Raw genomic sequence first — 72,089 nt, 5'->3', positions numbered from 1 at the left:
TCTTGCATCTGCCTCTACGGGTCCTGCTGACCAGCGGCCGCACGGACCCATGACTTCTTCACCACGAGAGCGTGTGAGTCCCAGAGCCGTGGTCATCTCTGTCCTCGGATCGTCAAAGGCTGGCTTTCGGGCTCTGCTTCCACAGTACAAAGCCAGACTCTGCCCTCCCACTGAAATTGGAGCTGGTGGACATCCCTACGTGTAGAACACAAAGGTCATGGTTTGAATGTCTTCATTTTTGTGTCTTTCTCCAACACAAATGCCTTTTACTTTTCTGATACCTGTTGAGTAAAAGCATTTGTACTATTTGATCTAGCACAGAAAGTTACATTTAACGGGATTTCGTTGGCTAGGTTCATAGCTCCCGTGAACAACTCTGAGAAACATGAGAAAACAGAAACTTCCACTGTGTTTTTGAGTTTTCTAACAGTCTTCCTGCTGGCAGCTTTCAACTGTGTAAGCTAGGACGTGTTGCTTTACTTCTCAAAGCCTCAGTTCCCCCGTTTGTAAAATGCAGATAGTAAGAGTCCCACGATCAGAGGCGTGCTGCCTGGATTACACAGGGTGGAAGACGAAGGCCCTTGGAACAGTATCTGGCAGAGAACTCCAGCCGGTTCCCACTGTGATCTAGGAGAACAAAGTGCCCCAGGCCATTCTTCCCCAGCACTCACTTGCCTTCCCAGTCTTGGTTGCTATGGTTGAATTTTGATTCGCAGGCGTGTCTGGACTTGGGTAGAAAACAAGTAAGTAGCTTTACAACTGGAGACTGGAGCCCCCAACTTGTCCCTAATGCCTCTCAGACCCCACTGTCCACCGGCACCCTTGCCCGGGTTTTACTCTTTAAATTTCATACCCTATTATGTACATATTCATCTATCTTTCATATTTGGAGGGATTTGCTGAAACTGGCATGGTGTCCAAATGCACTGTTTGTGCTGCCTCTAGCGTGTGTGTATCACAGTACTCTGCGATGTTTTTTTATGTTAGCAGATTCCTAGGTAATCCCCGTGCTGGACCCCCAGGCCCATCTCCTGGGGCCCCTTTGCACCCTGAAGACTTGGGGGAGGACCTTGAATTTTGCCGATTACATTTGCTCTTCCAGAAGCATTTGTTGGTTCTTCCCAGTGTCTTCTGCCCTCCTGGGCGGTCAGTGGATTACTCAATGACTTGTTCCAATATATTCCCAGATGTTGATTTCAAGATGAACAGTTTGTAACTAGGTCCCAGGCTATCTCTTCTAAAAGGTGGTGACATCGTTCCATTAGAAGAAACTCAGGGGATCTTCTCTGTCCTCTGGGGCCCCTCCTATGACAGTTTATGTCCTTTAGTGACCCTGCCAACACCTAAAGTGGCCCAGAGGCCCCAGAAGGGACTGTCCTTTGATGAGCAATGGTCCATTGTCCCTCTTCCTCTGCCAACCTTCTTTCCTATCCATCCATCTGTGCAGGGATGGTGCAAGACTGTTCACAGAAACGTTCTTCAACAAAAATAATGAAGCCCTTAAGATCTTCTATTTGGTGATGGTGTCCCCACATTTCATGATGATGGACCCAAATGTGGTCCTTCTTTCCCCATTTTGTTGGCACCCAGTAGGATTTTTACATTGTATATCTTTCAGTGCTGAGAAATTTTCCTCCACTCTATCCTTCAAACTGTTCATACAAATTGTTTTTTATTTTAGCTACCATACTTATGAATTCCAAGGCCTTTTATTTATTCCTTGTCCACACATATGTGTGTGGGTGTATGGATGCTTTTATTCACTTTTTTTTATGAATGCATTTGCTGATCTAATATCTATCTGACATTGATTGTTTTTAAGTTTATTTATGTTCCCTTCATTTCCATTGACTAACTCCTCTAGGTTTATTTGTTCTGTTTTATTCTTTTCCCCATCAAATTTCTAGTAATGCTTGACTATCCTCTCATATTGATGAAAAGTGAAAGTGACTCAGTCATGTCTGACTCTTTGCAACCCCATGAACTGGAATCCATGGAACTCTCCAGGCCAGACTACTGGAGTGGGTAGCCTTTCCCTTCTCCAGGGGATCTTCCCCACCCAGGAATCGAACCGGTGTTGCCTGATGACTAGGGTACTAAAACCCAGATTGGTCAAGTGCATGCTGGGGCTTGTGGATGGGTAAGGGTTGCCCACACCTGGCTTCTGAACGTCTGGGAGTAGATGGGGAGGAGGTTCATAGCAAAGGGGTATTTCTAGTATCTTCTACCTGGAGACCACATGCTGACCTTTGGCAGGGCCTGTGTCCCCAAATTCAGAGCATTTGCTATTCACTTTCCCCACTGAATAACCTTCAGTTTCCTACAATACAGAGAAGCAAGGGGTAGTGGTCCTCACCTGCCACTCAGATTGCTGGAGGGGACCCTCCGGTGGATCCTTTGAGATAAACAATGCCTTCTCCATCAGTGTCTCCATCTACAGACACATTCTCTTCTCCCCAAAGCCTTTACTGTCTCCCCTCTGCTCCCCAAGTTCCATTCTCCTGTTCAAACACCTCTTCTGCTGCTGTTCTCTGTCACGGTGAATAAAACCTTTAACACGCTTTTGCAGGGGGTTGGGTACAGAGATAATAATCCGCCTGTGCAATCCACCATGTTAAACAGAACATTTGTTTGCTTCCTAAAGTTCTTCTTAATTTCTGGTTTCACTTTTTTCCTTCTCCTGAAATATTGCTCTGTTGTTTGTGACTGATTCCTCTAAACCATCTACCTGCTTTATCTTTAGGTCTCCCACCACTTCTCCCCTGTTAAGGATCGGTTACAGCCTCTGTCCTGTCCGATTCCTCTAACATCCTGAAAGAGGAAATTCTCTCCAGTGCTGTCCAAAAAGCTATTTGGTGGTCTGTGGTCAGCTGAATTGTTTTTCCAGAATGTAATGGAATTAAACAGCCCATCATAACTAGACGTAACTGAACGCTTCGGCGAGTTGACCAAAAAAGGTTTCCTCAACCTCTTCTCTGTGTGGATGCCTATAAATAGATTCCACCGAGCTGTGGTCCTCAATCTTAATCTCTTTGGCCTTAGCACTGTCTGGTTCACGGCCTCGGGTTTCCTGAGAGAATTTACAGAGTGGATCACGGCATTTACCCCCACTGACGCGGAGCCTTCCTGCCATGATGGCAGACTGTGAGAATGTGCAGGGTTTTCTCCCCAGCAGCGAAACAACTGAATTTCTCATTCACTTGAAGAAATGTTTATGATGGTCAAATTGTTCAGGTCTGGTCTTTTCAGAAAGCTACCAGAGACAGGAGAGGGGGAGGAAGGAAAGAAATGACGATTTCTCTACTTAAAAGTGGTGTCTTTTGTGCAGATTTTTAAAGCAACTTCTTTTTTTCAGGGAGGACACTGATAAAGCCCACAGCACTTTGAATGTCAGTAGCTGCCCTGCCCCAGCTTCTCCTGGACTTCAGCACCCCTTCTGCCCTCACCGTCGTCGTCTTTTCTGTCCTGGCACTGAAAGGGTTAAATATCCCAGGCCTCGATTCAAACTTTCTTCAAGTACTTTAAACTCTCAAAAGCCGAAGCAGAGATTATTATCACTTCCTGTTTGAGCCAGGCTCCTCATCCTCTCTGGCAACTGTACTTCACTCTGTTTTCTTGGAGCTGGGAGGGCCCAGCCTCACCCTTCAAGCACCAATAAAGCCCACAATGCAGACCCAGATAAGTGCCTGGCCAGAACAGAGCGTTCTGCCTGACACTGGGGCTAATCACCGACCAAAAAAAAAAGAAACCTAGAGATGTTGAAAGAAAGGTGCAGTAAGAGAAAGACTTTTAATCTTTCAAAATAAAATAAATAAATAAATAAATATTACTTCCACTAATACATTTGGAACACGTCTGAGAAAGAGCAATTGTCCGATTTAGACACATTTATTGATCTGTATCATCCTGTTATATTTATTTTTTGCTCTGTTCAGTCATAACATTGTTAGAAGATCACTTGCGTAATCTGAAGAGTGAGAATGCAGTTTTTTCAAACAAGCGAGGGGAGAAGTGAAAAGAAGTGAGAAGAGTCGGCTGGTCCGTACGCTGCTCTCCCGTGTTGCTGGGGGCCTGGCGCGGGCTCTGTTCTTCCTCCAGTGGTGGGGCCGGAGCAAACCTGGCGAGTTACAGGCTTCTGCTGCTTTGCGTTTCCTGACTGCAGGACATACAGTTGAAGTCCGACATGCTCATTAAACTCCAGTCTCAAAACATTTCAATCACCAACAAATGTCCCCTGGAGAGATGTTTTCGGAGTGGTTCACAGTCACATTTTTAGTAAATATTTCACTTTTATGCCCCATGTATCATCAGCTGCTTCAAAAAATATATTGTAAGTGTTCAGATAAGGGAGAAAGTTTATTTTCTTAAATGGGATGTTAAAGGATCAGTTGTATTTAGAAAGAGAAATACAGTGTGTCTTTCTTGGTAAATAAAGTAGTGTCTTTCTTGTCTTTTTTTGAATTTTTTGTATTAAAAAATTTTTGAAAATATTTTTTTGATAAGGGAATATTTTTTAAACTGAGTCATTGGAGTTTTTTTTAATTGAAGTATAGTTGATTTACAATATTGTGTTAGTTTTGGGTGTAAGCAAAGTATTTCAGTTATACATAGATACTTGTATATATGTATATGTATATATAAACACTTTTTTCTGATTCTTTTTCATTATATTACAGTTTGTTGAGTATAGTTCCCTGTGCCATACAGTAAATGTTGTTTATCTATTTTATATATGGTAGTGTGCCTCTGTTAATCATACTCCCAATTTATCCTCCCCCCTGTCCCTTTGGTAACCATAAGTTTATTTCTATGGCTGTGAATCTGTTTGTGTTTTGTAAATAAGTTCATTTGTTCTGTTTTTTAGATTCCACATGCTAAGTGATATCATGTGTAAGTGTCTCTCTGACTGTCTTCACTCATTATGACAATCTCTAGGTCTATCCATGTTGCTACCAATGGCATGATATAATTCCTTTTCATGGCTGAGTAATACTCCCTTGTGTATACGTACCACATCTTCTTTATCCATGTCCTCTGTTGATGGACACAGGTTGCTGCCATGTCTTGACTATTGTAAATAGTGCTGCTATGAACACTGGGGTGCATATACCTTTTTGAATGAGATCATTCATCTTTTCTGGGTGTAGACAAGGGAATATTTAATATTTTTTCTTCCAGTTTTTCTATGGAGACATAATAGACATACAGTACTATATAAGTTTAAGGTATATGAATATTAAAATTATTCCAAACTTCACTCAAGATGATCCCACACATTTTGTATTGAGACTTTTCTGAGCCAGTATGGGAAGGAACCCAGGGTCTTTATTTGAGTAGGAGGCAGAATGGCAGATGTCAAACTTCAAGCCATGGCCTGCCATCTCCTGGTTGTATAGACTCGAATCTCAAAGCTTAGTGTGAAATAGAGATACACTTAGTCCTCCCCAGGGAGTTGTTGTGTGCATTGAGTGTGTGCACAGTCTCTTAGCACAGAAATTGGTTGGAATTCCTACATAAAGGAAAACATGGACTTGCCCAGATAAAAATGAGGTTGAGTCTTTCCTGTTGGAAATGGCCAGACAGTTGAAACTCCTTTCTGCTTCCAAAAGTAAAGACATTTATTCTATAATTTGGGACTCAAGCAGGTATAGCAGTGTCTGAACATCTACTTCATTATCTGACAAGCAGATAATGAATAATACCATTTGTCTTCAAGTGATTTTGCATAGGTGGTATGGGCAGGGGTCTGGGAAAAACTAATTATGAATAAGAGGTGGCTCTGTGTTCTCAAGAAAAGTCCTCAGTAGTTACTGATGCCATTTTCAAGGTTGAAATTCTTTTCCTTTTAAAGAAGTTTGAGACACCAGATAAAAAACATCAAAAAGTTATAAAGTAGATTTAGTGTTGAGTAGAGTCCAACATTCTTCATTAATTGGGTAGTTTCAAATAGCTAAGATCCATGCCTCCTTGCAGACAACAACTTGAGAGAGGATACAGGGGAGGAGATAGGTTCTGGATGGACTATGATTCATGAGACAGAGTCGTCCATGGGAAGAGCCCATGGAAAGGGTATCCAGCCAGACTCCAAATCTTCACTTTTCTTTAGCCGACTCAGATTGTTGTTCATTCGCTCAATCCTGTCTGACTCTCTGTGACCCCATGGACTGCAGCACGCCAGGCTTCCCTGTCCTTCACCATCTCCTGGAGTTTGCACAAACCCATGTCCATTGAGTCGATGATGCCATCCAACCATCTCGTCCTCTGTGGTCCCCTTCTTCTCCTGCCCTCAATCTTCCCCAGCATCAGGGTCTTTTCCAGCTCATATTATACATAGTTAATATGCATAATCACATTATACATATAGGGCAACATTTATAACATGTAATTGATGTACTGCTGGCAGGTTATGGGAACACACAGCCTGATTCATAGGCGGTCAGGATGACCAGGGCTGGGAAGTGGCTGGAAGAGAACACCAATCAGCGGGGTGGGAGGTAGGGGGTGCTCATCAGGGAGGTTCTGGCCTTCCCTGGGGATTTCGTAAACCTTCCCCAGCCTCTCACCAAGGAGACTGCGGCAGCACAGGGAAATGATGCCCTTTGCCTTCCTGAGAGCAAGGCAAGGGAGTCAGACTGTCCGAGGGACCAGCCTTCCCACCTGGGTTAGAACTTGACCTCTTGGTTTTCTCTTCACCATGCAGGGCAGGGCCCTGAGCCCTCAGCGGCCTGCACAACCCGAGCTTTGGCTGCAGGTGACTCTCAGTCTGCCAAATGCATCGCAGCCTGTTTTTACACAATTGCAACAAGACTGTCAGTCTAAAAAAAAAAGTAACGTGGAAACAGTGATGGTGATTGACTGGGCGCTCTGTCTATGCCGGGATGTCTCCCGCAGGGATGTCTCTCACACCTCACTCTCCCATGTGCAGTCATCCTCCTTCGGTCCACTGATGAGAAGCACGAGGCCTGGGAGGGGACAGCCTGCTTAATGTCACACAGTCACAGTGGCCCCGGTGAGGACAATCTGTCCTTCAAAGGAGGTGGTGAAAGTCAGTTTCACGATTCTTGCCCCTCATCAACCGTCTTAGCAGAAGTCACAAATTCACTTTGAAGCCAGGACAAAGTGGGGAAAGAGAGACACTGTCATTCTAAATGAAGTTTGGCACTTTACCATGTAGGCACTGTAATTTCTCAAATAAGACTGTTATTATTTTGAGAAGTGATGAGAAGACTATATAATTCCAATGGTCAGAAAAGTTCTGGGGACCAGCCTGAGATTTCACACAGGAAAGAAATAGCTGGCAAAGCAGATTAAGAGGCACGTGAGGGATGAGAATAGCATGGTTGCTTCCTGCTTGCCTCATCGGTATCCTCCTCTTCCATGCCTTGATGCATGTTCCCAAGATCTCAGCCCTGGTTCTGTCCAAGGCCCCCAAAACTACCAGTGCATTCAGTGAGGTACATGGGGATATTATCGTCCTCTCCACTTTCCTGAGAAGGAAACTCAGACACATCAACTTCGAGTAAGTCACATCTACACATGTTCAGTTCAGTTGCTCAGTCGTGTCCGACTCTTTGCGACCCCATGAACCACAGCACGCCAGGCCTCCCCGTCCATCACCAACTCTCGGAGTCTACCCAAACCCATGTCCATCGAGTTAGTGATGCCATCCAACCATCTCATCCTCTGTTGTCCCCTTCTCCTCCTGCCTTCAATCTTTCCCGGCATCAGGGTCTTTTCAAATGAGTCAGCTCTTTGCATCAGGTGGCCAAGGTATTGGAGCTTCAGCTTCAACATCAGTCCTTCCAGTGAACACCCAGGACTGATCTCCTTTAGGATGGACTGGTTGGATCTCCTTACAGTCCAAAGGACTCTCAAGAGTCTTCTCCAACACCACAGTTCAAAAGCATCAATTCTTCAGTGCTCAGCTTTCTTCACAGTCCAACTCTCACATAACCACTGGAAAAACCATAGCCTTGACTAGATGGACCTTTGTTGGCAAAGTAATGTCTCTGCTTTTGAACATGCTGTCTAGGTTGGTCATAACTTTCCTTCCAAGGAGTAAGCGTCTTTTAATTTCATGGCTGCAATCACCATCCGCAGTGATTTTGGAGCCCCCCCAAATAAAGTCTGACACTGTTTCCACTGTTTCCCCATCTATCTGCCATGAAGTGATGGGACCAGATGCCATGATCTTCGTTTTCTGAATGTTGAGCTTTAAGCCAACTTTTTCACTCTAGGCAAGGTCAAAATGTAAATCATGCATTAAACATTATGGGCTTCCTTGGTGACTCAGATGGTAAGGAGTTTGCCTGCAATGCAGGAGACCAGGGTTGGATCCCTGGGTCAGGAAGATCCCCTAGAGAAGGGAAAGGCAGCTCCAGTGTTCTTGTCTGGAGGATCCCATGGACAGAGGAGCCTGGGGGGCTACAGTCCATGCAGTCACAAAGAGTCGGACGTGACTGAGTGACTAACACACACTGTTAATCATTATGTACACTACATCTTTCATTTAGTGGAGCGAATGCAACCAGTTACACTGGAGTCCCTGTAATTTCTGTACCTCAATAACTTGATCATTGTCAGCACCATAACCACCGTTATCACCATCACCATGGTGATGTAATCATAATCCCAAAGCCCCACCAAACACTTTCTATACACTTTGCACTGACATACTGTGCACTATTTTATATCACAGGGATTGATGACTTTTGAAGTCATAGCGCCAAAACTGGCTATTAGCATTTACTGAGTGCATAATGTGTACTATAAAAGCCTTCACATATCTCATTTAATCCTCTCAACAAGCCTGCGAGAGTTGCTTCTTTCAAAGATTAGGGAACTGCAGTTAGGAGAGAATGAACTACCCACAGCTAGCAAGAAACAGATTCACATTCGGATCTTTCAGATCGGCTGCCGACCCTTGACCATCGCGGCATCGGCCTCCCGGACAGGGCTTCCTGCCTCCAAGTACAGAGCTAGACTAATGGACTTAGCCTAGGCAAGAGGAAATTCCCCTGGGATGCGTGGCAATTGCTGATGCTTTCTTGCTTTCCAACCTTTGTCCTTGATATTCCATTTATTGGGGGAATGCTTCAATATTTGTAATTTATAGTGCAAATATCCTTTACCTTGCTCCGTGCAAAACACTTACATGAGGACTGCCAGCTGGCGCACACAACAGAAGGGCAGCCACCTTTCTAATATCCGGGTAGTGTTGAGGAGGTCTGCAAATCTGGAAAACAATATAGCCATTACTAGGCAGCCAGTGTACCCCTCCTGATGCATTGTGGGTCAGGGACAGCAGTGCTTTGTAACCATGGAAACAAAATGGGTTTGAGAAGGCTGAAAGCAAACCTCCAGAATTCAGATTACCCTTTAAAGATGGCAGAGAGGGGGAAAGCTCTACACCACTTAACATACAGGAACTAGTTCTAGAATATCTAGACTTTAATGAAATCAATTATTCTGGCTGTCTTGAGAGACAGGGAGAGACGTGATCTGCAGAAGTGTCTGATAAGTAAGCCTGCAGCCTTGAAGGGAGGCAAGAGCAGCCAGGAAGCCTTCTCCCATCCTCTGACTTCATATCAAGGGTCTTGGGCTCACTCTGTCTGTCTTTCCAGAAAGCTGCGCCATTCAGGAACTCCATGGGAAAGACTCTGCCCTCTCCAGCAGCTCAGTCCCCTACAGTCCTCACCACGAGAAAACCGTCCCCACCAACCTGCCCGCCTCTCTCAGTAGACACCTTGGCAAGATGCATCAGGCCAAGGGACGTCCCTCGAGAGGCAATCCTTCCTTCTCCAGCTGGCCCCTTCCTGGGTGTTCTCAGGATTAGGATTGAAGGTCATGGTCCGATGGGTCCCAAGAGTCCTGTCCAGTCTCCGTGCCTTAGAGAAGCAGGGGCCACATCTGCTGTGCTGTCCTGGGCTTAGGAGCTTCAGTCATGTCCGACTCATGTGACACTGTGGACTGTAGCCCACCAGGCTCCTCGTCCATGGGATTCTCCAGGCAAGAATTCGGGAATGGGTTGCCATTTCCTCCTCCAGGGAATCTTGACAACCCAGGGATCGATCCCGCGTCTGTACGTCTCCTACATTGCAGACAGATTCTTTACCACTAGCTACGGGGGTCCATTTGCAGAAACAAATGTTTAGAGTCTACAGACCCCCCAAGGCCAAGGGAGCCCAGCCCTGACCCCGCGCTGTTGAGAGAGATGGACAGTGTTGTCACTTCACAACCCCACATGCTGCTCTGGTCTTCTTGCTTGTCCACCAAGATAAGAACTCCCAGCTGACGCGTAGTTTTCTTTTTTTAGTATATATGTTTCATTCAAGAGCGTTGGTCCTGTAGGAGCTTGTACATCATTATGGGAACAGAACTTGTAAAACACTTATTTACCTTATGATATTTGGTTTGTTTATTTAAATTCGACTTTGTTAAAGGTTCAGTACCATGTTTTAAAAATTATTTTTGGCTGCTCTGGGTCTCTGTGGCAGAGTGCACAGGCTCTTGGTTGCCCCATGGAGTGTGGGATTTTCCCAGGCCAGGAATCAAACCTGCATTGAAGGCAGATTCTTAACCACTGGACCACCAGGGAAGTCTCAGTAGTTCTGTTTCTTGAGAGCAAAATCTTATTAGGTCACTTGGGTTGGCTGACTTGGGGTGTGTGGTGCCCAGAACCTCCACATCTCTGTTGCTGCCATGAACACTTTAGGCATAAGTGGGCAGGAAGCAGAGGGGCTGGAAAGGGGAGCACACCCCGCTTTTTCCTGGCCCAGGAGCCGAGCCCTCATGGACGGGGGTAGCCAGACCTGACCTGGGCTCCTCCTGAGGACACGGTGTGAACATCGATTCTGTGAGAGTGTAGCTGAGGAAATAGCCCGAAATGCCGCAATTATGGTTCATCTGTTGCTATGGTATTTCTGTGGCCGGTTTGGCTCCACGGATGTCTTGATTATTCTCAATCCCCATTTATAGAATGCTCAGCTCATCACCGTGGGCTCTGACACCGTCTTCACAGGGTGCTCTGGTAACAGACCCCCATTAGCATCAGCACCATCTCTCAACGCACAGGAAGCAGGTGTTGTTTCAATAATGAAAATCAGGGAAAGTGAAAGAAAAGACATATGACAAAGGACATTATCATTCTAATAACGGAAGCTCAGCTTTAGGTTAAATTACAGTTGACATAAATTGATGTTTTGATGTCAAAAGACACCATTTGATAGCATTGAGGTTTTGACATGTAGTTGGGGGCACAGTTGAGAAGAAACATTGTTTGAAGAACAGGTGACTGATTTTAAACAGAGGCACAGTGGGGCTAAAGGAGGGCATTGCCAACAACCTCGGCTCTTAGGCCTCTGGTCTCCAAAGAAACTGTGGAGAAAACTAACTGATTCACAGTGCAGTCTTTTATGTACCAGAGCCTATGTTCAGAGAATGTTTACAAGTTAGGAATAATTATGTATGTATAAATAATATTAAAATACCATAATAGTGTGAGCAATAAAAAAGGGAAAAAAATGAAACTTCCTATTGGTAAACAAATTACTGTGTATTCATGCAACAGGATTCTACGTGCCTGTGTGTACTACGTTGCTTCAGTCGTGTCTGACTCTTGGCAACTCCATGGATGGTAGCCCACCAGGCTCCTCTGCCCATGGGATTCTCCAGGCAAGAATACTGGAGTGGGTTGCCGTGGCCTCCTCCAAGATATGTTCCCAAGCCAGGGATCAAACCTGTGTCTCGTGTCTTCTGCATTGACAGGCAGATCCTTTACCACTAGTGCTACCTGGGAAGCCCATCGAATTCTATATCACAGTGAAAATGAGCAAGAGTTATGTGCATCCACACCCGCAGACAGCATCCCAAACAAACAGGCAAGAAAGAACAAAGTGCTTACAATATTGCACTACTTGTGGAGACTTCAAAACTATGCAAGACTAAGCAGTGTGAGGTTTGAGGGCGCATCGCTATGTACAAAAGTTCCAAAGAAAACTAAGTGAATAAGAATCACAAAATTAAGTGAATAAGGAACAAGCACACACACATACATGAACAAATCAACTATGACCTTCAACAATATTGGTCCAATTCTAACGCTTAAGCTAAGTGGTTGGACTGAGATGTTCCTAAGATTATTCTTTGTATCTCGTCTACTTTCGATACCTCCTTTGGGTTTGTGAACCACAGTATTGGCCATCGACTTGCTTTCTTTCTCTACCCGCAATCCTTGATTTTCCCCTTGTCCAGTCTGGGCTGTCCCCCATCTTCACAGAAGATGACTTCCTTGGCTCAGAGGATATGCTCTGCACAAGAGAATTATAAATGATTCCCAACCCCCATGATTACCATTCAGTAATAATGAGAGTAACTAAGTGGCTGAATTCACAAATATATGAGTTTCTGTCTTAAAAAAAATGCAACCGTGAACCAGAATGATAATGATTTATAAATTTTTCAACAGAAGATATTGGCAAAGTCATACAAATTAGAGGATCTTTACTGACTTTCTTTCTTTATATGATTTTTCTGGAATACAACAAGATCATATTAGAGAGTTACTGTACAGGTTTCCTTCCTGTCTGATGTGGAATTGAGGTGGTTCAGTTCAGTCGCTCAGTCATGTCCGACTCTTTGCGACCCCACAGACTGCAACACGTCAGGCTTCCCTGTCCTTCACCATCTCTGGGAGCTTGCTCAAACTCATGTCCATCAGGTTGGTGATGCCATCCAACCATCTCATCCTCTGTTGTCCCCTTCTCCTCCTGCCTTCAGTCTTTCCCAGCATCAGGGTCTTTTCCAATGAGTCAGTTCTTTGAATCAGGTGGCCAAAATATTGGAGTTTCAGCTTCAGCATCCGTCCTTCCAATGAATATTCAGGACTGATCTCCGTTAGAATGGACTGGTTGCATCTCCTTGCAGTCCAAGGGACTCTCAAGAGTCTTCTCCAACACCACAGTTCAAAAGCATCAATTCTTCAGCGTTCAGCTTTCTTTATAGTCCAGCTCTCACATCCATACATGACCACTGGAAAAATAGCTTTGACTAGACAGAGCTTTTTCAGCAAAGTAATATCTCTGCTTTTAAATATGCTATCTAGGTTGGTCATAGCTTTTCTTCCAAGGAGCAAGTGTCTTTTAAAGTTATGGCTGCCGTCACCATCTGCAGTGATATTGGAGCCCAAGAAAATAAAGTCTGTCACTGTTTCCATTGTTTCCCCATCTATTTGTCATGAGGTTATGGGACAGGATGCCATGACCTTCGTTTTTTGAATGTTGAGCTTTAAGCCAGCTTTTTCACTCTCCTCTTTCACTTTCATCAAGAGGCTCTTCAGTTTCTCTTCGCTTTCTGCCGTAAGGGTGGTGTCATCTGTGTATTTGAGATTATTGCTATTTCTCCCAGGCAACCTTGATTCCAGCTTACGCTTCATCCAGCCTCACATTTCATATGATGTACTCTGCATATAAGTTAAATAAGCAAGGTGACAAAATACAGCCTTGACATACTCCTTTCCCAATCTGGAACCAGTCCATTGCTCCATGTCCAGTTCTAACTGTTGCTTCTTGACCTGAATACAGATTTCTCAGGAGGCAGGTAAGGTGGTCTGGTATTCCCATCTCTTTAAGAGGCAGAGGTACATAAAGAAACTTATTTAAGGTCATAAAACACTGAGTGTACCCAGGGACTCAGTCTCCAAATAATGGGCCAGCCCAACCCATCCCCAGCCTCTGCTCTCCCCTCCGATATATCACTATGAGAGGGAGAACCAGGTGGAGTCTGGCAATGGTTCTAACACAAAGAGCACTGACTTGGGAGGCAATCGATCTGGGTTTAAGTGTTAAATTTATAATCTACAGTCTCAGCCACCTGCTATGGAAGAACCATCTCTCTTTGTGGGATGGTATATTTTAATACCCTGGTGAGCAGGCGGAATTCCCAACTAGATTCATCAACAAAGGTTTATGTGCAGAATCTGATGTGATCTAATTGTAGCTCAATAAGCAATGGCAGGTGCTTGCTTGGCTTTTTATCCAAAGGTGCCCCTTTCAATACCACAGTCTTTTAGTTCTTCCAGCATTTGGGGGCCAGGCACCCATTAAGTGCTCAAGTTCAGTTCAGTCGCTCGGTCATGTCCGACTCTTTGCAACCCCATGAATCGCAGCACGCCAGGCCTCCCTGTCCATCACCATCTCCTGGAGTTCACTCAGACTCACGTCCATCGAGTCGGCAATGCCATCCAGGCATCTCATCCTCTGTCGTCCCCTTCTCCTCCTGACCCCAATCTCTCTCAGCATCAGAATCTTTTCCAATGAGTCAACTCTTCGCATGAGGTGGCCAAAGTACTGGAGTTTCAGCTTTAGCATCATTCCTTCCAAAGAACACCCAGGGCTGATCTTTAGAATGGACTGGTTGGATCTCCGTGCAGTCCAAGGGACTCTCAAGAGTCTTCTCCAACACCACAGTTCAAAAGCATCAATTCTTTAGCGCTCAGCTTTCTTTATAGTCCCACTCTCACATCCATACATGACCACTGGGAAAACCATAGCCTTGACGAGACGGACCTTTGTTGGCAAAGTAATGTCTCTGCTTTTCAATATGCTATCTAGGTTGGTCATAACTTTCCTTCCAAGGAGTAAGCGTCTTTTAATTTCATGGCTGCAGTCACCATCTGCAGTGATTTTAGAGCCCAGAAAAATAAAGTCTGACACTGTTTCCACTGTTTCCCCATCTATTTCCCATGAAGTGATGGGACCAGATGCCATGATCTTCATTTTCTGAATGTTGAGATTTAAGCCAACTTTTTCACTCTCCACTTTCACTTTCATCAAGACGCTTTTGAGTTCCTCTTCACTTTCTGCCATAAGGGTGGTGTCATCTGCATATCTGAGGTTATTGATATTTCTCCCAGCAATCTTGATTCCAGCTTGTGCTTCTTCCAGCCCAGCGTTTCTCATGATGTACTCTGCATAGAAGTTAAATAAGCAGGGTGACAATATACAGCCTTGACGTACTCCTTTTCCTATTTGGAACCAGTCTGTTGTTCCATGTCCAGTTCTAACTGTTGCTTCCTGACCTGCATACAGATTTCTCAAGAGGCAGGTCAGGTGGTCTGGTATTCCCATCTCTTTCAGAATTTTCCAGTTTGCTGTGATCCACACAGGGTGCTAATCCTCCTGTGAATACCTTGTGGCTTTTGCCTGTGAGAGGCTTTCAGTAGGTGCCTGGGGCAGCAGTAGACAGTAAAGAAGAAACCAAGATGGTAAGGGTTATGGTGACCCCGAATCTTTAAAAAGAAGAAGGCTGTTGGCAGCCAATTAAGCTGACTGTGCTCTTTTCCCCATGGGGACCCAGCGTGCAATGGCTGCAAACAACAGCCTTCTTGGTAGCGTATGCAGCTTGTTACCCAGACAGGTTGCCCTAAGGGACCTTGGAGACAACTCTTTCCAGTGGGCCTTCATGACTGGCATGCTGGCCCCAGTCTAGGCTCCAGACAGATGTGTGTGGTGCCTTTGGAAAGCCCAGGGGCACATCAGCCAAGTCATAATGTCCATCCGCACCAAGCTACAGAACAAGCAGCATGTGTTCTTGGCCTCTACGGGGCCAAGGTCAAGTTCCTTTGCTGCCAGAAGATCTCATCTCCAAGTGGGGATCTACTAAGTTTCATGCAGATGAATGTGAAAACACGGTGGAAGAGATGCCATCCCGGTAGCTGTGGAATCAAATAGGTCCCTAACTGTGCCCTTCTGGTGACCTTCTGGAAAAATGGGGCCTGCACTCAAGAAAGCCTGGTCGCTGTCCCTTCCTTACTCAAGCCCAGCAATAAACCCTACTTTCCTATCCAAAAAAAGAAGGCTGGGAAACATCTCAAGCCCCATCTTTTGTCAGCAACACTAAGACGCAGAGTAGCCAGATCACTTCCAGGAAGCAAGCCTACCTTTGCTGGGCAGCCTTCTCTCATGATCAGACCCCCTTCTTTTGGTGCTTTCTTCCTGGGGCCCAGCTTCCAGTGCAAACCCATCTGCTAGTCAGTATTCTGATCACAACTGGGACAATTCTTTCCAGCCATCTAAAGTACAAGAAGTTCACTAGTGGGGGATCGAATACAGGGAGGGCCACAGGCCTGCCTGAGGACTCAGAAGCTGCCAAGAATCCGGAATTCTGGGGGGTCAAGGCACAGGAAGCAGCAGGCTCTCTCTTTGCATGAAAAGTCTGGCCAACAATACAGCGGACAACAATACAACAGCTGTGAACAGATCCTAAGCACCACTTCCCGTCAATGAGTCAATGGGATCCCGCGTGGGCGCGTCCAGCAGGTCCTGCCGGGGGTCAGGCCTGAGTTCTTGCCATTTGGGAGAAGGAAAACAAGGTCACTTTTCCTTTCGACTTTAGTATCAGGAACTAGGACTCTGTATCAGGTGATGGGTTTTCACTAAAACCCCATAGACTACAGCCCTCCAGGCTCCTCTGTCCATGGGATTCTCCAGGCAAGCATACTGGAGTGGGTTGCCATGCCCTCCTCCAGGGGATCTTCCCGACCCAGGAACAAAACCCGAGTCTCCCATGTCTCCTACGTTGGCAGGAGGATTCTTTACCCACTGAGCCACCAGGGAAGCCCACATCCAAATTGGGATAGTTGTTTCCTTGTCTGAAAGCTCCCTAAAAGCAAAGATCGTGCTTTGTTCAACACTTTAACCTGTGGTTCTTTGTAAGGTGCGGTTTTCCATAAGAGACTGTGTCTTTTATTTCTGGGAAAGTCCCACATAAAACAAATGTGTTGAGGGAAAAAGAGAATAACAATACTATAGCCTATAAGGCAGGTACAATTATCCTCATTCCCACGGTACAAACGAGAAAAGTGAGTCTTCAAGAGTAAGTCATTTACTAAAGTTCACATAAAAAGTAAGTGAATAATCGGGCGTAAACGCAGGTTTCCAGGAAGTCCTGAGCACTGATTGTGGTGGACTTGGTCACTGGCCTTTAGGGTCTGGACCAGTTTCCTGGGGCTGGTTCACAGCCTGGGCGATACCACGCTGGCGGCGTCAGAGCACCAAGATGTATGCTCTCACAGGCCTGGAGGCCAGGCGGCCAGGACGCAGGTGTCGGCAGAGCCAGCTCCGCCTCGCCCGGGGGAGAGCCTGTGCCAGGCCGATGCTTGGAGCTCCGTGGCTTGTGGACCCACGACCCCATCTGAGCCCCTGTCATCATCACACAGGCCCCTCCTTGGCCTCCAGGTCCCCTCCTCTCTTCTCATAGGATGTTGCTGTTCATTGTTCAGTCACTAAGACGTGTCCGACCCTCTGCGACCCCATGGACTGCAGCACACCAGGCTCCTCTGTCCTCCACTACCTCCCAGAGTTTGCTCAAACTCATGTCCATCGAGTCAGTGATGCCATCCAACCATCTCATCCTCTGCTGCCCTCTTCTCCTCCTGCCTTCACTCCTTCCCAGCATCAGGGTCTCTTCCAGTGAGTTGGCTCTTAGCATCAGGTGGCCAAAGTACTGGACCTTCTTATAAGAATACTGGTCACTGTAAACAAGGCCCATGCTAAACCAGGATGACCTGATCTTACCTAGTGACATCTTCAAAGACCTTATTTCTGAGTTAGATTACATTTTGAAGTTCTGGATGGACAGGAGTTTGTAGGGACACTATTCAACCCAGTTCAGAGTCTCCCAGATCTGGACTAAGGGTCTTGGCTCCTCCCTGGCTTTGTGACCTCACAATCCTCACTCCCATGGCAGTTGTGATGTCTGGCTCAGGGGACAGTACATCCTGGTTTGCCCCAGACAGTCCCCGCTGCCCTGACATCCCTTTAACATTGTCCCGTTTACTCTCAAGAGTGTTTCCGTTTGAACAATAAATTACACAGTCACTCCACATGTGTGAAAGTCTAACTCACAGGAGACTCTAAACAAGTAGCACTGTCTAATATCAGAAGAGGTGGCATTCAGGGATGGGACCACAGGTTTGGTAAAGGCTTTCTGTCACCAGGAGGTGAAGGCTGAGCCCACAGTTAACAGCTTAGGCTACAAACCAGAAAGAACCATTTGTGTGAGGAGTGTGGAAAGGAGGATAAATCACGTGCTGGTTGGAGTGTGCAGAACTCTCCCTGTGGACCCAGACTCGTGGGTGTATTTAAGTCGACAGTTAAAAGGGCGGGGGGGGTGGGGCGGGTGGCGGGAGGGACGGCTGAAGCTCGTCCGACTTCTCTGGCTTGGCACAGTCAGGCAAACAGCGCAGCTTCCAAAGTCTGCTCAATTCCTGAATGTATTGTGAAGACATTTCCCAAATCAAAGTTCATGACACTCAAGTGGGGGTAATTCCAGCTTTTCAAGACAGAGTCTAAATCACTTTCGTTTCTTATTTGTAAATCGACCTAATTTGATTCTTCCACTAGTTCGCACGGCAAGTGTCTTGAACTTTTTCTGCATCAGAATCAGCCCCATGTTTGCCAGAAGTACAGTTTCCAAGACCCTTACCCAGACCTACTGAAGACAAGCATTCAGGGTGGAGCACAGAGGACCCTCACTTTTAAACAGCATCCCTGGTGATTCTCTGCTCATTCACTAGAAGGGGAAGCTGCAACCTCAGGGCACTTGGGATTCAGCTGGGACAGGAAGAAAGGAGGCCCGACCAGCCAGGGCCCAGCACACTGCCTTTACCTATTAATATTTATCACCAAATGTGGATTCAGGAACAATCCTGAGACTCTTGAACACTTTTTCTCTTATCTCCTTAAATATTGAACTTAATGACGCCTTCCCATCTTCAAATCAACTAAAAGGAAAGTGTAATTTTTCTCTGTGGCTTTGTTGTTGTTATTATTGTTTAGTTGCTAAGTCCTGTCTGGCTCTTGCAACCCAGTGGATTGTAACCCACGACTCCTCTGTCCATGGGATTCTCCAGGCAAGAATACTGCAGCAGGTCGCCATTTCCTTCTCCAGGGCATCTTCCTGACCCAGGGAATGAACCCAAGTCTCCTGCACTGCAGGCAGATTTTTTTTTTTACCACTGAGCCATGCAGGAAGCTCCTTCTATGGGTATATTAGAATGCAAAATGAGGACATCGAATTCTACCACAAACCTGAAGAAAGGTTATATCAAAGATAATGTGTGATAATAAAGGGTAAAGATTTTTCCACTCTGAAAGCACTTATTCACAAAGGATCAGGTTGTTGGTCTTGTTCCAAGGCCTTCCAGAATAATAATAGTTAAAAACACAAAGAGTAAAATGTATATAAAAATGCAACAACACACAGGTTAAGGTTTTCCCCACCGACATGTACTAAGTGGGTTACTCTGGAAGCTTAGCCCCCCACTGAATCTATCTCGTAGAAAAACATAAAATGTTTACAAAGTCCTCCTACATCTCCCAGGGACTTAAATTTCAACTCACACCATGCTGTTTTTAAGCCCTGAGGTCAAGCAGGAAGAGATTTCTTTTATGTTGGAAAGGAATCAAGGGGTTTGGGCATATTTTAGCTCATCTTTCATTTCCAAGCACTCCTTAGACATTAATAAGTGTAATCCCCTAATTTGGCAAAGAAACCCAGCCCCCTCGATATCAGGCCTTTGCCTGGGCTTGAACAAAGAGGGCAAGACTGCCCCAGATCCAGGAGGGGCCGTGACTCCCCAAATCTTTGACCACCCTCGTTCCCCAAATTACAACTTTTCAGTTAGGAAATTAAAGAAAAGAAAAATATTTAAAATGCAATCATAAGTGTGTCTATGCATCATTAAGGATGGACCTTTTTCTTGTCACTTTCCAAACTTTAAATGTGAATTTTTCTTCTAACTGCTGGATTTCATTCTTCTGGGAAAAAAAGGGGAGCGCTTTAAGAACCCGAAAATGAGGCTTCCACCTAATACTAATTTTCTTCTTAGTTATAAAGGCTATTGTTTGTTTGAACAAAGAGAAATAGGAGCTATTAGCAGCTGTTTACATTATAGGAATGAGGGCACAGAGGGGGGAGGGGAGGGAACCTTGCTCACTAATGAGCCAGGGACAGGGGTTACTTGGAAACTGTGGGCCCTCGAAAGGAAAGCGGCCACTCATATCTTCTAGTCCTTCCATCCAACCAATATGCTGTATTGATCATTATTGTTAAATGCCACCAACATATTTTAGATAGATTAGGTTTAGTGTTAGAATTTAGATTAAACAAGCAGAGTCTGATTTGCAAAACCAAAAACCAAAACCAACATAGCACCCTAGAACTCTGGGAGCAAACACCCTGGAGCCAGGCTGAGCACCCAGGGCAGCCACGTGGGGGTCTCCACCACCCAAGGAACCCTGGCTTCTCAGGAGGGGCCGCAAAACAGGTCCTCAATAAATATTTATAGAACAAATGAGTGAATGAAGTTCACTTGAATTAAACATGACTCGTCCACGCCTGGCATAATTCCTTTTCATTCCAGTGAACGGAAGCCCGGCTGAGAGCAGGGAAGTTCCCTGAGCTGCCCAGCTGCCTAGGGGCTTTTCCGGCCTGGGCCAAGGCAGGAGGAAGCCCCAACTAACTCATAGTCACTCCTCAGAATACTTTTATTAAAGGGGAAAAAATCACCAATGAGATATCCAGTGACAAGCTTCTGCCACCCACACATTCCACGTTCCACCTGGCCATGACTGGTTTCAGTCTCAGGGCACAAGCAACCCAAGTCAGAATTTTTTTTTTTCTTTTAATCTTTGGGGAAGAAACAGAAAAGGAGGAGAAAGCAGAGTAACAAGTGCAGATTAAATATGAGGCAGGTCTGGCTTTTGATACCTCTGTGTTTAACTCACCAAATAATCAGAGCATTAAATGCAGGCATAATTTGTCAGCAAGCTCCCTCCATTGTTCTCTGAAGCATGCGGAGGGTGGGGGGGAGGGGGCGGATGGTGTGTGAACTAATTCAATTCACGTGGGAATCGGTGTTTACATCCACGAGTCCTAATGGCAGGGCACATCATTTTCAAACTGGAACAAATAAATCATAATGCCCTTTGCCACTAAAACCGGGGACCTTGCGATGCCTCTCTCTTGGTGGACGAGCTACATTTGGAAGGACGTTTTCTTCAGTGTGGAAATCTCTACTTGCTGGCTACTGCAGCAAGTGCCAGAAGGTTCGTTTTTTGAAGAAGTCTTCAGGAGACTCGGACTCTGCTCTCTGCCTCTCCCTCACGACTTTACCTTTTTTTTTTTTTTCCTAAGAGACTTTCATTTGTTGCCTCTAAAAAGCCAGGTGCATGGCAGTCCATCTCTCCGGCGGAACCCTGTTTCATGGTGGGGCACCCACAGCGTGCAGGCTGCGGGCAGGGGCTGCAGAGGAGGGCTGCGGGGAGGAGGGGACGCCGCCTGGGGACCCGCGGTCGAGTCCCCGGCCCACCTCTTCGGGCCGCCCTGAGCTAGGAGGGAGTCGGCTTTTCCACGACACGCACTGACCAATCCTTCAGAGATTTAAAAATCCCTTCTGTGAGCCCAGCCTTCCCCGTGGCCGCCCAGAACAAGCGAGTTCCCAGGATTTGGGGTTCCAGAAGCTCCGGGCAAACCGCGTTTGCACAAAATGGGGGCGTGAAGGGGGAGGGAGGATGGGGGAGGGGGAGGGAGGATGGGGGAGGGGGAGGGAGGGCTCTCGGAGTGCCTGTTTCGCACGGTTTACAAACAGTCTGGGATTGCTCTTAGCTCTTGTGCTTGCTTTTAAAAGTGAGGCAGTGGCATTTTGCATTTAATCCAGGCTAAAGCTCTTTGGTATAGTGACTTAAAAGGTTTTCAAGTGGCCAAGACTGCACAGCTTGGATCCCATCTTTGCAAAGGTTACATGAGTCCGTTTTCTAGAATGCCTTTGTGGAACCAAGCACAGGCCTCTGTCCTGCAGAAAAGGCGCGGGGGTTTAAGCAGGGTTCTCCCAGCCCACCCACCCCGCCCCGTCTGTGCGCCCTGCGTTCGGTTCTCCAGGCCTGCGGGCGCTGCGGGGCGGTGGACACTTGCTTGTAGCATCCGGATGGAAGCGGAACCACCTCCGTCCGCGTGGCCGCGGCCTCCCAAGAAACCGGAGCAGGTCAAGGAGGCGCGGCCCAGACCGGCCAGCAGGGGACGCCGCGGGCCCTGTCGAAACAAAGGCTCGCGGCCGGGAGCCGGGAAGTGGGGGCGGCACCCGGGGCGGGGGGGGGGCTCCACCCCGCGCCCACCGCAGCCCAAGCCCGCCCGCGGCCCGGGGGCTGACCCAGGGCAGCCCGGCCCCCCGGGAGGGGACGGGCGGGGGTGACCTGGTGTCTTTCCCAAGATGGTTCCCACGGGCCGCGGGGTCGCGGGCATCTGTCCCCGGGTCACCGACGGGCTTCCCCGCGGCGCAGCGCGGCCGCCCGGGGGTGCTGCGAGGCGGGGACCCGAGGCTCGTGTGGGCACAGCCGCCGAGGCCTGCGCCATCCCGGGGGGCAGGTCCTCCCGCCCGCGCCGCCCGCCCCCCGGCCACTCCCTGCGGTGACCTCATTCCGGGGTCGCGCCGAGCAGCCTGCCTTCCGCGCCCGGGACCTTGCAGGCTTTTGCGTTCGCACACGCGGCGCGGGCGGCCTCGTCCTTAGAGGATTCGCCGCCTTTATTTCTGGTACCGGTCACCCCCGCTTCCCGCGCCCCCCGCCACCGAGCAGAGTCACTTTGGCACGGCGTCACGTGGCCCTCGGGGCCGGCTTCCCGCTCCGCACCAGGTGAGCGCGGAGCCGCGCGCACACCGTCTGCACGGCCATCCCAGCCGGGACCTGCTAGGCTCGGGCTGCTGCCAGGCTCTAGTGCAAGTCGGGTCAAGGCGGCCTGACAGGACCTGCCGAGAGAGCCCGGGGCCTCGGGAGAGTCTGCGCGGGGCCCTGGGAGAACACAAAGGGCCTGTGAGTCAGGCTCCTCCCCGCCGACGCATAGGCTCCTCCCCAATGAGTGGGGGACACACGGAAGCTTCTTCACCCACGCGGGCCACACCTGGGGGCTCGGGATTCCTGCGCCCTTTGTCACGCAGCCCAAACCCTTGGGAACCCAATCCAAAACTTTAATTTCCTTGGCTACATGGCCAGGTCTTTCTCAACACTGAAGGGGTTAGCTGGGGGAAAAAAAAAAATCAAAGCCAAGTTTTGAGATTAAATTTCCTGTGTATCTTCAATACATTAGAACAGAAATTCAGAAGGGAAAAGGCATTGGGAACGAACTTTTCTCCTGTGCCCCAGTGAACCCACGGCCCCCTCGCCCTACCCCCTCGCTCTCCCCGCCTGAGTGGGGACGATCTGAATACTGTGATTATAACAGACTGCATTGGACACATTTTCTTTTTTAAGATAAAAGTTTTATTTCAGAGAGAAGCACAAAGCCGCCACTGTCGTGAACAAGCCGGGGCCTCCTGGGGGCTGGAGGACCTTCCAGATGGGAACAAAAGGCGTTGGCTCTTGATTAAGGAAAGTCACTGGTGGGCCCAGCCCCTGGGCCCTGGTCCTCCCCCACCTCCGGACTCTGGCCTACCACTGCAGAGCTCCTTGGGGGGCAGACCTGGCCTTTCCCTCTCAGCCCCTTACCTTTGCTAAGTCACCCCCAGGCCTCAGCCCACTCCTGCCCCCATTCGTCATCCCCACCAGGGCTCTTGTCCTCTTTAATCAATAGAAATTGATTAGAGGCCAGACAAGAAATTCAGGCCAGGCTTTATTGGGGCCACCGCTGCAGCCAGAGGGAGCAAAAGTAGGTAACAGTCCCCTTGCTCGCTCCCGAGGGGGGCGAGCTGGTTCCTTACATGGGGTGAGGGCAGGGGTGTGTCCAGGGGGCTGGCTGGAGGGGTGGCTTAGATGGTTTGCCCATCCTTTGCTAGTGTGGAATACAGGAGGCACAGGCAGGACCCTGCTTTTGCTCCCGGGTCTTCAGAAGTGGCAGTTGGGTTTTTTCTATCTTGACTTGTATCTTATTGTCCGTAACTTGCCCCAACTGTACACACACACAGTTATTTTTAGTCCCTTTGTATCCTGTTGCTTGAGGACACCTTTGTCCAGGTACAAGCAGTGCGGCGCTGCCACAAAGCCCTGCAGGACTGGGTTTACCTCCTGGATTCCCGGGAGATTCTTGCGGGCACCCGTAAAACCCCAGCCTTGACCTTCCTCCATTCTTACTTTGGCTGTTGCCACCTTGAAGGGACCCCACTGGAGTGTTTGTTCCATCCCCACGTATGGACTGAACTCCATGTGCAGCTCAGCACCAGGCTCATTGCCGTCTTGGAGGCATCACCGTTTCTCTAGTTCATCCTCAGCTCGAGTTCCAGAACCCCGTGACTGGGGGTGGGGGCTCCTGAACCCCCACATTTTCAGGTGTCTGGAATCTCCAGTCCCGGGCGAAGGAGGCAGAATCTTCTGCCTTTTGGTTCCAGGAAATGATTAAAGCCTGGCTTGGACTTCCTGCTCTTTTTCACCCCTCTCTCCAACAGTTACTGCCAGAGATCATGGTTTTCATTTCATCCCAGGCCCTCGTTCCTTTCTCTTAAAAAGGGAATACCATCTCCAAGCCTTGAACAAAGAAGAACCTTCCTTTTTCTTCCCAACATCCTAAAGGGAACAGTCTTCAATCTGTTCCAGCCCTGCTGACTTAGACCCATTGAATCTGGCTTCTAACTGAGTCCTTCTGTCCTTGTACAAAAATTGGTGTCTCGGGGAATTCCGTGGTCATCCCATGGTTAGAATTCTGCATTTTCACTGCTGAAGGCGGGAGTTCAATCCTTGGTCGGTGAACTAAGATCCTGTAGCCACAGGGCACAACCAAAACCAACAAAAAATTGCTTGTCTCAAAGGTCACAGTGACTGAATGAATAGCCTATGCTTAGTTTTAATTTGGATTTAGTGTTCAGTGGCCAAGTCACTGTGTCTGTCCTTAACCAGGATGGATATTGGTCATCTCCAGGACACTCATCTGACTGCAGCCTCCTTTGGAAGGGATGGTGTGTCCTGAATTAGCAGGAAATACCAAGAGTTTCCAAGGGGACAGGAGCAGAGGTGAGGTTTAAATCCAGCTATCAAACCAAAAGTATAGACTCTGAGACACCAAAGCTCACAATCCCAGGTACATTAGTTATCTACTGCTATGTAACAACATGTCCCCACTCAGAGGCTTTGAGTAACAATAAACATTTATTGGGCTTCCCCAGTGGCTCAAACAGTAAAGAATCTGCCTGCAATGTGGGAGACCTGGTTTTGATCCCTGGTTGGGAAGGATCCCCTGGAGAAGGGAATGGCTACCCACTCCAGTATTCTTGCCTGGAGAACCCCATGGACAGAGGAGCCTGGAGGGCTGCAGTCCTTGGAGTTGCAAAGAGTCAGACAAGACTGAGCAACTCACACTTGTGCTTTCACACATTTATTATCTCACATGGTTACTATGGATCAGAATTCAGGCCCGGCTAAGCCAGTGGTTCTGGTTCAGAGCCGCTCCAGAGACCGCATCAGGTGTTTGTTGGGACCGCGGTCATCCAGAGGCCACGTCCAGGTCGCTGGCTCACACGGTGGGCAAAATGGTCCCTCCTGGTGGGAGGCCTTCACAGGATTGTGCATCCAGCCACAAGACTGACACCTCCTTCCAGAATGAGTGATCAGAGGGATAAAGACAGAAGCCTCAGTGTCTTCAGATACACCTGGGACATCTCCCAGCACAGTGTCTGCATCGCGCTACTGGTTAGTCAGTGGGGCGGGATCACCAGGGGCATGGAGGCCTAGGGGCCCCAGCGGGTGAAATAACTCTGGAACCGGGAGGAAACATGACTCTGTAGGACTACCTGTTTTCAAACCTTTCTTTATCTCATCTTTTTTAAGTGAAACCCTTTTATCAAAACCCCCATATATCACAACTGTATTTCAATAAAAATTAAAGCCAATGCAAATTGTAAATCAGCTATAATTTTAATAAATTTTTTCAAATGCTTATATCAGAATCACAGTTTATGTACAAATAAAAATAGGGCTGCCCTAGTTCAAGCCACAGGAGTTGCTGGTTTCCCTCCCAAGCCCTTCATCATCTTCCCCTGCCCCCCAGTCAAGTAGTCCTTGAAGCTTCTCTGGAGGACAAAGAATCCTACCTAGAGAGCGTGAGGGATGGGGCCCTGGGCGGTGGGAACAGCTTTTGGAAAGCAGTGTGGCACAGTCATTAAAATTTAAGTGCACCTGTCCTCTGCCCATTACTTCTACTTTCATCCACGTGCACTTGCAACTTTCATAGGTGCGTAGACATGTAGGTAGAAGACAAAATTTTAGAAACACTTAAATGCCCACTTATAGTGGGCCACTTGCATAAATGATAGTACAGCAGGACGCTATGTGCCTATTAAAAAATTAGGAATTTTTATATATACTGACCTGGAGAGATCTATTTTTACATTAAAAAAAAAAAAAAGAAGCTGCAGGATACTATGCATAGTCTGACCCTTTATATGTACACATGTAGACTCCATGATCAGGGAGACTTTTTGGAAGATGGTACTATGGTCTCCCTTTGTGGGGAGAGAACAAGTAGCATGTAGGTCAGCAGGAGAATCTAGAGATTTCTGTTTTGTTTTCTGGTTGCACCTTGGGGCACGTGGGATCTTAGTTCCCTGACTCAGAGATCCAACCTGTGCCCCCTGCAGTGGTGTTGAGGTCCTATCGATGGACTGCCAAGGAGTTCTCAAAAGACTTCCATTTCTAACTTCATACCATTTAATATTTTTTAAGATCACTTTCAACCGCCCTGTGATGATTCACCTTCTTTTAGTGAAGTACAGTTCATGTACCATGACATTCTTCATCTTGAAGTGTTCAATTCAATGGTTTTTAGTTCACTTGCAAGGGTATACTACTGTCTCTGCTATCTAATTCCAGAATGAGATGGGTCACTTGGACAATCAGTGTTGTTAGGTAGAACGAGAAAGACCTCAACTGCTAGTTCCCAGTGTCCATGCTGGCTTGGACGGGCAAGTCACCTAAAGGGACAACCTGTGCAGGGGCAGTGGTCATCCCTCCCACCCCTTGGACCTCTCCCCATCTTTCAGACTTTGAAAACCCCTGGAGACTGCCTCCCACTTCCATCCACAGGGGCTGGCATCATGCATTTTGTTTGCCAGGCACTTGACTGACTCGGGATTTCTCTCCACCAACTGCCGTCGTCCCTTTCATTACCTGCGGTCACATCAGTGATTGTTACTGAGGCCACCGCTGACATCCTTAGACGCCGTGTGTCCATGGACATCTCTGATCCTCCTAGTGGCTGCACCTTGGGTTCTCTAAGCACTGAGCGCAGGGAAGCAAGGAATGGTCCATAGACTCAGAGCAGCAGGCGGGGGAGGAATTCCCCAACTCAGCCCAGAGCCTAGCGCTTCTCTGTTACCACGTGAGAGCGGTCAGGAGGACCCCCTTCTTCTGTCTCACTCTGCAGGTCCCTCGGATCTTTGAGGTTGTCCTCTTCCTTTGCAAGTTTAGTCCTAAACCCGCTGACAACAATCCAGTCTTCAGGATGGAGGGCTGTCGGGAGCCCAGGGTATCCTTGGTCAGACCGTGAGGGGTGTGGTGAGTGGCCTTTTCCATCTTGGCTGAGTCTGCCTCTGGAGTCTGGGTTCTTCCTGATGGCAGCCACAAACCCCCAGGCCTGAGCTCTCCAGTTCAGGGCTCAACACTTCCCACCAGCCAACATCTTGGGTTCGGCCAAGGACCAACTGTGTGCACATCTCTGGGTCCCATCCCTGGACCCGGCTCCAGCAAAAGCCCTGGACCAAGGCTCGGACCTGTGGGTAGTGGGCATCCCCCATTACACTTTCACATCGTCCACTGAGCCCTTAGTGTAGGAACTACTGGAGCACTAGGACGCTCCCTGGAATCACCAATTCCAACCTTAGTTCCACATTTCTACACCAAGTACATGGGGCTTGCCTGGTGACTCGATGGTAAAGAATCCGCCTGAGATGCAGGAGCTGCAGGAGCTTCAGGTTCGATCCCTGAGTCAGGAAGATCCCCTGGGAGGAGGGCATGGCAACACACTCCAGTGTTCTTGCCTGGAGAATCTCATGGACAGAGGAGCCTGGCGGGCTACAGTCCACGGGGTCACAGAGAGAGTCGGACACGACTGAAGTGACTGAGCACACACACACCAAGTATATAAAGGTGCTTGCATTCGTAATCCTGATGTGCCCAGGAGCTGGCCTAATGTCTCACTGAACAACCCGAGAGAGAAAGCGACCACTGCTTGGGGCTATCTGATGCACGGACAGACCGTGTGCCCTTTATGAACGCCACGCGGCACGTAATTAAATCTCAGAAACTGTGAGGCTCATACACTTCAGTGGATTCTGAATCATCCTGATGCCTGTTTGCAGAATCTCAGCAGAAAATGTACTCAAGGAAACAGAGAAAAACGGACTCCGAGCAAAATGTAAAGTCAGTGAAACAAAATGTTTTTGCTTATTTGTCTTCCAACCAGAAAGATCCCAGAAGGGCTAACCAATCTTGTATGTTTTCAGGAGTTTTGTATCAATTCAAGGGTAGCGATCACCTCAGACAAATTCGTTTCTAAGAGGCATAGAATTTTCCCTATTGTTTTAATGCAGACAGAAGAGAAACCAGAATATATAACTAAAGTTTAAGTATTATCAAATTTATTTCAGTTTGCTTTGGTTATCTTATTTCTTTATCTTCACAGTTAAAGGAAATCAAGAGAAAACATTCAAGGGAAAATTTGGGTCCCTGGACCCCATCAGAGTGGGTTGCTGGTTTTCCACACCCTTCTTTTCAAGATTGCGTTTGCCCATCACTGAGAATTTAGGTGATACCTTTTCTTTAACCTAAAAGCGTGCAGGCTCTCTCTGCTCAGAAAAATGTGAGCCAACTCAGTGGTGGTGAATTGCTTATTGTATCTTTTTTTCTAAATTAAAAATGAAGAAACAGGAGTTGAGGTGATGTAGGAATGGAAGTCCTCAAAATTGCTTTTGCATGGAGAGGGGAAGGCCTCTGGATCCCCCAGCCTGGCTGACCTTCCTTCTGTGGTGACCCTGGGCTCTGGGGCTCTCCTGGGATCGGCTGAGCAGTGCACCCAGGAGTCTGTGCAGATTTGGGCAGGACTGGGTGGCACCCCTTCCTCTCCATGTAACTCACCTTTCACCCTGAGACTAAAAGTCCCGCTTCTCTATCGGGTATGTATCTACGCGTGAAAGAAAATGTCTGTGTTTAGACCCTGCCTCATTCAAAGGGATTGGGTCTCTTGGTCCCCAGGTGGGAGAGCTGTTCAGGCAGCCAGAATGGGAAGGAAGGGGGCCGGGCAAAGCCCGGAGGTCTCACCGCATGCCCGGGGTGCACGGCCGGGGTCCCCTGATGCCTCCATCTTCCTTCCTCTTCTCTGCCAGCGTCCTCTCTGCTCCACCCAAGTAAATGCCAGTGGTCTCAGACCCCAGTCCAAACACACAGACACTGGGAGGCCTCCCATCCTAGAGGGTGGAAAGAATGGGGTAACCAGCCTGGGAGTGGGGAGGATGCAAGGACCACGGCTTCAGGGAGCACCGGCCACGACCCGATGGGTGAGATTAAGACATGCTGGCCCTAAGCACCAGCTGCTGGGTCAGACGTGCCCTCGTGCGGTAAAACACAAACCCTGACAGTGGTAACTGCACGAGAGTGCCCGCCACCCACCCACAGAGGGTGCGCATGCGTGCACACACACACACATGAACACACACTTGCACACACGCACACACAGTGCACACACATGCACAGACACACGTGCACACACGTGCACAGATACATGCACACACACATGAACACACACTCGCACACACGCACACACAGTGCACACACAGACACACGCACGCACACACACGCACACACGTGCACACACACGTGCACACACGCACAGATACATGCACACACCCGCACACACACGTGCACACACACGTGCACACATGCACAGACACACGTGCACACACATGCACGCGCACACGCACACGCGCACACACACAAGTGCACACACGTGCACAGACACATGCACACACATGGACAGACACATGCACACACACACAGAAACACATGTACACGCACACATACCCTTTCCTCTGACTCACAGCATTTTTCCCTAGTGTGTAACTGAAACCAGATGCCTCCCATCGCACACCCTGGGAGCACACAGCTCCTAAAGAGAGATGCGCTACTGCTTACACGGTTAAAGTATGTCGTCATTTAAAATAAGGTTTTGAAGCCTGATGCATTGACAGTTTACGAAGGGAGATATGAACACCTTTCTTTCCCCCAGTTATTCACCATAACATCCTCCTGTTACCATAGATACGGAGCCACGGAGGGCGGCAGAATCCTTCTCAGAGATCCGTCCACACCACCAGCCCCAGGTCGACCGGAGGGTGTGTGGAAGCAGGGAATTCAGGGGCTACAATGAAACCCCCACTCCAGCTTCTCTGTTGCCAGTGAGTGACAGCTGGATGTCAGGGGACTCGCAAATGTGGACTCATACAAGGTTGGCAAAAGCGACAGGCTCAGAGGAACTGGCCCCAACTCAAACTAGGGTGCCCCCCCCACTCTTGGCTCCCCCAAACCCGCAAGCCCTCACTCACCCGGCAGAAGCCTGCTGCTCCCCTCCAAAGGCAGAGACAGCCGTGGATTTTAAGACCTGAGATGATGCATCACTGAGGCTGTAACACTGGACTGAATCTTGCTCTGTATTCTATGTATCATATTCTCTGAGATAGAAAGGCATTTCAGAGCAAAACAAAACACCAAACACAAGTTAGGGGCCACTGGAGTTATGTACGCGGGGAAGAGCAAAGGCCTCCAAGATGGCGTGGTCAAATGAACAGGAAGCTTTCCCAAGAACAGGGGCAAATTCAGAAGAACGGGTACGTTCAGAAGCTGGTGGTCCAGGTGAATGTGGACCCCAAGGTCCAATTCTGGGTTTTGCTTTGAGCTGCAAGCTTCATCACTTTGTTCAAAACTCCCAGAGTTTTGTGTTCATAATAAATATGTTGCCTTGATCAGTCCTTACAGCTTGCTTCTTACTCTTCCGTCTGCTTAGTTGAGTCCAGCACTATGTATTTATGGAGTTCAAACCTCCCCTTTGAAGCGATGGAAATGTTCAGGAAAGAGTAGTGGTGACGGCTGCCTGACCCTGGGAATGTAATGCCACTGACTTTGCATTTAAAAATGGCAAAACAGCACCTTTTACATCTATGTGTCTTGCCACCACAGGAAAATAAATTTAAGTGATTACCCAGAATCTAACACACACACACATCTACCCATAATATATGTATGTATTTTCATTAAAAAATAGAAACAGAAAAGAAAAACAGGATTGCATTGTTAGTTATCATGTATTTTGTTAAATACACATGATAGTGACCACTTTTTTTCCCTGAACAATTATAAGAATAAAATGAATCGATTTACTTAAACAAACAAACCCAAGTTACCCTTTGAGCGCCCTGGTTGGAAACAAACAACAGAAGGCAGTGTTTGCCCCACGAGCTTCTCTTTCTGGTGTGGTTTAAGGTCTGGGAGGCTGTATCACCAAGGGGGCCCGGGGCGGGGATGGGTAAGGTGTCAGGTGTTTGGTCCAGTTGCCCCATCACCTGGGCGTCTAATGCAGTCGTCTCTGAAGGATGCCATCCAAGGTACCCAGAGCTGCCCTTAGTAGAGGCCAGCTTCACCTGAACCTGGTCAGTACTCTTAGAGGATCCTAAGAGGCAGAGGGGGGAGGTGGGCATACGGGGCAGTCTTGCTGTCCACAGAGTCCGGGGAAATCCGACACGTGGTTTGTACCCAGGCTGGTGTCTCTCTGACATCTGGGTGGAGTATCAGAGATCTACTTTCACTCTTTCCACCATCTCTCTTCCAAAAAGAAGCAGAGAAAGCATTTGCTATGTGTGGTTAGATGGTCAAGCTGACATAATTTGAATGTTCAACTAGATACCACGACATTCTCCATGGAGACTGGCACAGTGTCCATCACTAGTAAAGAAAGTAAGATGAACATCCCAACAGAAGAGAGATTGTGCTGATTATAATTCTCCCCTTCACATTCCTGGGTGTTCACAGAGGCTCTTTCTACGAGTTTATCTTAAAGATGCCCCTTGTGAATGTGACTATTTGTGTATGTGGACATTACTGAAAAGGCTGAAGGGTGACCAATTCTTCTTTCCATTGAGTGTGAGGATTTTTAAAACCATAGAATTTGCTTGGAGAACAAGATCCACCCATGTAACGCCTTGCTGTATGAGGGTGCACACAGCCCACTGAGCATAGCAATTTCACTTGATGGTTAAAAAAGTAAGACCAGCCTTTGGCTTTCAAATGGCAACTCAACGCTGACACGAACCTAGATCAGGACAGGGTGTTTCATGGTGTATGGCCATTTGTCTTGTTATTATGAATTGTTACAAATGCTGAAAATACAGATGGATGGAGGGATGGATGCACTGGGAAAGCTTGGTAGATTAGACATTGAGTTTTTTCACAGACATAATGAATTTTACTTGTAGTTTTCAAAACAGGCCATCTTTTCTTCTTTTAAAAAGTTCATAACAATTTAATCAGTATTAATAACAATGGAAAAAAATACATATATACCACATTGGAGCCAGTGGAGAGGCATTCAGACCACACATTTCCTGCTGCATTTTGTGAGCTGGGAGAACTTGCTAAAAAGCAATGTTTTAAGAAAGTAGAAATCTTTTCCAAAATTACAACTAAAGTCTACTTTTGTGGTCAACTTCACTTAAATTCCTGATTTGGGGGGAAATGCGAAGACAATGGCATCCCACTCCAGTACTCTTGCCTGGAAAATCCCATGGATGGAGGAGCCTGGTAGGTTGCAGTCCATGGGGTCACTGAGGGTCGGACATGACTGAGCGACTTCACTTTCACTTTTCACTTTCATGCATTGGAGAAGGAAATGGCAACCCATTCCAGAGTTCTTGCCTGGAGAATCCCAGGGACGGGGGAGCCTGGTGGGCTGCCATCTATGGGGTCACACAGAGTCAGACACAACTGAAGTGACTTAACAGCAGCAGCAGATTTTAGGTCTCTTTAGAAATTACCTATATAACTGAATATATCTTAAGACTTCAGATACATTTATAGCAATTTAATATATGAGACCTTACTTTGAAGACAAAGGTCATTATGTAAATGATAGAAGTAAAATTCTATTAGACACAGATGAATCCTCATGTAGAAGCTTTTCAAAGTGTTAATGGATAGGCTTATTATTCTTGTTAAAAATAGATTTTAGGCTTTGTCTTTTCTAATTAAAAGATATATTCTTATTAATTCACATGCAAAAAAAAGGATGCATATACTTGAATTTAACATTAAAATTGATACACTATGTAAGCTATTTTGTACCAATTTCTTGCACAAACTAAATTATCTATCCCAGGATGAGAAAGCAAAGAAGGTGATTGAGGTGAGAAGTTGTGGTTTATCAGAGCAGTCACTGGACTGAGAAAGTGGTTTGCACAAGCCTCTCGACCTTCTTAATGAAAGGACGGATCGGGTCCTTAGGATCCCTCAAAACACTAACCGTTTGATTCCAAATGGGTCAAATGAGGAGGGCTGGTGATTTTCACTAGACTGGATATGTCCTTCTCTGGTGGCTCAGATGGTAAAGCAAGCGTCTGCTTACAATGATGCGGGAGACCCGGGTTCAATCCCTAGGTCGGGAAGATCCCCTGGAGAAGGAAATGGCAACCCACTCCAGTATTCTTGCCTGGAAAATCCCATGGACGGAGGAGCTTGGTTGGCTACTGTCCATGGGGTCACAAAGAGTCGGACACAACTGAGCGACTTCACTTCACTTTACCTCTGTGTGCATGTGTGTGCGTGTGTGTGCGTGTGTGTGCGTGTGTGTGTGTGTGTGTGTGTGTGTGTAAGAGAGAGAGGGCAGACTTGGCTACTTTTTCCATAAGGCCTTAGATTCATTACAATTCAATGTAACTCCTTAACTGTAATCACTAATGACACCCTGGGCAGAAGTAATAGTAAATAATGAAAATAAAGTTGAAGACAGTTTTGCTTTGCTTTTTTGTTGTTTGTTTAAATCAGAGCGTGATTTACAGTTTAGTAACAGATCAAAGGAGAAAACTAGATGGGTAACTATGAATTATTTTTAAGTCCATGAGCCCCTTCAAGACAAGTCTTGTGGCTTTCCTTTATACTAAATCTTAAGATTCATATTAACCCTTCACCAATGTTTAAATGTTTGGATGGACTGGTTCCGGATTGGGAAAGGAGTACGTCAAGGCTGTATATTGTCACCTTGCTTATTTAACTAATATGCAGAGTACATCATGCAAAATGCCGGGCTGGATGAAGCACAGGCTGGAATCAAGATTGCCCGGGAGAAATCTCAATAACCTCAGATACACAGAATAACCCCTTATGGCAGAAAGTGAAGAGGAACCGGAGAGTCTCTTGATGAAAGCGAAAGAACGGAGTGAAAAATCTGGCTTAAAACTCAACATTCAAAAAACTAAGATCATGGCATCCGGTCCCATCTCTTCATGGCAGATAGATGGGGAAACAATGGAAAGAGGGACAGACTTTATTTTCTTGGACTCAAAAATCACTGCAGACGGCGGCTGCAGCTGTGACGTTAAAAGACGCCTGCTCCTGGAAGAAAAGCCGTGACCAACCTAGACAGCGTATGAAAAAGCAGAGACAGTACTTTGCTGACAAAGGTCCATATAGTCAAAGCTATGGTTTCTCCAGTAGTCATGTATGGATGTGAGAGGTGGACCATAAAGAAAGTTGAATGCCAAAGAACTGATACTTTTGAACTGTGGTGTTGGGGAAGATTCTTGAGAGTCCTTTGACCTGCCAGGAGATCCAACCAGTCCATCCTAAAGGAAATCAGTCCTGAATATTCATTGGAAGGACTGATGCTGAAGCTGAAATTCCAATACTTTGGCCACCTCATGCAAAGAACTGACTCATTGGAAAAGACCCTGATGCTGGGAAAGATTGAAGGTGGGAGGAGAAGGGGATGATAGAGGATGAGATCATTGGTTGGTATCACCGACTAGATGGACATGAGTTTGAGCAAGCTCTGGGAGTTGGTGATGGACAGGGAAGCTGGCGTGCTGCAGACCATGGGGTCACAAAGAGTTGGACACGACTGAGCAACTGAATTGAACTGAATGTTTAAAATGTAGATGGATGGATGGATGCACAGGAACAGGTTAGAAGAGGAATAAAACCCAGACTTGATGGATCAGTGGTACTCTGCAGATGGAAAGGAAATTTCCATTGAATATAGAGTTAAGTAAGTGGTGTTAAAGGCTTCCCTGGTGGCTTAGTGGCAAGAACCCGCCTGGGAATGCAGGATATGCAAGAAATGCGGGTTCAATCCCTGGGTCAGGAAGATTCCTTGGAGAAGGAAATGGCAACCCACTCTAGTAGTCTTGCCTGGAAAATCCCATGGACTGAGGAAACTGGTGAGCTACCATCGATGGGATCACAAAGAGTCAGACACGAGTTAGTGACTGAACAGCATCAACAAAAGCAGTATCAATGTACTTAGCAATAGTTCTCAAAGCACGACCTTTTTACACATGCAAAGAGGAAAAAAAAAGAAAACAACCGGGGCATTTGTCAAAGTGCACATTCCTGGGATACTCTTTAGATTTCCTAAGTTAGAACTGTTCAGCAGGGTCCAGGAACGTGCATTTTAAAAAACAGTTTACTTTTTATGAAAGCAGTATCTGTGTGTGTTTTTTTAAACCAAGCAGTATAAAAGGATCTTAAAATAAAAGGCAAAAGTCTTGAGTCCCACCCCTACTGACCCAAGCCCACATACCACTTCCTACTTCTGCTTGTTTTTAATTTTTGCCATGGTTCCCTATCCCACTTACAGCTTAGAGCAAAGTTTTTTGATTGAAGCATTTAGGTCATTATCTATTTCTGCTCTAGGAAAGAGAATTTTCGTTTAATTCTGTTAGTTCCATGTGAATCTGTTAATAGTTGTCCTTAGGTATTTTGGTATTCTATTTATCTCAAACATTGATAATATTTATGTTCGGTTCTCTTTTTTTTATTGTGTTGGTTTCTGCCATACATCACAGTGAATCAGCCAAAGGTATAAGTGTAATCCCTCCCTCTTGAACCCCACTCCCAGCTCCCAGCCCGTCCCATCCCTCTAGGTTGTCCCAGAGCAGCGGTTACGCTCCCTGCATCATAAAGCAAATTCCCGCTGGCTGCCTAATTTTACACATGGTCGTGTACACGTCAGTGCTGCTCTCTCAATTCGTCCCGCCTTCTCCTCCCCACACTGAGCCCACAAGTCTGTTCTCTACGCCTGCGTCTCCACCGCTGCCCTCAGATAGGTTCATCTAGACTGGCATGTGTATTTGCAGACGCTCTCTACGTGTAGCAAAGGTGAAAGTCACTCATGAAGAGTGTCACAAAACCAAGGAAATAACACATCTTCTGGTTTTTTATGATGTTTTCCATTTCTGTGCCATAGGGTAACTGAGAGAAGCAGGAAAAGGGAAAAGACGTCTCTCACAGGGTGACCCTGCATAGACATGGAGGGAAAACTCACAACTCGCACTGCTTCCCCAAGAACAGAGTGAACAAGCCATCCTGTGCTACAGCATTGGAAATCTGTCTCTTGGTCTACAGACACTCTAGGTAATTCTTTGAGGATTACATTAGCAATGTCTGACATTTCCATATGGGGGAATAGTGAATAATTTTATGAAATGATACTCTCTTTGACAGAAAATGCATCTCGAACATTTTAATACAATATGAATGGAAATTACACAGCAACCCCACAGTCTGTTTCCATCAGTAATAGCGAGGGCATTCATGTCAGGAGGCTGGAAATGTATTCCAATACAAATGCCTAGGGGCTCAGCACATTTTGTACATTTAAATTTTAAAAAGGCATAGGTGTAGGTTCAACATGAATCACTAGAATTACAGTGCAGCTTATGGATTCTGTGCATCTCAGAAGGGAGTCCTTGAAGCCGACGACTTTAACAGGAGTGTGTGTGGTCCAAGCTGCAGACTCTCCACTCATCCGCAGAGCATTCAGGGGTGCACGGCGCACCTTCAGCGTCTCCTGTAAGACGAGCGTGGTGTTGGGCAAGCATCCGTCACACCTCCCTCGGTCCCCACCATCTTCATTCCTCTCTTGTTCAGTCTACATAGTGGCCAGGTCCCACTCGGCTGCAATGGTGTGTCTGTCAGCGGTGACAATACGGAGGGTCAAGCATGATTTTGTTCTGTAACGCTGCAGATCAAAAGGCACATGCACACTTAGAAAACGCGATGCTACTCCTTCAAGACTACTGTCACACCGACGTCACACTGGACGTTTTCAAAGATTAAAAGATGGGTGCACGGGAAGTGGAAAATTTTCTTTGTGGTGTGCCAACCCAAATATCCAATGCACAGACAGGGAACGAAACTCCATCTCTCCCAAACGCTCAAGCTCTCCTCATATTTCAAGAATATAGAAATTCATTTGACACAAGTAACTCTCTGAGGGTGTTTCCCTGTTTGTAGATTTGCAGTACTCCCTATTTTCAAGGCTGATGGACATGTACCTGGAGTGTGGCTGCTGTGTCCAGGGCCATCATCGTCTGTATCCATGTCATTCTGGTTTACTGTTACCTGTACAGGTTATTCAACATTTTGAATAACAACATGCCTATCTCAGACACTTGTTTAAATCAAATAAAATCATTGAAACTACTATTTATTGAATGAGACATGGTTCAATAATTTGGAGGACCTGTAAATTAAGTCCTTAATTTATTTCATCATGTGGTATTAACTCAACTAAAGATAAAGAAATGGGCCCAGGCCCCTGACCTCACAAGGGGCACGTGGGTCAGAGCCTCAGCTTCTTTCACTCGAGCTCTTACCCCTCGCTCACAATCTCGGAGTTCTTACCCATTTCACGGGAGGGCTTGTGCATTACTTCCGCTTTGAATGTCAGGTCTACCTCCTCCACAGTCAGACCTTGCTGATATCAAAATTGAGAAAAAGAAGCCTTTCCACACAAGCGTTCAGGCACGGGCTGTTGTGAAAACAGTTTATTTTCACATTTAGAATGAGTGAAGCTTATCATGAAGCCACTGACAGGCTACAGACAAAACTAGAGAGGGGTGTCCCCTGTGACTGCGTTCACAGACATGGGCGCGTCCGGAGGGCTCTCACCCTGGAATGAGACGTGGTCTCTGCAAGCTGGAGCCTTTCCCGAGGTCAGAGACGAGGATGGGAGGAAGTTTGGCAAAGGTGATGCACACCACAGGACCCGAAGGACTGAAGATGGTCAGCTGGGCAAGGGAAGGCCTGAGGAACATCACGATGGCAAGTTCAAGGAAGGAGATCTGACTTATTTTACAAGCTCTCGGGTGGGAGCTGGGGAGCAGGATGTGGACACCCATGGAAGTCACCTTGAGGTTGGTTTTAAATTAATGTACGTTCACAATTTGAAAAAGAAAGACTTTTAAGTTGAAGCTTGTTTTCTGTGGCCTGGAGAATTCTGTTGCTGCACTTGATTAAGTCCAGGCTGGGGAGTGCTTGGAGGGACCACAGAGCACAGCGAAGCCTTTGATCTGTGTTTGTGTTACATGGGCCCCCGATCTTGAGATCCCAGGAATCTAAACTGTGAGCAAAGAAGGATGCTAATCTTTTCAACCTGATTCCCTTGTGCTCAAGACCTGCCATCCGCTGAAGGGTCCGCATCACTTCCTTGAGGTACGGGTGGCCGTTTGGAAAAACTGTTAGCCATCAGCTGCTTTACAATGGGAAGAAAAGAAGCTGTTCATTCATCCAACAGAGAATTAGCAAGCACCTACTCTGTGCCAGGCACTGTTCTAGCCTCTTGGATTACATCTGTGAACAAAACAAACATCCCTCCTCTCATGGGTCTTAACATCCTAACAGGACGGTGAAGACAATATTCAGTAGACTAGAGAAAAAGTAAGTTGTATCATGTTCCAAGAGCTGGGAGAAAGGAATGGAGGAGGAACCAGTGTGTGGAGGAGGCGTGACAGGGAGGGTGACGGATGGGGAGGATGGGGAGGGTGGGGAGGCCGTGGGTCCCCTTGCAGGTGAGTCTGTGGACAGCAGAACTTGCCCGCTTCCCTTGTTTTGGTGCTAGTCGCTGCCACTAGCCTTACTAGCAGTGGCCCAAATACAGAGCAAAACTGAGCAGTTGGAGCTTCACTTTTGTCACTCTTGGGTTTTCTTCCCAGGTATTCGCTATAAGTCAGCATGAGCTTGAGTAGAGAGCAGGCAAAGAGAAGAAAGAATTGCAGGTAAATCACAGATGGAGAGACTCACTCTGTCCACTGAGCTGCTGCTCTGCAGTGTCCTGAGAAGTCCAGCCTGGAGACTAGCCCCACAAGAGGATGAAGAGATGTGTCAGAGTGGAACTCTGGCCCAGCAAACTAGCTCCACACGTTTGGAAGCAATTTAGCAGCACACACGGGTGCTATAAAAAGCATTCATTTCTTTGGGTCTCTTCATCTTAACTTTTAAATATTTGCACTGTGTCATAAGAGATAGGAATGCCAAACCACCTTACCTGCCTCCTGAGAAATCTGTATGCAGGTCAAGAAGCAACAGTTAGAGCCAGACATGGAACAACAGACTGGTTCCAAATGGGAAAGGAGTACGTCAAGGCTCTATATTGCCACCCTGCTTATTTAACTTATATGCAGAGTACATCATGCGAAAGCTGGGCTGGATGAAGCGCAAGCTGGAATCAAGATTGCCTGGAGAAATATCAATAACCTCAGATATGCAGATGACACCACCCTTATGGCAGAAAGCGAAGAGGAACGAAAGAGCCTGTTGATGAAAGTGGAAGAGGAGAGTGAAAAAGCTGGCTTAAAACTCAACGTTCAAAAAACTAAGATCATGGCATTTGGTCCCATCAGTTCATGGCAAATAGATGGGGAAACAATGGAAACGGTGAGAGACTATTTTCTTGGGCTCCAAAGCCACTGCAGACAGTGACTGCAGCCATGAAATTAAAAGAGACTTGCTCCTTGGAAGAAAAGCTATGACCAACCTAGACATTGTACTAAAAAACAGAGACATTACTTTGCTGACAAAGGTCCATATAGTCAAAGCTATGGTTTTTCCAGTAGTCATGTATGGATATGAGACTTGGACTGTAAAGAAAGCTGAGCACCAAAGAACTGATGCTTTTGAACTGTGATGTTGGAGAAGACTCTTGAGAGTCCCTTGGACTTCAAGGAGATCCAACCAGTCCATCCTAAAGAAAATCAGTCCTGAATATTCATTGGAAGGACTGATGCTGAATCTGAAATTCCAGTAATTTGGCCACCTGATATGAAAACCTGACTCGTTAAAAAAGACCCTGATGCTGGGAAAGACTGAAGGCAGGAGGAGAAGGAGACAACAGAGGATGAGATGGTTGGATGGCATCATCGACTCAATGGACATAAATTTGAACAAGCTCTGGGAGTTGGTGATGGACAGGAAGGCCTGGTGTTCTGCAGTCCATGGGGTCGCAAATTGTCGGACCCAACTGTGAGTAAACTGGCACCATTAAAAGGGCTTCCCATGTGGCTCAGCAGTAAAGAATCTGCCCGCCAAGCAGGAGACCTGGATTCAATGCCTGGGTCAAGAAGATCCCCTGGAGAAGGAAATGTAACCTACTCCAGTATTCTTGCCTGGAAGTGCTTGTGAAGTGAAAGTTGCTCAGTCGTGTCCAACTCTTAGCGACCCCATGAACTGTATAGTCCACGGAATTCTCCAGGCCAGAATACTGGAGTGGGTAGCTTTTCCCTTCTCCAGGGAATCCCTTCCCAACCCAAGGATTGAACCCAGGTCTCCTGCATTGCAGGCGGATTCTTTACCAGCTGAGCCACAAGGGAAACCCAAGAATACTGGAGTTTTTCTTGCCTGGAGAATCCCGTGAACAGAGGAGCCTGGCAGGCTACAGTCCATGGGGTCACACAGAGATAGACCTGACTTGGAGACTAAACACCAACAACAATGACGTATCATTATAAGAGGTATGAAAGTGAAAGGGTGAAAGAGGTAGTCACTCAGCTGTCACATTAGGATAGCTGTTGTTAGTTTTCCTCCCCAAAATGTGGTGTCACATAGCAGGATATGTCCACTTACTCACCTGTTCCTCAAAAAGTTGAATTAAACTTTTACCTTTGTCACTCTGATAGGTGAAAATTCACAATCAGCTCTCTTAATGTGTGTTTCTTTGATTGTCCTTAAACCTCACTGTCTGTCCGTTTCTAGGGACTAGTCATCGGTGTGTTTTGTATCTCTGTCTCAAGTTGCCTTGTTTTTCTTGACCTTTATATATTAGGGAGATTAAAACTTTATCTGGATAAATTCCACATTTTTTTCCCATTTGTTTTTTAAGATATCTTTGGCCAAATTAATTATTTTTTCCTTTATATTTTCATGATCTTCATCTTGGTTAATGAACAACAATAAAACTTTCTCCACCCCTCAAATTAAGGTAATCGCTTCTAGTTTGGGCTTCCCTGGTGGCTCAGACAGTAAAGAATTTATCTGCAATGTGGGAGATCCAAGTTTGACCCCTGGATCAGGAAAATCTCTTGAAGAAGGAAATGGCAACTCACTCCAGTATTCTTGCCTGGAAAATGCTATGGACAGAGGAGCCTGGTGGGCTAGAGTCTATAGGGTCACAAAAGAGTCAGACATGACTTAGTGACTAAACAACAACAATCAAGGGTTACCCCTCTGATTGGAAACATAATCTTTATTGTGCACTTTTAAGCCTAAAGCTCGGCATGGGTTTATTTCTGTACCGTCCATTTTCTTGCCCACAGCACCCGTCTCTCTGCACACTGGAACTGTCTCGGCTGACCTGCTGGAGCCGGGCTGCCCAAGGCCTGCGTCTCTTGTGCTCACTCTTGTCTAAGCTGCAGGACATTCTTGCTTTCCAATTGACTGGATTTTTCAACACAAAAATGAGACCGTGATTGAACTTGCAGTTAGAGGTTAATTTTGGGAACATGGACTGCTCTATGTACTGAATTTTCTCATGTGAGCACAAGCTATAGCTCTTCATGCTTTTCAGGAGTGTATTTTCCAGTATAATCATTTGGTTTAATGCATATACACTTTTAATTGTGTTCAATATCAGCTGTGATAGAGTCCTCGATGCTCTTGTGAATCATTATACATAAAAATATGATAGAATTTTATGTTCATATGTATATAAAGAGATAAATTTATGGCCATTTCTCTAAACACTATTATACTTTGGCTAAATTTTTGGACTTTCCTAAGTCCACAGCCGTATAATCTATTCAAAAGGACAATATTAACTTTTAATCTTCAGTATTTTCACATTATTTTTTTCTTGTAATGATAACTGAACCCCTCAGATCACAGTAATATACTAGGGCTTGCTGTCTCTCTCTTGTATCTTCAATCACTTTCTAGAAATATTTCTAATTTTAATGAATAAAAGGTCTTCATCAGAAATGGCTGTGAAATTTTAATTGTCATTTTAATGTCTATCTAAAGGATCATAACATTTATCTCCTTTAATATATAAATGTAGTGAAATAGTATTGCTTTCTGAGAATAAAACCTACTTGGTTATGGCGCATTACTTTTTAATACACTGCAGATTTCTTTGGCTCCTATTTTAAATTAAAATTTTTGCATTAATTTTCATAAGATATTGATCTGCAGTGTTCCCTCTTTCTGTTTTTTGTTTGTTTACTTTGATCCCTTTATGAAATGTTTTCATACAGCAGTACTCCTAAAATGAATCATCCTGCTCTGAGATTATTTAAAGAATTGAGAAACTACCTGTTTCTTGGGTTTATTGGAATTTTCCTTTAAAACTACTAGATTGATCTTTCTGATACATTTTTCATTTTGTTATGGCTTTTGGTAATTTTTTCTATTACCATTTCTATTATTTCTAGAAATAATGGGAAAATACACATCACAAAGCTGTTTGTTGAAGCAGTATCTCTCTTAGATGAAAAATTGGAAGCAACCTGAATATCCAACAATGAGGAATTGCTAAATAAATTACCTGGGTTGTTTTCGAGATGACCAGGCAGCCCTCGTTTAGCCCTCGTTTCCCTGTCAGTAAGCAAGCTACATCCTGACACGGAGGACTCAGGACACAGAGGCGAACGTGTGTCGTGATTTTCACACTGTAAACAAGGCATGTGTGAAGAAGGGCGTCCATGACGTGATCTCATGGGATTACAGATCTGCCTGCTTTATTCTCATTTTCCAAGCTTCCCATAAAACTGTGTGGGGATGTGAGAGCTGGCGGCCTAGTTTTCACTCTGGCTGCAGGCTTGTTGTTCAGTCGCTCAGTCGTGTCCTGCTCCTTGCGACGCCGTGGACTGCGGCACACCAGGCTTCCTCGTCCTTCACCATTTCCTGGAGCTGCTCAGACTCACGCCCACTGAGTGGATGCTGCCACCCAGCTGTCTCGTCCTCCGTCGTCCCCTTCTCCTCCCGCCTTCAGCCTTTCCCAGCATCAGGGTCTTTTCCAATGAGTCGGCTCTTTGCATCAGGGGGCCAAAGTATTGGAGCTTCAGCATCAGTCTTTCCAGTGAGTATTCGGGGTTGATGTCCTTTGGATTGACTGGTTTGATCTCCTGGCTGTACAAAGGACTCTCAAGAGTCTTCTCCAGCACCGCAGTTCAAAAGCATTACTTCCTCAGCACTTGTGACCGTGGTCAAATCCCACACCTCTCTGCACCTTGGGTTCTCATGTGCCGCAAGGATCAGACATCCTACTCCATGCATGTAAGCACACAGAAGTTTCTGGCACATGGCAAGTACAATGTTAGGTATTTGCTGGTTTTATTCAAAACATTGAAGGACAGAACAAAGTTATTGTCTTTCTCAAATGCATCCCCCTGCTCCAGTAATTGCATCTTGAGATTCCTTAACAAAAAGAAGAAGAAAATTGCTAAAAGATAAGATCAAGGTAGGAGACATGAGCTGACAAGATTTAAGAAGTAGGACGACCCTTTTTCAAAGAAATGTTCTTCTCTAACTAAACCAGAAAACATTTGCACAAGAGCCCTGACACCTGAAAGGTGTAGAAGGAGATGACAAGAGGGTGATCTCTGGTGGCAGACAAGAGGAAACGGGCCTCTGAATAGCCTGCATCTTTCCTTTCTGTAAACGTCACCATCTCGATGGGGAAAAAGTGCTCCATTCTGGAGTGTGTGTGTGCTCAGCCGGGTCCGACTTTGCAACCCCAGGAACTGCAGCCCACCATGTTCCTCTGTCCCTGGGATTCCCCAGGCGAGAATACTGGAGCAGGTTGCCATTCCCTTCTCCAGGCAATCTTCCTGACTCAGGGATCGAACCCACATCTCCTGCATTGACAGGTGGATTCTTTACCACTGAGCCACCTGGGAAGTCCTCTGTTCCTGAAGCAGAGAGCAAATAGGCGGACAATGAGTTCAAAAAGTTTTATGGCAATTTCAATCATTAAATCAGAGAACAGAGCTCCAAAGCATTTTCATTTGGCAACTGTCTGGAATATTTCAGGGCTACTGAGTCAGATGGGAGGCGAGTGCGGTCTCTGGCTGAGTTGGTGATGTCTGTCTGGACACAGCTCAGTGTTTCTGGCCCACATGTCTCCAGCTGCCAGGATTTCTCAGGGACAAAGGAGGTTCTGCTGTGACTGCCTCTGTGTCCCTTCCCCGGGGGTCAGGGGAAGAGAGCTCTTTTTATGAATGCACAAGTCTCCACCTCTGGGTCTGAAGGTAGTTTGTTCTTATCTGGGCTGGGAATTAACACCAGCCGGGGGCCCAGACGCCACCCTCTGAGCCCCCAGGGCTGCATCTGTGAGAGGCAGGAATGGCTTTATCTCGAAGGTTTCCTGTTTACCTAAATGTTTTCAGGGAAAAGGCAAACCTCTGTGAGAACACACTAATGATACCCGTTTTTCTACTTCGGTTTGTCCAACCGTCCTCGCAACTTTCATTAAGTTAATCCTCAAGACAGCTCAGAGAACAAAGGGCTGTTCCCATTTACAGACGAAGAAAGGAGTGTCTGGAAAAGCCGGATGGATAAGGGACATGGAAGCAAGACTGAAAGCAGGATCTCTAACTTCTACCATCTCTGGACCCAAGACGCTTCGCCGAGCACAGATGGTGAATCAAGCTATAATAAAAGAAGGAGCATATTCAGGACCTCCCCTGGAATTTGGGAGACAGACAGGGTTCATTGCAGTGGCTACAGGCATTGTCAGAGGGGCCACAGAGGAGGGCGTGGCCAGCAGGGACTTGGGAAAGGCTGAAGGTCCAAAAGGTGTGGTCCCTGCGTCTGTTGGCCTGGCAGAGTGGGGGCAGCTTTCTCTTCTCAAAATCAGATGCGCTGTGCTGGTCTCTCTGTCTGGAGCTCGGATTGTTTTAGGGAAGAGGTTGATGGATGAGAATCACAGCTCAGGAAGGAAACAGCCCTGGCAGCTGGGACCCCAGACATCATTCATGGTGGAGTCCTGAAGTTGAAGGTCAACAAACCCAGAGTGGGAAACTTAGGAAACTGGCCCAGCTGGCACCAAATGGGCCACTGCTAGGGCCCTGGGGAGCTCATGCCAACCCATGGGGCTGCCCCTACACCCCGCAAAGGAGCAGCAGTGGTCATATTCCTCTGGGACACAATTCCCGCCTTTGGGAAACGAGGCATCGGAACTCAATTCTCTATAAAATTCCTCCAAGTTCTGAGTTCTGAGTCAGGGGTGGAAAGCAAGCCCCGAGAATGCCCGGCCAGGTCCTCAGGGAGGTGGGTCTGGCCCGGGGGCCTCGGGGTCTTTGTAGAGCAGTGGGGATCCACCAACAGTGGTGAGCAGGGCAAGGAAAGCAGGGTCACTATGTCCACAAGGCTGACCCCACGGCGGGCAGCGGCGGGAGGGACCGAGGCAGGCACAGTGGCTCTTGGAATAGCCGGTGGGGGGAGAGTAGATGACAAGGTCCTGGAAGGGAGAGAGGGGGCAGCGCAAGGACCCCAGTGCCACTGGGCTTCCTCAGAGGGCAGGGAGCCCGCCTGCCCAGCTCCCAGTGCACAAGCAAGGTGCCCGCCGCAGCGGAGAGTTTCGTGGAGAAGTGGTTTAAAAATAGGTCTGCCAGTAGCTTCCCCTGTGACTCTGCTCTTGATCTTCGTGGGGGAAGGTGGAAAAGTGACGCTGGTTATGAGCAGAGGCCCGAGGAGCTGCAGACCTCAGAAATACCTTAAGCTTGAGTTTCCTGAGCACTTAACCCACACCACACAGCCTGCCCAATGTGGTTTTCTTCAATTTTTTACAGTGAGATAAACTGGCATGACACAAAATTAATCATTTCAAGGTGAACAATTTAGTGGGCTTCGGTCCATTCATGCTGCTGTGCAACGATCACACAGTCTGTTTCTGGGACTTCTTTGTCACCATGCAGAGCGCCCTCGACCCGCTAAGCAGTCCCTCCGCCTGTCACCACCCCTCACCCCTCAGAGCCTTAAACTGGCCTTCCATCCTCTTTTGAGTATCAGAGATGTGCACTCATACGGTTTCTTGTCTTTTGCGACTGGCTTCTTTCATTGAGAGCACTTTCAGAAAAGCCCATTCATGGCATAACAGGCGTCAGAACTTTAGTCCTTTTTATAGCTGAGTAATATTCCATTGTGAAGCTGCAACACATTCTGTGCATCCACCGTTTAATGATGGACTCTAGGGTCGTCTCCCCCTTTTGCCCGCTGAGAAGACTCTCACTGTGACTATTTGTACAACGTGTTGAGAATTTCATGTGCATTACTGTTTTCAGAAGTTCCCCGGGCAGCCCCATCTTCCCAGGGAGGTCACGTGCAAGGGCCACAGGAATCTGACTGTGTAGCCTGCGCTCTGAGCCTCGATCCTGCCATCAAGCAGACTTGCCCACAACAGCAACTGCAGGATGAGAAGGTTCCCGGCCTCAGGATGTGGAAGTCTTGATGTGTGGGACTCCTTGCAGGTCAGGACCTAGGCACACCCTGACCACCAAAAGGCAAATGCCCCTTAGCCCAGCACCTGCTGACCTGGACAAGATCCTACCTTCTACAGGGAAGTGGGAGCCACTGGGCCTTGTGGAGGCAGGTAGGGCAGACAGGTCTCCTGGAAGATTCGATCAGGTCGTGGCTGCCACCTGGGTGGAATTAAATTTAAAATAAAACTTAAAGACAAAGAATGAAGGGTAAATAAATCAAAGGTATGCTAATAGAGCAATTAGAGTTTTCGGGGGCAGCACAGGAGGGAAAGGGGAGTCTGGAAGCCAGGACTCCCTGGAGGCAGGAGCCAGGGTGTTAAGGTCTAAGGATTTCTCCCTGTGTTTACTGCTCATGATTTCAGCACTTTGCCTGGACTGAGAGAGTCGAGGCCATGCCTCCTCTAGAAAGCTGCTGTGGAGCCTGCTGTGGGATCCTGACTCTGCTGGCGGCGGTGGAGAAGGAAGGGCTGGGTGAGCGCGCTGAAGCTTGCCAGAAGCACGGCTATTTTTAAGTCTGGTGGTTGTGAGTCCTCCTAAGGAGCTCAACAGATCCTTTGTAACAGCTTCAGAAAGGAACGAATCGGCCTCCTGAAGCAGAGGGAAGAGATTCACAACGGGGCTTGCACACTGGCGGACACCTTGCAGGCTCCAGTCCTGGGGCACCGTGTCCTCGCTGCACTGTGCTAGCTAACTCCACCTAAAGGAAGGCTCCTAATTTACCAGAGCCTGACCTTCCCTCGGCTCCAGTTAGGGGTGACCATTCATGTCACCGTTAGCATTCCCTCTCCACCACCAACACAGCCCCTTCAGAGGCCGAAACCTCAAGAGAGCACTTCTTATTCTATAAACATACATATGTTTGTGTGTATAATCTTTAAGGCGTCCCAGGTGGCTTAGTGGTAAAGAATCCTCCTGCCAATGCAGGAGACGTGGGTTTGATCCCTAGGCTGCGAAGATCCCCTGGAGGAGGAAATGGCAACCAATGTGAATATTCTTGCCGGGAAATCCCACTGGACAAAGTAGCCTGGTGAGCTCCATGGGATCCATTGAGTCCATGGGATCTCAAGTGTCAGACACGACTTAGAGACTAAACAACATCAGATCAGATCAGATCAGTTGCTCAGTCGTGTCCGACTCTGCGACCCCATGAATCGCAGCACGCCAGGCCTCTCTGTCTATCACCAACTCCCGGAGTTCACTCAGACTCACGTCCATCGAGTCAGTGATGCCATCCAGCCATCTCATCTTCTGTCGTCCCCTTCTCCTCCTGCCCACAATCCCTCCCAGCATCAGAGTCTTTTCCAATGAGTCAACTTTTCGCATGAGGTGGCCAAAGTACTGGAGTTTCAGCTTTAGCATCATTCCTTCCAAAGAAATCCTAGGGCTGATCTCCTGTAGAATGGACTGGTTGGATCTCCTTGCAATCCAAGGGACTCTCAAGAGTCTTCTCCAACACCACAGTTCAAAAGCATCAATTCTTCGGCGCTCAGCCTTCTTCACAGTCCAACTCTCACATCCATACATCAGCAATATATAATCTTTATTTTCGCCCCAGTGAAAAGTAAAATATATAATCTTTATTTTTGCCCCAGTAGTAAAGACTAAAATCTGTTCTCAACAATAATTATTAAATATCAGGTTGCATTTATGAAAAGATAGCTTTCATTCATCTAGTATATGCAATATATGATAATTATCAAAATTACACTATTGAAGTAGTTTATATCCTAATATAACATACAAATTTTACACATATAGGTATGTATTTTAATATTTTCCAACCTATTATTTGGAAAAAAATTCTATGAAAGAGAGCCCTTCTTACTGGTTTATTATTTGCATTTTGGAATTGCTCTGAGGCCCTGATGAAGTTATTTCAAATAGCCTTAGCCCACACTGAGTCCTTTTTGTCTCCAAATCCCTTAAAAGATGAATAATCTGTGCCACACAGTTTGGCACATAATTACTGTTCTCTTACTCTGGCCCCTAATTGTCTCGAGTGTGTTTTGTGTGTGTGTTTCCCCTCCCCCATCTCCCGATTGAAACTAGAATATTACATGCCCTTCGAGAGAGAGAAAAACTGTACTTTATAATTTCCCTGCACTTTCCCCTTCTCCACACACTACACCCTAACACAGTGCTGGCCGCAGGTTAAGACATAAATTTTGATTATTAGGTAGCGAGAAACCAATATGGTTTCAGGATTTGAAAAAAAAAAAAGCGTGGTGAAATTCAGGGATAGATCATAGAGGATTCTTTGTTTCCTGTATGCAGTGAAGGGCCGGAGGGAAGCTGAAGGAAGGAGAAAGCACACGTGTGACAAAACAGATGATTTTAGGAAGGACGCCCACCTCTCCGGTAATAGTGTCAAGCAATTGCTGTGACCTTCACAGAGTTCATGGGGGCAATCTGTCACATGCCTTCTGATCATTTTAAAAGATTTAACTGCATAAAAACTTGGAGATGGGGACCATTTTTAGAGAAGGGTAAGGAAATGGTTCCAAATTCTGTCGCTGGCTCTATGTATTTAATACGTTCATGATTTGTGGTCTCAGATTTTCTGCGTGTCCTGGGCATGGGTGGTGGGAGCCTGGCTTGTTAATGTCCGTAAAATGGGATGAGGCCAGGAGGACCCAGTGACTCCCAGTCCCATGGTCCCTTTTCCCGGGCCAAAGCAGTTTTAAACCAGAGTGACAGCAAGCCTGGGGACGGTCACCAGTCCTTGATGCCTCTGCTGCTTCCGCAGACTCTGTTTTCAAGCCCAAGACTCCTTCTTGGTCTTAAGCCTCTCAGATACCTCTGAGGGACCCACAGCTTCCCACAAGCCCCTGTTCTTAGGGGCAGCTCCTTATCTTGATGGGGAAGGATTTGTGTGTGAGAAGGCTTCTGAGGACAAAGAGGAGCTCTTTGAGTAAATCCAAAGTGTTCCCAGATAGGGTTCTGTTTTGATCCTTATCTGTGTAACCCTATCTCATGGGGGAGGACTTAACTCCTCCAGGTTCCATTAGCACTCAGCAACCATCCAGGCGTAAACCCCTTGGTGAGACAAGAACTACTCCAGAAACCATCAAGTCTCCCAGACCTGGTTCCAAAGTTTGGTTGGATTTTAAAATTGGCCAGTTTAACATTTTGACACAATTTTTGCAGATAAAAACAATTTGGTTAGATTTGGGAGTTTTTTCAGTTTTGGGTTTCAGGGTATTTTGTTTCATTTTGATAGTTCCCTAAAAGCAGCCTGACATTTGGGGGAAATGAACTAGTTCTGGGTTTTTCAGAGACTTTTCTTGGGCAGGGAAATGTATTAGCCATGGTGCTATTCATTAAGTCTCTACATGCGCAAGATGCTTCTGTTGCACATAGTTAAGTAAAAAAGAAGACAATAAAAGTGTTTATTTTAGGCTCTAAAGTGACAGTCACCGTTTCATTGCATAATCCTATGTTTCCTTGGAAAGTCCCACAAAATGAGGTGATTATGAGAAAGTTCAAGTTGTTGTCGGCACATCCAATCACAGCGTGACTTTTGTTTTTCTTTTGGGACAAGCAAACAGGTAACGGCCTTGTAATGAAAATGCCCTTTCGACCTTGAATTGTGGAGAGTCCAGTTAACCGACCAAGTTTTTTGAGAGCTGTTTTAGAATTTGTGATGGTTAATTTTGTCCAGGCTATTGTGTTCAGGTGTTTGGCCAGACACCAGACTAAATGTTTCTGTGAAGATGTTTTTCTAGGTGTGCATGCATGCGTGTTAAGTCACTTCAGTTGTGTCCGACTCTGTGAGACCCCATGGACTGTAGCCCACCAGGCTCCTCTGTCCATGGGATTCTCCAGGCAAGAAGACTAGAGGGTATTGTCATGCCCTCCTCCAGGGGATCTTTTTCTAGGTGTGATTAACATTGAACCACTAGACTTTGAATAAAGCGGATCACCCTCTGTGCTGTGGGTGGACCTATCTAATCAGTTGAAGGGCTTAAGTGCACAGAGGACTCCCAAAGAAAGAATTCTCAACACAGAAACCCTTCCTGAGCCTGCAGCCTGCTGCCCTGAATTCAACCTGAGGACTGCAGTATCCGCTGGTCTCCAGCCTGCCAGCCTGCACAGATTCCGAAGACCTCAGCCCCTACCATCTCGTAAGCCAATTCCTTAATCTCTGTCCCTGTCTCTGTAATGTTTCTCTGGAGAACCCTGACCAATACAACTATCATATGGTCAGACGCTCTTAAACAAGAGCATTTTGGTTACATTGAGCAAAGAATCCTTCTCTTTCCCAAGTAGCTTGAGTGTATGCTCAGTCTCTCAGTTGTGTCTGATTCTTTGAGACCCCAAGTGTGTATTGATTCTGTCCTATCTGTGGCTTCCCTGGTGGCTCAGTGGTAAAAAATCCGCCTGCCAATGCAGAAGACTCCGGTTCGATCCCTGGGTTGGAAATATCCCCTGGATGAGGAAATGGTAACCCACTCCAGTATTCTTGCCTGGAGAATCCCATGAACAGAGGAGCCTGGTGGGCTACGGTCCATGGGATCACAAAAGAGTCAGACACGACTTAGCAATTAAAAAACAAAATACAAAACTTTAAGTTATAATTATAATCATGCAGTAATCCTTAACCTTAACAACACATGCTTCTAGCGTTATTGTTCTGGAACCATTTTTCCAGCAGGGCTGTATACTCACAGATCAGCTGTCTTTCAACTTCAAGCCCCATCTCACAAAAAGACATTTTGCACAGCGACAGCAGGGGAGCCCCACTTTCTCCAAAGGCCTCTTTCATTGCTGGGTGTGTAAACGCAGGTCCTTTCACGCTGCTGTGTCGTACACCTTCTCCGTGACTTGTCTGCGATAGATGGTTGTGACCAGAGGTGTGTCCGCGGCAGTGGCAGCGTCTGGAGCTGCTCCCTGACTCACCTCCATTGACTTACGAAATCGCAAATGGCCTGTTCTACGTCATCCACACACACCTGCCGCCCACCCCTCAGGCAGAAGAGGCACCTGTTCTCCTCAAGTTGGGTTCAGTCCCGCCCCTGCCATCAGGCCCTCTCTGAAGCCCCGCCCCCTGCCAGTAACAGGTCCTCTTGAAGCCTCGCCCCCTGCCCCTTTAGGACCTCTTGAAGCCCCGCCCCTTGCCAGTATGAGGACCTCTTGAAGCCCCGCCCCTGCCTCCATCAGGACCCCATTCTGGTCCAGATCCCTCAGGGATTCAGCAGAGACCTCGGTTGCAACTACATTTCCGTTCAGGTCCTCCCCCCATGCAGGGCTCTCCTCCAAACACGCAAAGCTCTGCTCAGCAGCACTTCTTGGAGGCAGTGCATTTATCTCAGGTGATATAATACTCACTGTACCCCTTTCCCTCCCATTTGATCCCCCAGCCATTCTGTGCCCCAGGTAAAGCCATCACTCCTGTCAGGAAGCTGTGCTGGCTTACAGGCGGGCTGAGCGTCCTGCAGCCGACTCTCACCCCGGCTCCTGACTTGTGCTATGGACTGGATTGTGTCCCCCAAGGTCATATACGGAAATCCTACCCCTGGTGTGATGGAGTTTGAATTCGGGGCCTTTGGGGAGCGATGAGATCATGGGGGTGGGACCTGAGGTGAGATTAGTGCCCTTATGAGAGGAGGAGGTCAGAGTTTGCTCTCTTTGCCACGTGCAGACACAGTGAGAAGGTAGCCTCTGTGAACCAGGAAAGGGGCTCTCGCCAGACACCCACACTGCCAGCATCTCGTCTCGGACATCCAGCCTCTAGAATGGGAGAGGCAAACGTCTGTGGATAAGCCCCCAGGCTGTGGCACTCTACGAGGCAGCCCGGGGTGACTCAGACAGCTTTCATTCTAATGCACAAAGCCAGAGGCGGGGCCTGGACCCAGATGGTGATGAGGAGGACCACGCACAGAATTGGGCCACTAGGCAGATACGGAAATTCTCCCCATCATGTCCACCTTGCAAAAGGATTTATTAGCGCCATCAAGACTCTCTTGCCTTGACACCTTTTCACCAATCAAGTCATCATGAAACATGCTCTTTACTGAAAAATTAAAAGTGACTTCCAGATGAGTCCCTCAAGGCTAATTTTGTTAGAAGTTGCCATCGCCTGCCACCTGACCTGGCTTAGCCCTGCCAAGCCTGCGGAAGAGAGAGGAGTATACGTGACCCACAGCTGGAGGCCATCTGCTCAGACCCCCAGCATCCAGTCTCACTGGGGGAACAGAGTGTATGAAAGTGAAACAGTCAGGAGGGAGCCCAGGAGGGGCTGTGTCACCTATAATCCCCCCTGCTCCCCCATGAGCCCCGTTAGTCCAAACTCCCTCCGTATTATAAAATGTCAATCATCTATTCCCCAATAAGCTCTGAAACCAAAACAAACAGGAATCTCTCAGTGTGCAGATCTTAACACTCCCTTCAATTTCCTTATTAACTAACTTGCCACCAAAACTAAAATGCTGTGTCACTTGTGAAGACCAGTGCAGCCTGGTCCCTATAGGACCGGCTGGTGGGATCAAGGGTGCCGTCCTGAGTCCACGGGAGAAGGTGGTCAGGATGCAGACATCCACTTTCCACACTGCGCAGCCACTGGCCTTTCGTGATGGCAGCAATAGGCAGCTCATACAGAAGTGGCTCCCTCCACCCCGGGAGCCTGTGGATCAGCAGCCCTGGTGGGGACTGGCTGTCCCCAGCCACCTCCAGTTCGTGGTACCCAAGACCCACGTGAACACAGGCCACAACAGAGATGTGCAGTAGCATCACGCAGGCAAGGAGACAGGTCAGGCCGAGAGCGGGAAGAGAGAGGTCTCCTCCGGAGACAAAGGGGAGGAGAGTCACTCCTGAGTGGGCCCACGGACAGGGAAAGGACGCAGGTCCATGTCCAGGAGAGACAGCCAGCTAGAGACAGCCCGACTCTCTGATGGGCTTTGCTGGCCCCTCGTTGACTACAGTGAATTTAGCTTCAGGCAGGGTCTCCCTCTTTCGTCCTGGCACAGTGGGACTTTGTGTCATACCAGCTCCAAGCTGTACCGAGAACCTCCCCTTCCCAGACTAATTTCTCAGACCAGTGGCCACTCCAGCCACTCCCGAACTCCTCAAGGAGAACACACACGCTCCACCCGCTGCTCCTCTGCTGGTATTTAGAAACCCTCTCTGTCACACACCATCCTCCCTGTCCTCCCCGAGGCACGTGAGTGCACACAGACCCCTTGCTTGGTTAGAGACTGTTCCCACCTGGAGGGGAGTGATGGGTATTTCTCCCTGGTGTCTTCATATAGACACATGTTCTTCAAGGCACCTGGAGAGAGCAGTCCAGGCAGCCCTTAGTCTGGCCTGCTGCCCGCTTGGGTGGCTCTGACATAAATTAGAGCTACATTTGAGTGATTTCTTCTAGGTAAAGCGTCTGCCTGCAATACAGGAGACCTGGGTTCGATCCCTGGGTCGGAAGATCCCCTGGAGAAGGAAATGGCAACCCACTCCAGTATTCTTGCCTGGAGAATCCAATGCACAGAGGAGCCTGGTGGGCTGCAGTCCATGGGGTTGCAAAGAGTCGGACACGACTGAACAACTTCACTTTCACTTTCCTTCCAAACGGCTTCATTTATACAAACATCAACATTTCACTATGCTTGCTCACTCCCGGCGAGCTTTGCCCTCTGAATTCTGCCCAAATCTGTGGAATGTTCCTGGGTAATATACATATCCCTTGCTTGGCCAGGCTTTGTTTGTTTTTCAGGACTTTGGAAGGAATCCTTATATGCTGTTGTTGTTTAGTCACTAAGTCCTGTCTGACTCTTTGTCATCCCATGAACTGTAGCCCACCAGGCTTCTCCGTTCATGGGACTTCCCAGGCAAGAATACTAGAGTGGGTTGCCATTTCCTTCTCCAAGGAATCTACCCGACACAGGAAACGAACCCAAGCCTCCTGTGTTGCCTGCATTGGCAGGCGGGTTCTTTACCACTGTGTCACTTGGGGGCCCATATAGGACCCTTTTTTTTTATAGGACCCATTTTTAACCACACATACCTGAATGCACAGTGAGGGCCAGCATCTGGAATGGCCTCCAATAATCAGGTCGTATCATAAGATAGAAACTATGGAGCATTAACTTTCTTCCTGTGTGAAAAATGTTTTAAAATAATGGAACCAATATGAGAGCACATTGAGAAAATCTTTACTACTCTGAGAAGCTAAGAAGAGCTCAGTCATTTTGGGTTTATTTCATTTTTTTTCCTGCTTGAGTCGCACTTTTTCCAATTTTAGAACGTCATTACCTTTGCAAAACCGGATTTTACTTTACAAGCATTCTCATTCATTTCCCTTTTTCTAGATACTCATGTCATGTTGGGGCTTCCCTGGTGGTTCAGTGGTAAAGAATCTGCCTGAAGGAAGGAACCATGGGAGATGTAGGTTCAGTCCCTGGGTCAGGAAGATCCCCTGGAGGAGGGCATGGCAACCCATTCCAGTATTGATGCCTGGGAAATCCCATGGACAGAGGAGCCTGGTGGGCTACAGTCCATGGGGTCACAAAGAGTTGGATATGATTGAGCAAATGAGCATGCACTCAATGTCACATTGAGCCAAAGGAAAACAAGGAGCCATGAATCAGTGTGTTAATGAGCAAAGTCACTCCCCACTGCAGAGGAAGCACTGTCATTCCTCGTTGTCCTCAGGTGCCATCGCAAAATGGGTAAGACCCTACAGTCTTTTGACAGCTCCACCCACCTGAGTGCTGCATGCACAGATGAAAGTCATCATCAGATTGCTCCAGCAGCTAAGGAGTGAAAGGAAATCGTAGCCAGAGCTGTGACATCCCCAAGGAGATAGCTCACCAGCCTGGGGGCACTGCAGGAAAGTGGGCTGGGACTTGCAAATGACCTGGGCAGATCCACCTTCCGATTGGCCAAGCAGCCTCCCCGCCCACTACCTGAAACCTGAGTTCCTGGCACAAATATCTGCAAGTCAAACTCCCAGGAAAAGCCATCTCGGAAATGCTGCTTGCACACAAGCAATTTCCCTCAAGAAAGGGATCTCGCAGAAAGTACAGGGAGATAAATGGATCTTTTGGAACACACACACATTGACTATGAACATGATTTCTTTAATCAAATGATAAAATATTAAATAAATCCTCTTTGGCACAAAAACACTAGAAGTCTGTGTATTCTGCAAACACAATGAATCAGCAGGTTGTCTTCCCAAGCCTTCAAGGTTAGTGAAATTGACCTATCACTCAAGCTAAAGTGTGTCTCTGGCTTCCTGATGCTGCCAAAGCTTTATAGAGTGTAGAAGGCAACATGCCAGCTCTGGGAAGCCTGACGCCTTCCTGACATCTAGCATCTCAGTTTGAGAGCAAGAGGAGAAGGCTGTGCACAGGTGCAGCCCTGAGAAGTAGGAGATAACAAGATCGCAGACTGGGCATCGGCTGGGCGCCGACGCCAGGCGGATCCTTTTGGGAGGTTGTTCTTGAATGATCTGATCCACTCCCCACAGGAGCTCTGACAAATACACAACACGCTCAGAAGGGCTCAGGAACGTGCCCAAGATGACAGAACTAGGAAACAGCACAGGTGGGATTCTAACCAAGCTTGCATGTCAACTATGAACAAAACAGTCTTCTTTACAGGTGCCATGACCCCGGTGCTGCACATGCACACGGGAAACCCAATGTTGCTCACGGACTTGAATGAAGCCACCGGCGTCAGTAATGCAGATGCACAGTCATTATCCAAATGCAACTATTTGCAGTAAAAGGTTGTTTAGTCACTAAATCATATCCAGCTCATTTGTGACCCCACAGACTGTAGCCCATGTAGCTCTTTTGTGATCCCATGGGCTCCTCTGTTCTTGGGATTCTCCAGGCAAGAATACTGGAGTGGGCTGCCATTTCCTTTCTCCAGGGGATCTTCCCGACCCAGGGATTGGACTGGCGTCTCTTGTATTGGCAGGCAGATTCTTTACTTCTGAGCCACCTGAGAAGCCTTCTTTAAAACATTAAGTAACTACATATCCAGGACACATTTCTTTTTCATTATTCATGAAATAAACTCCCATTATTGTTTTCACCGCTGGGAAAGAATGAAGGACAACAGATAAAAATGCTTTCTCATATTATCCTTCCTGAATATTGCATAGCCAGTGACCACTTAAATGAGGGGTTGCCTGTCCAGAGTGGTCACTATTTTGTGACACTGTTTCCCCACAGGATGCAATTTACAGAGCGTCCTACAGTATGTTTCCACACTGATTGTGATAAGAATCCTTTCAAGTTGTACATAGCAGGTACGAGTCGGTTTTCTCATTTTGCAAATGAGGAGGCTTGGGTTTACACAAGTTAAATGATTCACTGAGATCAGGCAGCAGGAATCTGAACCTAGAGGACTGTACCTGAAATTCCGCCACCACTAAAGAAAGTTAAACCTTGAGGAGGTGGCACAACGTCTTCCCAGTTCTATAAATACTAAAAATCCGTTCAGAAATTCACGTTTTCTAAGGATTTTTGGAAAATATTCTGAGGAAAGTTTTCATGTGGTGCTCGTTCCACAAACGAATTATCTTCACAAAGTCATTTTCACCTAAAAGGGAAACATACAATTGATGGATTTGAGGCATAAGCTCTGGCCACAGGGGCAGATGTCACAGAAGGAACGTCCCTCCCGGTGGGCAGCACAGTCTTTGAGGTGTCCTGTCCTTCCTGTCGTCCCCGTGTGGGCTCCTCACTCAGCTGTAACTCAGCTTTTACTGCAAATAGTTGCGTTCGGATAAGGACTGTGCATCCGCATTACTGATGCCGGTGGCTTCATTCAAGTCCGTGAGCGCCACTGGGCTTCCCGTGCGCATGTGCAGCACCGGGGTCATGGCGCCCGCTGGCTCCTTGCCTGGTCCAGGCGCCTGGAGACGCTGGAGCACACCTGTCCTGTTGCTGGACGACACTGCCCGCCTCTCCCCGTGGAACATGGTCTGAACCACACCGCTGCACCCAGCCTGGTTCGGGGGGAGGGGGAGACACTGTGTCCAGGTGGCAGGTGGGAGCTGGAGTCCAAACAGGACAAGAGGACCCGGGGTGTCCAACAGGAGAATGGCCAGCCCACTGTGGGTCTGGTCAGGCAGCCAGGACCAACCCCAGGACTGGGTGGCCGAGAGGCAGGCGTTCATCTCTCTCGATTCTGGAGACTGAAAGCCCGATATCAAGCTGCGGACTGAAGGGACCCCTGGCTGGTCCCTCTGCTGCAGCCACCACCTTCTGACTGTGTCCTTGGTGAGCGCATGTGCAGTATCACCTCCTCCTCTTAGAAGGACACCAGTCTGACCAGATTAGGGTCCCACCCCATGACCTCATTTCACCTTAATTACCTCCCTGAAGGCCCCACCTCCAAGTATAGCCACACTAGGGTTTGCAATGACGCTCAGATGAAAGTAAGGAGTATTTTCACTTTACTATCAAGTTTTCCTATCCATGGACATAAGGAGTCTTTCAATTTATTGGATATTCTTTAATTTTTTTGACAATGTTTTATAGTTTTCAGTGTATAAGTCTTACATTTTGGTTGTTAAATTTGTCCCTAAGTATTTCTTGTTGATACTACTACAAGTGAAATTGTTTATTTTTGTTGTTGCTGTTTTTAATAAAAGAAAGTCTGAACTATTTACTTAATGTAATAATGTGAAAAATTTTAAGGAATTGTGGTCATTAATTAGTTAATTACTGAGACGAAGAAGAGACCCTGCCCAGTAGGAGTTGTGCCACTAACGAAAGAGGAAAATGCAGTTAACTCAACCCTCATGTTTGTGGTCAGATACTACATATCTACACACATCTTCCACTTCAAGTGTGTCTGATAAAGCCAATGGTGAAGATATTTTTTGTGCGCATTTCATTCACTGTAGGAGAGTAGAATCAATGGTATATCTGCTGAAGCAGGTGGGGAAGGGAGATACTGGTTGGGGAGGATCTGAGGGCCTGGCTGTAGAACAGAGGACACAGGCTTTGTGCCCTGAGATCACACATCTTCCTGAGGATTGAACTTTAACATGTTAGAGGTGCTTCCTGGGTGGCTCAATGGTAGAGAATCCACCAGCCAGCCAGGAGACTAGGGTTTGATCCCTGGGTCAGGAGGAGCCCCTGGAGCAGGAAATAGCAACCCACCCAGTCTCCTTGCCTGGAAAATCCCATGGACAGAGGAGCCTGGAGGGTTATGGTCCATGGAGTCACAAAAGAGTCAGATACAACTTAGTGACTAAACAACAAAAACACGTTATGGACAGGATTTGGTTTGCTCTCACTCACAGTTCTCTCAAATGTAAGGATGAACCACGTGTTACAGTTAAAATTTTCTGAAAAGCTACTATTTAATGTCTCAGGATCTCCCAGCCTGCGAGTCGGCCACTTCTGATGAAACTCGGGGGACTACTCTCGTGGCCACCGCATCACCATCCACTCCCAAGAGGCTTGGTGGCAGCGCCAGGCTCCCCAGCTGGTACCCACTATCACAAACTAGCCCATTCGCCCTCTGTACATACACGCCTTCCCTGGATATAGCTTTACATGAATTTACAATTTATACGCCGCTGTCTCCCTCTGCCTGTTTACAGCGTAGTAGTGAAATTTTTGTTCGCCAGCCATTGAAATCTCAAGTGTATAATTAATAGGGGTGGTAAAGGTTTAAACCCATCTCTATCAGTATCTCTGAGAGGATGGGATGACCAGACAATGCATCGCCAATTCCAGTTTCCCAGGCAATTGAGGGACCCTCGCTCCTGAAGGAACGTCACTCCTTCTTAAGAGAGGTCGGCAATGAGCGGAGGAAATAGCTCCGGAGATGTTTGGAGAGGCACAGGAGGCATATTCTGTCACACAGAGAGGTCTGGTCTCGGTGAATTCCTGGAGGAGATGTAGGCTCCATTCTTGAAAGAGCCCAAACGACAAGATAACGCAGGAAGAAAAAACAAAAAAACAATGCAGACAGAGCCGGGTTAGGGCAACTAGGCTCCATAAACCAAATGCAAGATGCCGCAAGCACTAAAAATACACTGCAGCTACTCTTAATAATTTAAATCACCTTCCTTCTCACGCTTTTAAGGAAAGCATGTTGAATTTTGCTGAGGTGTGTTTTCTAAGGTTTAGAACTCTGGCCAATCTGTACATGGCAAGATTAATTGCGTAGTTTTACGAGGCATACTTGAGACTCAAGTGCAGGGAGACAGAGAAAATAAAATTCCCTTCCACCGTATCTCCGGATTTCTGCGGCAGCCTCGTAATCACTTCCAGGAAACCTTTTTCCTCCCAGCCTTCCTTTCGCTCTGTTGTGAGAAGAGGGTGGTGCCCTGAAGATGACAGCCTCATAAAACAGGGGGAAAAAGGAAAAGCGGGGGGAAGGGAGGTATCAGATTCACGGCTGAGTCTGTACTGAGAAAAATGAACAACACGGAGCAACTCAACTGGCGGCCGCACCAGCCCTGTCTCTCCTCCGAGGTCGACGCATCTCTGCACCTTCTTCCTGTTCTTTCACTGAGACAGGAGGAAGGCATGACGGATGGATGCAAGGTGCATGTTGACGAACCGCTTGCTCTTTCAGCAGCAAAAGCATAGCGTTGGAAGGGAAGCCGGTGAATACAATAAGGAGGGGCCCCAAGTGGTTTCCAGCGGAAGCAGGTCTCCAGTCCCTGGTTCTGGACGCAATCTAAGACAAAAGGAAACATGCCTGTTTCTGCCGCGACGCTGCCTGCTTCTTTGGCAATCTTTACGTTTGAGACGTGGTCATCAAAAGCAGCAAAGAGAATCACTTGTGAAAATTACTTGTTCTGTTTCCCTGGGCTGTTCCCCCCCCTCCCCGAGGGAACCCCTGACCTCACCCTGCACCCCTTCTGGGGCGTTTGATTAGGATCATGGGAGATTTGGGAGGATCTTTCCTGCTGTGCTGTGATGTGGGCAGTGGGCAGCTCCCACACCCCTGCACATGGAGAGAGAGGTCATGAGGTTAGGACAAGCCCCAGGCCTCAGGAAGGATCTCAGGGCTGCAGGATGGGGACTGGAGTAGCGCTGGGCCCCCTCCCCCGAGGTGGGACAGTCGACAAACAGGGTAGGCTCGCACCCTCATGGGGCCCTGAGACATCACTCCCAGACTGCAGTGCCTTCCAGTTCTCCTGCTAAATCCTGTTTGACAGAATAAAGTTACAAAACGCTTGGATACCAGGTCCTGAAATGGAAACAGAGCCTGAGATTCCAGACCTTCTGCCCAAACTCTGCAAGAAGGGATGGTGTATCTCACCCGTGTCCAGAGAGGACCCCTATTACTCCGTGGGTCAGGGCCCAGACCCACTGGGAAGGCACGCTGACTCCTGGATGTCATGGGGTTGGACCCTCAGAAGATGGGTTGAGCCAACAGACAGTAACTGTCTCCTGAGTGGCTCCCGTGTTCAGGTGGGGGGTGGTCCACAAGCACACCTGAGGCCTGCCCTGGTGGGGGTTGGGGAGGTTTCCAGAGTGTGTTAGGGCCACACCCCCGTGTCACAGGTTCACACCGTGTCTCCAGAGGAAAACAAGCACGTGGTCCCTTCCCTTCCAGATCCAGGTCTGTCTTTAACTTAGGGGTCGTCACAACACCATTTGTTTTCTCTTAAAATGGTTTTCTCGAGTCACATTCAACTATTCAAAAACATTGCCTCAGACTGATCACGTCCCTGAATATGTAAGTAACTGATTCTCAGTGACTCCCCTCCACACACACAGCCTCCAATGCTCAAAGCTGCTTCAGTTGTTTAAACTCGCAGGAACTTCAGCTCGGATGTGGGTGGAAGCTGTGAGGTAGATATATTGTCCCCCTTTGGCCCACAAGCAAGTGGGGAGCCAGGAGAAGAGGCTGGTGGCCCTACATGTTACCATTGGCGGAGGGGGGGTTGCAAAGCTGTGCTTGTCACATTCTGCTGCTTTACAACATTTACTGAGGGTCTGTTCACCAGGTGCTGCCAGGAAGTTTATGGATAACTATTTTTTTTTTTAGTTAAAAAAAATTGTATTGAAGTATAATTGACATGGGCTTCCCTGGAGGCTCAGACAGTAAAGAATCTGCCTGTAACGCAGGAGACCTGGGTTTGATCCCTGGTTGGGAAGATCCCCTGGAGAAGGGACTGACAACCCACTCCAGTATTCTCGCCTGGAGAATCCCATGGACAGAGGAGCCTGGTGGGCTACAGTCCATGGAGTCACAAAGAGTCGGACATGAGTGAGCGACTAACACTTTCACTTTTTTTTCATAATTGATGTGTGTTATGTTAGATTCAGGCATACAACACAATATCTGTGTATACTGTGAAATGATCATTATAGTAAGTCTAGTTAACATCTGTCACTGAACATAGTTAACAAAATTTTTTCTTGTGATGAGAACTTTTAAGATTTATTTTAACAGGTTTCGAATATACAACACAGTATTATTTATTAACTATGGCCACCATGCTACATATTATATCCCCACAACTTATGTATTTTGTAACTAGAAGTATCTACCTTTTGACCTATTTCACCCGTGTCTTTGAAAGAGTAATTGGATAAACATATGCACACACATGATGAATTCCCTTGGCTTTGGTATGGCGAGAGTGTCTGGGTCCTTTATCCTTCTAAGGCCCAGGTCAGGCTTCCTGAAAGAGCTGGGAGTGGGAGGGTGGTGTTAGGGTCCTCCACCCTTCTGAGGGAAGGCTTCCTGAAAGAGCTAGGAGGAGTTAAGAGCGTGACGTGTGTACTTTGTAGGCTGATGGGTGAGGAGAATTAGATCCTGCGTTACTAAGACAGTCCTGGAACAGTGGTGCTGATGGTAATAAACACTGGAGGAGCAGAGAAGCAAAAGGCCAGCAAAACCAGAAAAAAAAAATGATTTGGGCTGTATAAGAGAAAAAACCATCTATTAGTTGCTTCGTTTACGTTTATTGCCCGCTTATCAGACAAACTGTTAACAATTAAGAGTATCAAGAAAAGATGTACCTGATTGGCTTACTGTGTCTTTAAAAAAATTCCAATCAGTTTTTTTGAAAAAGTATTTTTGAATTTATTAAAGACTAAATGAAGTTCACGTAGGCACATCACTTACAGCTTCTGAAATATGTAGCAAGGTCATCTGCTCGGACCTGAGAGCTGGAAGTGGGGTTGGGGGGAACGTGACTCAAGCCCAGATGGTGTCATCAGTATTCTTGATGGCGAGTATTACATGGGTTTGTGAAAAAAATTATAAAGAAAAATGCCATTTCCCCAGAAATACATTCTCAGCCTGAAAACTTCAAATACAGAAGAAATGTTTTAACTCATAAGTCTGTTGACTCATGTGAGAAGTTCCGAGTTCAGAGGTCTGTCACCTGCTCTTCACACCTGCACCTGCTCTGGCCTCAGAGACGCCTGCTGCTCTCTCTGCTCATCTGTACCTGCAGCCTTTCCGCTGCACCCGGGGTTCTCCAGCGGGGACCCACGGACCTCCAAGCATGACCAAGAGCTCCGCCATCCCCAGGGAACTTGCTGGAAAACAAATCCTCAAGCAGCCCCAGATCTGCCGACCCCTGAGCGGGGTGGCGATCGTGTTTCCATGAGACTCACCATGGTTTACATGTGTGCCGAAGTGTGTAAACCAGCCAGGGACCCACACTGAGGTACGCATGCAAACACAGACAGCAAAACCGTAGGAATCTGCAGCCCATGGGGGGTGTCTTTCCTGACTCTCCATCTTGAGTTTTGAGGAGGAAAAGCGACAAACCGTGAGGTGAAGAACTCCCTAGGATATGGGGGTGGGGGCGAAACAGGATACTAAACAAATCTCAGTTCAGTTCAGTTGCTCGGTCGTGTCCGACTCTGCGACCCCATGAATCGCAGCACGCCAGGCCTCCCTGTCCATCACCAACTCCCGGAGTTCACACGTCCATTGAGTCAGTGATGCCATCCAGCCATCTCATCCTCTGTCGTCCCCTTCTCCTCCTGCCCCCAATCCCTCCCAGCATCAGAGTCTTTTCCAATGAGTCAAGTCTTCGCATGAGGTGGCCAAAGTACTGGAGTTTCAGCTTTAGCATCATTCCTTCCAAAGAAATCCCAGGGCTGATCTCCTTCAGAATGGACTGGTTGGATCTCCTTGCAGTCCAAGAGACTCTTAAGAGTCTTCTCCAACACCACAGTTCAAAAGCATCAATTCTTCGGCACTCAGCTTTCTTCACAGTCCAACTCTCACATCCAAACATGACCACTGGAAAAACCATAGCCTTGACTAGATGCACCTTTGTTGGCAAAGTAATGTCTCTGCTTTTGAATATGCTATCTAGGTTGGTCATAACTTTCCTTCCAAGGAGTAAGCGTCTTTTAATCTCATGGCTGCAGTCACCATCTGCAGTGATTTTGGAGCCCCCCAAAATAAAGTCTGACACTGTTTCCACTGTTTCCCCATCTATTTCCCATGAAGTGATGGGACCAGATGCCATGATCTTCATTTTCTGAATGTTGAGCTTTAAGCCAACTTTTTCACTCTCCTCTTTCACTTTAAGACTCCTTAAAATTTAAAATCGCCCTGAGCTGTTTATTACATGCAAAAATATATATCTAATATATAAATATATATAAATTAAAATAAAATGCATTTATATTATAAAATATATTATCATATTTTATATTAATGTAATATATATTATTGTTTTTGTTGTTTAGTCACTCAGTCATGTCTGATTCTTTGCAACCCCATGGACTATAGCCTGCCAGGCTCCTCTGTCCATGGGATTCTCCAGGCAAGACTACTGGAATGTGTTGCCATTTCCTTCTCCAGGGGATCTTCCCAACCCAGGGATCAAACCCAGATCTCCTGAGTGTCTCCTGCATTGCAAGCAGATTCCTTTACCACTGAGCCACATAAAGGTGTACAAATATAAAAGAATGGCTTTATGCCCGTACTGCTTAGCTTAAGAGCGAGAACAGCACTTGTCCAGACGCCTCAGCTGTGTCCTCAGCTGCACCTTCCAGCCCCAAGCCCGAAAGGTGATATTCCCTTAAGGTTGCAGTGAGATCAGTCTAAAGGCAAATCAACCAAAGACGAAGAGACACACAACAGGAAGGAAGCTGTGAGAAGAATCAGGGACACCAGGCCCTCCTGGAATACTGGGGGTTCTGGGACTTGGAAACAGGGGCAGAACGGGGACAGATGTGCCTTGGTCCCCTTTCACTGAGTGGAAGGGGTTTGGGGTCAACCAGGACCACAAATCCTGGGGCAGGAGGTACCAACAGGCTGGCATGGGGTGTCAGGGATTTGCTGGCAAGGTCTTCGGGAAGCTGGGGTGCGATTCTGACTCAGTTGACTTTGCAGCGCCAGCAGCCACGTGTGAAATCAAATAAAAGCAGCACCTCCGCAGCTCCACCGTTGATAAACCTGAGCTCTGTCCCCACTCTCGGCGGTAGGCATTATTTCTCTCTGACTCTCTTGGGTCTAAGACTTGCTCCAAACTCAGAGAAAACAAAGACATCCAGGCTTCCCTGGTGGCTCAGTGGTAAAGAGTCTGCCGGCCAATGCAGCAGACACAGGTTCGATCCCCAGTCCAGGAAGATCCCATGTGCTCTGGAACAACGAAGCCACTGTGCCACACTACAGAGACTATGCTTGAGAACCCAGCGACCACAGCTGTGAAGCCCTGACCCTGGCACCTGTGCTCGGCAAGGAGAAGCCTGCACACCAGAAGGAGAGTAGTCCCCACTCGCCACAATTAGAGAAAAGCCCGTGCAGCAGCGAAGACCCAGCACAACCAAAAATAGATAAATACATAAAATAAACAGAGAAAAACAAACCAAAGATGCTCGTACCAATGAAGGCTACTTAGACTACATTCTGGGAGAAATGTCAACTGCTTACTTCTAAGCCACTTACCATGAGATTCAGAAATGCCCATCTTCCAGGAGTTTCCCAGAATCCAGTAGGTCTGCATGTGTGGAAGACATCATCTTTTTACAGGGTTTTCGGGTAAAACTTTTCCCTCTGCCAACAGGGACTCTGACGTCACTCTCCCAGTGTTCAGAGTGCAAAGATACGGAAACGGTAAGAAGTCAAACTGTCTGTTCTTATCAGTGTGCTGAAAATGTCAGCTCTATTTATTTTGGGAACAGTTTTCTTCACTCCCTATCAACTCCTACCTTACTTGCTACATAATTTTCTAATTCCTAGAAAATGCCTCAGATGAAAGGGAGAAATTGTGGCTAAATTTTGCCCCACAGAGGAGTAACTTATTTATTTAGTATACTCTTCATCTGCACACACACACACACACGCACATTTTAGATGCATTTGCTTTAAATATTCCTTTGCACATTATTATAATCATCTTGATTTTTCAAATATTTGTGTGATATAAAGACAATGTTAAAAGATGGCTATTTCTTGATGTTAGATAAAAGTTCACACAGAGGCAGAATCAAAGTGAGTATTGTTTGTTGTTTAGTCACTCAATCGTGTCTGACTCTTTGCAAACCCATGGACTATAGCCTTCCCAGTTCCTCTGTCCATGAGATTTCCCAGGCAAGAACACTGGAGTGGGTTGCCATTTCCTTCCCCAGGGGATCTTCCCAATCCAGGAATTGAACCGGGGTCTTCTGAGCTTCTCTTGCATTTCAGGCAAATTCTCTTACCACTGAGCCACTGGGGAAGCCCGTATAAACATGTTTCATTATTGGCAAGTTAGGGCTGGAGAAGGGAAAGTGAATAGACAATATTTCAGATTTTGGCTGGTTGACTGAAGGTTGAAAATAGCCCTACTTAGCACATTTCAGGATTCAGTGAAATGACACTACATATGTGTGTATATATCTAAACAGCACCATAGGTGGCTGGAGAAGGAAATGGCAACCTAGTCCAGTATTTTTGCTGGAGAATCCCATGGACAGAGGAACCTGGCAGGTTCCATGGGGTTGCAAAGAGTTGAAAGAACAACAGCCGTAGCTGGCACATAAGAAGCTCGGCTGGTTTTAAACTATGGCATTATACTGATGAGGAAGAGAACTCACGGGACGGGGAGGACAGTGGTCTTGGGGCAGAAGAGGAGAGAGAGAGGGGGACAGAGAGAAACCCACTGATGGAGCTTTACCCCCTGCCGCCCTTCAGCTGTCAGCCCTGCCTCCCTCCCCTCAGCTGCCCAGCCAGGGAAACCAATCCTTTCTGGCCGCCCCGTCCCAGAGCAGCCTTCCTCTCACTGTGTGTCGGGACATGGATCCACTTGCGTTAATACCTGTAGTCACCAGGATCTGAGGGACCTGCCTCAGCGGCTCCGTGCCCACTCTCTGCTCTCCCACACAGCAGGGCTCTACCTCTGGCCCACTCCTGCTCCCTCACCTCCCGACAGCATCACCTTCTGCGGGACCAGCGTCTCCCCTCCTGGGTGGCCGGCTCTGTGAGAGGGGGACACTCTTATTTACTGTGTCCCTGCTCCTGAAAGTGCTGGTTCATCTGGTAAAGACACCAAGTCCTTGGTGAGTCCCCGGATTTTGTGTGTTGCTGTTGAAACCAATAGAGTCACTATTCTGGACGGGTCCTTCTGCAATGCTACTTAAGCCACATTGACTGTACCCTTGGACTGCAAAGAGATTCAACCAGTCAATCCTAAAGGAAATCAGTCCTGAATATTCATTGAAAGGACTGATGTTGAAGCTGAAACTCCAGTACTTGTTCTACCTGATGCGAAGAGCTGACTCATTGGAAAAGACCCTGATTCTGGGAAAGATTGAAGGCAGGAGGAGAAGGGGACAACAGAGGATGAGATGGTTGGATGGCATCACTGACTCAATGGACACGAGTTTGAGTAAACTCTGGGAGTTGGTGATGGACAGGGAGGCCTGGCGTGCTGCAGTCCATGGGGTTGCAAAGAATCGGACACGACTGAGCAACTGAACCTGACTGTACCTCAGCAGGGACCTTTCACAGGAAAGCCAGAGATCAAACCAAAATCCATGGCCGAGGTGACACCACAGATATCACTCCAGAAACCATCCTTTGGGGTACCCCGTATGAAATTTTAATTTGCTTTTGTGTGGCTTTACAAAGGCTTCCCAGGTGGCTCAGATGGTAAAGAATCTGCCCGCAGTGCAGGAGACCAGGGTCCAATCCCTGGTTGGGAAGATCCCCAGTAGAAGGGCATGGCAACCCACTCCAGTGTTCTTGCCTGGAGAATCCCATGGACAGAGGAGCCTGGCGGGCTACAGTCCACGGAGTTACAAAGAGTAGGACACGACTGAGTGACTAACACTTTTACAAAGTCGAAAATGCTCATTTAGATATCGGTACTGTCCTGGGAGATAACCTGAGTCTTTAGTATACATATGAATTCGGTCAAATAGTATCCCACAAATTACCTAAGACTAGAGCATCATTCTTCACCCCAGCGGAAGATCTTAGTGCTGTAGCCACAACGGTTGACCATAGAGAGCATGCGGGTCTGGGATGGGATGGGAAGGAATAGATTGCGCAAGCTACTGTGTGCTGTACAAACAGCACGTGCTTACAGGCGGGAGAGAAGGAGGGGACTCTGAAAAGGCTGATCCTGAGCCAGTGGACACAGGAGGGGGGATGAGGCACTGGGGAGGGAGTGTGAGGGGGTGGGCAGCCCCCTTCCCCAAGTCAGGTGTGGAGGGCTCTGAGACCACCTAACTTTTGCCTTTGCAGAGCTTTGCGTTTTGAAGACAATCAGCAGTTAAGGAGCTCACTGGTTCTATGGTAAGGAATTTTGACCAGCGCTAGTCATTGAAAATACCTAATGGCATCATGGAGGCAGAGAGGATTGGCATCTGGAGCTCTGGAATGTTCCCTGGGGGCGGGCGGGCCCCGCTATCCTCACAAGGAAGCAGCTGCATTGGGGCCTCGTGCCAAGGATTGGAGCTTCATGGGGAGGAGTTTGCGTGGGTTTTGTGAGCAGGGGACACTCCGGTAGTGACAGAATTATCCTCAGGGTGAACTTCAGTGTGACATGCGGTGGTTGCCGTGGAAACCTCTTCTGGCACCCATGTTTTCAGAAAAGTGGGAAAGGACCAGGAGCATCTGGCAGACTTCTTGCTGGGTCTGTCCCCTCCTGCTCTCATTCTGGGCAACTACCTGAACCTGAGAGAGGTACCATTCTTCTGAACGCCCTGCCTGCCTCCCCAGCACTTCCTCTGCCGTGGTGGTCCCTGTCTTAAGTTACCCCTCACTGTGGGCCGGCGCATCTTGAGAAACGTCCTCTGCCTACGTGGCCCTGGTGGGAGGGGCCGGGCCTGCCCCAGATTCTTGGCCCGGGCAGATGGAGCCGAGGTCACGCTGAAGGAGCCGCCCAAGCTCTGTCCCTGAGCACATGACTTCCCAAGCTTCTGTCCATCCTTCTCCACCCCACTTCCTGATTCATCAGGGACCAGAGAATCCAGGATGTGTTCTCAGGGTGATGCTGGCCTTCGTCACACAGACACAAGGTGGAAACAACCCGAGTCTCCATCAGCTGGTAAATGGACGCATAACATGTGGCCCATACATACCATGGCATGTTGTTTGGTAATAAACGGGAATGAAGTACTGATACATGATACGGCATGAATGAACTTACATATATTACGTTAGCGAAAGAGGCCAGACACAAAAGACCACATGTATGACTGCATTTATATGAAATGTCTGCAACAGGAAATCCATGGAGACAGAAAGTAGATCGGTGGTTTCCAGGGACAGAGGGCCCGGGAGGGTGCAGAGGGGTTGATAATGGGTTTAAAGGGGGGTTCTTTCGGGGGGGCAATGAAAATGTTCAGAAAGCAGACAGAGGAGATGGCTGTACAACCCACGAGCACAGTAAAGGCCACTGAACTGTTCCCTGTAAAGTGGTTCATTTTATGTTATGTGAATTTTACTTCAATTTAAAAAAAACCCTTAGATTTAAGGCTCAGAGAGATTTAGGGGTTGGAGGCTAAGGGTTTAGGATTCAAAAGGGATTGATTAAGGGACTTAGAATTCTAAATATATTTCCTGTGTCATTAGGTTACCAGTTGGCCTCTCTGGACTGCCTTGGAATCCAACCACAGTGAATAAATAACATTGTTCCATGAGAAACAGCATTCCGAGGTTCAAATAGCTGACTTACAAACAAACTGTGGGGATAAAAATCCTTTCCTTTTTAATTGTCAAGGACTGTCTGTAATTTAGTCTGGAATATAGTCAATCTTTGGCTCTGATCCTGAATTCATCAATAAAAAGACATCATTGTGTGAATCTTTGGGGAGGTGAAATTCAATTTAATCCATTTTTTCTATTTGTTAGGTCCTCTGGTAATTGGTTTGATGGGAAAGAAGTTTGAAGTTATTGGTTAAATAGAGGTTTTTGGATTATCTGTGAATTTCAATTATCCATGCTTCACCTGGCCCCAATTAGCACTAATAATTGAGTTAACTGAATAGAAGTCATTCCCCATCATATCAGTTTTACTAGAGGCTTATTTCTTGTTTCATTAATGGAGACCCCCAGGCACAAAGTCCCTTTCTCCAATGGGCACTCACACCGCCAGCCCACAATTTGTCCAATTCATGGTTTAACTGGCACAAAGTTAACTGTATAGTTAATAGTATGAAGCAAATGTCCTTAAGAACAAAACACAGGTTGCTAGGAAGTGTAACCAGAAATTTCTCAAGTGCTCTGGGTCATCCTGGCATTTACAGCCAGAAGGTATTACAAAGCAGGTCTGAAGCAGAGTTAGAAATCTTAGCCAATGTTTTTGACAGAGTTGTGTCTTCAGTTTTCATTGAGATGGTTACAGTCTTAATTTACCCTCCGTTTAAAATTTCTAAAATATGGCAGCCTTTCAGGCAGCCAGTTCTTTTGAGCCCATTTTCAGACGTGCTGTTTATGTTTACTCCCCACAATCCACATGACTTTCAAGGTTTCAGTTTCTCTCCTCGGACACATTTGTATTATATTAAACACAATAAATATCTCCCATTCCAACAGCCCCCTCTTGACCTCCTTTGATCTCTGAATCCCAACGCCCCTAAACTCGACATATACATCAGCCCAGCCCCTCCCGCCAGGCAGGAGCTGAGGGCAGGGTTTCAGGGCTGCGGGCCCTCCCAGTCCTCTCCAGCATCGTGTTTTTCCATTGCCATGGAGATGCAGCTCGGTGGAGGAGCGAGCAGCAAGCGAAGGAAAAGTCCTAGCTAGGTAGAATTACTAACCAAACAGACGGTCATGGTGACAGGGTGCAGGGGAGGGGTGCTAGGGAGGGGCGCCAGGGTTTTCCTTTCCTCCCTGCAATCAGATTACAGGTAAAAGTGCAAACACTGGAGAGGGGAGGACGCAGCTGTGCTTTTAAAGGCACAGCGGACACTTACCCTGCAGAGACACTGCAGTGGGTGGTGACAACGTGGAGGGTGTAAATCTCCTTTAGTGAAGATATTGATGTCCTAGAGCCCACAACGGGATCTTCTTGGTGTATAAAGAGCTAGAGCCCAGCAGCGGGGACCCCAGGAGAAGCCTGTTCGCACAGACGATCCATCTTGTCCTGTGTGGATGAATAACAACTGTGTTCTCAGCAACACTGCAAGGCAGCCACTCGCTTGGGGAATTTTGTTTCAGGAGTTTGCAAATTAATTAATAAATGGTTCTTTAGCATGGTTTCTAAAATAAGAAAACTGCCTATAAAGCCACCTGAGAATCAGATGAACAGGCTTCTGAGTTTTGCTTTTCTTATTAGTATTCGTTCTTTGTATTTGCAATCCTTTTTAATGATACATTGTATTTTGGTGGAAGCATCACTGATCAGTCTTCAAGGGATATGAAAAAAATGGAAAGATAAAAACCTCTGATAAGGAGGTAAACGGGCATTTTCATTTAAAGGCATCTGTGATTTTTTTTTTTTAGGTTAGCCATCTGCAAAGATTTTCTAAATACAAAAAATATATAGTAATATCTAAAGGTTAATTAATCATTTATTTTGTTACTTTGGTAAATATAAACTGGTCACAGCCTGACATAGGAACTATGATGTTAGTTGAGAAATCATCTTTCTCGCCCAACTTTGGTGACATGTCTGGGCACTTTTCTTGCAAAATGGACTTGAATTCTGCATGCCTTGTCACTTCTATATCATGTGTGTGCATATTGCTGTGTGCTTGTCAATTTTTCATTTCTT

General features: G+C 47.2%; 2 long non-coding RNA genes and 1 other non-coding gene across 3 annotated transcripts in view; 2 read left to right on the top strand and 1 right to left on the bottom strand.

The window, feature by feature from the left end:
• Positions 1 to 4,451, top strand: part of LOC123331152 — a 5,376-nt gene extending 925 nt beyond the window's left edge. Inside the window, exons 1-2 of the long non-coding RNA XR_006547640.2 lie at positions 1 to 214; positions 3,356 to 4,451. The exon at positions 1 to 214 is cut by the window's left edge and continues 925 nt beyond it. This is a non-coding gene — a long non-coding RNA (uncharacterized LOC123331152). The remainder of the gene's footprint in view (positions 215 to 3,355) is intronic.
• Positions 4,452 to 15,307: 10,856 nt separating this feature from the next.
• Positions 15,308 to 15,442, top strand: LOC112581492. Its single transcript, XR_003106072.2, has one exon. It is a non-coding gene; the product is annotated as a small nucleolar RNA SNORA70 (small nucleolar RNA).
• Positions 15,443 to 36,738: 21,296 nt separating this feature from the next.
• LOC112581391 lies at positions 36,739 to 71,558 on the bottom strand. Its single transcript, XR_006547642.2, has 2 exons — positions 71,290 to 71,558; positions 36,739 to 37,251 (listed from the first exon to the last, which is right to left on the bottom strand). It is a non-coding gene; the product is annotated as an uncharacterized LOC112581391 (long non-coding RNA).
• Between the last annotated feature and the right edge of the window lie 531 nt (positions 71,559 to 72,089).

Source organism: Bubalus bubalis, chromosome 22, assembly GCF_019923935.1.
Source record: "Bubalus bubalis isolate 160015118507 breed Murrah chromosome 22, NDDB_SH_1, whole genome shotgun sequence".
Classification (NCBI taxonomy): domain Eukaryota; kingdom Metazoa; phylum Chordata; class Mammalia; order Artiodactyla; family Bovidae; genus Bubalus; species Bubalus bubalis.
Note: the sequence above shows the minus strand (reverse complement) of the source record. Positions and strands in the feature narration are given on the sequence as shown.